General features: G+C 51.9%; 1 protein-coding gene and 4 pseudogenes across 1 annotated transcript; 2 read left to right on the forward strand and 3 right to left on the reverse strand.

Moving 5' to 3' along the window:
* Nucleotides 1-7,924: 7,924 nt before the first annotated feature.
* LOC126913605 (olfactory receptor 14C36-like) lies at nt 7,925-8,888 on the reverse strand (annotated as a pseudogene).
* A 2,144-nt stretch (nt 8,889-11,032) lies between these two features.
* Nucleotides 11,033-30,805, reverse strand: LOC126913606 (olfactory receptor 14C36-like; annotated as a pseudogene).
* Nucleotides 30,806-37,480: 6,675 nt separating this feature from the next.
* On the forward strand, nt 37,481-41,004 carry LOC126913607 (olfactory receptor 14C36-like; annotated as a pseudogene).
* Nucleotides 41,005-57,832: 16,828 nt separating this feature from the next.
* Nucleotides 57,833-58,770, reverse strand: LOC126913608 (olfactory receptor 1G1-like). The gene is given in 3 exon segments (XM_050716030.1): nt 57,833-57,988; nt 58,385-58,426; nt 58,429-58,770. Coding segments are annotated over 3 exon segments (540 nt in total).
* A 5,693-nt stretch (nt 58,771-64,463) lies between these two features.
* LOC126913609 (olfactory receptor 14C36-like) lies at nt 64,464-67,689 on the forward strand (annotated as a pseudogene).
* Nucleotides 67,690-70,677: the final 2,988 nt, after the last annotated feature.

Below are 70,677 nucleotides of genomic sequence, written 5' to 3' on the forward strand. Positions count from 1 at the left end.
AAAGCATTCTTCTTACAGGGTTACTTGGTAGAGCGGGTTTACAATCAGACTGTAATTTGGAATATGCATTCTCCAAAACCCCACGACACCTAGGAAAGTTTGTGTTTCCTTTTTGCTAGTTGGTGGAGACATAGCTGTTATTTTGTTGATCACATCCATTGGGATTTGACGACGTCCATCTTGCCATTTTATTCCTAAAAGCTGGATCTCTCGTGCAGGTCCTTTGACTTTATTTTGTTTTATGGCAAAACCGGCCTTCAGAAGGATTTGGACTATTTTCTTCCCTTTCTCGAAAAACTTCCTCTGCAGTGTCACCCCACACAATGATGTCATCGATGTACTGCAGGTGTTCAGGAGCCTCCCCCTGCTCCAGCGCAGACTGGATCAGTCCATGGCAAATGGTAGGGCTATGTTTCCACCCCTGGGGCAGCCGATTCCAAGTATATTGGACTCCCCTCCAAGTGAAAGCAAACTGTGGCCTGCACTCTGCTGCTAGAGGGATGGAGAAAAATGCATTAGCAATATCAATTGTGGCATACCACTTGGCTGCCTTTGATTCCAGTTCGTACTGGAGTTCTAGCATGTCCGGCACTGCAGCACTCAGTGGTGGCGTGACTTCGTTCAGGCCACGATAGTCCACTGTTAGTCTCCACTCACCATTAGACTTTCGCACTGGCCATATGGGACTATTAAAAGGTGAATGGGTCTTGCTGATCACTCCTTGGCTCTCCAGTTGACGAATTAGCTCGTGGATGGGAATCAGGGAGTCTCGGTTGGTGCGATATTGCCAGCCGGTGCACAGGTTGTGGTAGCGATTGGCACTTGCTGTTCTTCAACCCTCAGCAGCCCCACAACAGAAGGGTCCTCTGAGAGACCGGGCAAGGTAGACAACTGTTTAATGTCCTCTGTCTCTAAGGCAGCTATGCCAAAAGCCCAGCGGAACCCTTTTGGGTCCTTGAAATATCCTCTTCTAAGATAGTCTATGCCAAGGATGCACGGAGCATCCGGGCCAGTCACAATACGGTGCTTTTGCCACTCATTTCCGGTTAGACTCACTTCAGCCTCCAATACAGTTAACTGCTGGGATCCCCCTGTCACGCCATAAATACAGATGGGCTCTGGCCCTTTACAGCTTGATGGCATTAGAGTACATTGTGCACCGGTGTCTACTAAAGCCTTATACTTCTGTGCGTCAGACGTGCCAGGCCATCGAATCCACACAGTCCAATAAACTCGGTTGTCCCTTTCCTCCCCCTGGCTGGAGGCAGGGCCCCTCTAGTCCTGGTCAGAATCTGCGTTTCTGTGTTTAAAAGACTGCCTGCTAGAAGTTGGAGCAGCAAACTTTTCAGAGAACCCCTTTCTCCCGATTGTTTTCTTTTGCAACTCACGTACCCGTGCCTCTAGGGTCTCAGTAGATTTTCCATCCCATTTTCTCATGTCCTCTCCATGGTCACGTAGGTAGAACCACAGGGTGGCGCGGGGTGTGTACCCACCATATTGTCTTCTTTGCACGGATGCGCGTTTACCCCTAATAGCCGAGACGCTGGTTCGTACAGGTGGGGAAGAAAATACACTCTCTTTAAGTTGGTGGACCTCTTCAAAAAGTTTCTCCAAAGTATTCTCTTTTAGTTGGTGGCCACTGGTTCGTTCAGGTGGGGGGGAATATAAATTCTCTTTAAGTTGGTGGACCTCTTCAAAAAGTTTCTCCAAAGTATTCTCTTTTAGTTGGTGGCCACTGGTTTGTTCAGGTGGGGGGGAAGATAAATTCTCTTTAAGTTGGTGGAACTCTTCAGAGAGTTTCTCCACAGCCGAGACGCAGGCCTGTAGGGAAGAGGAGAGATTTCCTTCGTACTCCCGGAGTTGTTTAGCCATGTCACCCACTGTGGGATCTTCACCGTCTTTCCAGGTTATTATTGACAATGTGCTGGCCCATGTTGATGGTGCATTCTGTACAAACTTCCGCCATATGGGTCGAGTACACTGGACTTCATCTGGATCTGTGGATGTTTGTGCGTCGTCTAGGTCCTTATAAATTACTTCCCGTACGGCTAATTCCCTCAGGTACTGGATTCCCTTCTCCATGGTGGTCCACTTGACTGGTAGACATACAAGTTCTTCCTTGTAGGGATACCTTCCCTTCACAGCTAACAGGAGACGCCTCCAGAGGCTGTGAGATCGTGCTCCATCTCCAATTGCTTTGTCAATGCTTGCATCTCTAGCAAGGGATCCCAACCGCCTGGCTTCCCTGCCCTCTAATTCCACACCATTGGCTCCAGTGTCCCAGCACCGGAGCAGCCAGGTGACAAGCTGTTCACCTATACAGCGACCAAAATCTTTTCGCACATCTCGTAGCTCACGCTGGTATAGGGTTCGGGTAGTTACTGTTGATTTGTCTGACATCCTCATCCTCATCTTCATCCTCCTGCACACTTGATGGCCCAGCCTCGTCTTCTCCACGCCCAGACTTAGCAGAAGACTTTCTGCGTTCTAAACGACCTGAGTCTCTATACCATTTTTTCACCTTTTCTACAGGGGCAACTTGCACTGCTACAGCTCGCCTCTCCGACCCAGCCACAGGGTCTGCCACAGGGGTTGGAATACCCTCTGCAGGGGCAACTTGCACTGCTACAGTTCGTTTCTCCGACCCAGCCACAGGGTCTGCCACAGGGGTTGGAGTACCCTCTGCAGGGGCAACTTGCACTGCTACAGTTCGTTTCTCTGACCCAGCCACAGGAGCTGGAACGGCTGCGGGAGCTGGAACGGCTGTGGGTGCCGGGACGGCTGCGGGAGCTGGAGCTGGAACGGCTGCGGGAGCTGGAGCTGGAACGGCTGTGGGAGCTGGAACGGCTGCAGGAGCCGAAACCAGGACGGCTGCGGGAGCTGGAGCTGGAACGGCTGCGGGAGCTGGAACGGCTGTGGGAGCCGTAACCGGGATGGCTGCGGGAGCTGGAGCTGGAACGGCTGCGGGAGCTGTCACTAGGTTGATAGTAGCATCAATTGCAGCTCGATAGGCACAGGCCAGACCCCAGCACGCCACAGTGATTTGTGTCACTTCGGAACTGCCAGAGTCATGACACCTTTTTTTCAAGCATTCTACCAGATTTTTAGGATTTTGCAGTTGTTCAGGGGTGAACGTCCAAAACACTGGAGGTGCCCACTGCCCTAGAAACCTGCCCATATCCTCCCACACTCCCTGCCACTCGCAAATATCCCGCCTCAAGACAGATCTCCGGATGAGATTCCTAAGTAGTTGTTTAACCTTAAACAAAACCTGAAGCGCATTCAGGAGACATAACAACAAGAACATGCTGGTCTGAGTATCCCAAGGATATTCAACATCTTGGAGAGCTACCGTAACTAGCTCGGGGGATAAGAGGGTGGTGAAGGAGGAAGGGAGAGTGAACAGGTAGGAGAAAATATCTTCCCCTGTCCCCTCCACAGATTGACTCCCTGATGAAAAAAGGCAATAGGTGTAATTGCTAATAGTTTCTGAGATATGGTTTCCGAAGTATAGAGTCGACGACAGTGCTGAGTACAAATACCAGGTTAGAGTCATGACCAGATATCTCATCATTTCATAAGCCATCGTTACACCAGCACAGTAACAATCTTGAACCAGGGCCCGGAAAGGATAAACAGCACGACAGGGAGCACATACAGAAAGTAACGTGTTATAAAACTCAATTTGGGAAACAGGTACAGCAGACTTGAGATGAAAGCAATCAACATTGTGACTAGCAACTATTAAGCAGGTCGAATACTTATACCAATTTTAGTTTAACACACTCGGGTCAAATCTGTCGATATCTCAACCCTTCGAGCCCCACGTTGGGCGCCAAATTGACTGTTGTGGTTTAGCCCGGCTGGCAGCCAAACACCACACAGCCGTTCGCTCACCCTCCCCCCTCCCTCTCCGGGATGGGGGAGAGAAACGGGAAAGTGAAGCCTGTGAGTTGAGATAACGACAGTTTATTAAGACAGGAAAATTAATAATAATAATAATAATAATAATAATAATAATAATAATAGTATTAATAGTAATAATGTGTACGAAAGAAGTGATGCACAATGCAATTGCTCACCACCCGTTGACCGATGCCCAGCCTATCCCCGAGCAGCCGGCCCCCCCACCCCGGCTAGCCACCCCTATATATTGTTCAGCATGACGTCAGATGGTATGGAATACCCCTTTGGCCAGTTGGGGTCAGCTGTCCTGGGGCTGTCCCCTCCCAGCTCCTGCTGCACCCCCAGCCTGCTCGCTAGCAGGACAGAGCGAGAAGCTGAAAAGTCCTTGGCTTGGTGTAAGCACTGCTCTACAACAATTAAAACATCAGCATGTTATCAGCGCTCTTCTCATCCTAATCCAAAACATAACACCCTGCCAGCTACTAGGAGGAAAATTAACTCTGTCCTACCTGAAACCAGGACAAGTAGGAAATCATGCTGCAATTTAAAAAAAAAAAAAAAAAAAAAGATGAGTTTCTTGCTAAGGAAACCATTAGACAGACTGCTGAGAGATGGGCGAGCTGGAACTCACTGAAACTCAAAGCAGCAACTGGGTTGGTGAGAGCGGTCTGAATGATCAAAGAGTAAGGGGAGGGCAAAGCAGGAGAACCATGGGAAGTGCATGGGTCCAGACAGGCAGCTGGAAAGGGGACATTCAGCAGGGTCTGTGTAATCAAGTCAGGTTTTCTTCCTGGAAGGTGAGGGAGCACACCATGATAGACAAAGCGATGACAAAGCAAGTACAGGTGAACACCAGTATTTCTTCTCCTGCGGTGAATATACATCCTGAAAATTAACATTTCTTCATGATAGAAATTATCATTCACGTGAGACATTTAACGGAAGGGATTGAATCATTTGAGCTGATGAGTGGTTGCTTTATTAGTTAAGTACTAAAAAAAATTATTGGGTATTGAGGCAGAGCTTTGCTGTCTAACCATATGCATAACCAGGGAAAACCTCCTGTGGCCCCGTTGTGTTTGAGGCACTTCCTGGACCAGGCAGATGTCAGAAAAGACCTGCAGGAGACCGGAGCCCTTTGGGAAAATCAGGTGGAGCCAGGTGGAGTTCCCAGGGCAGCTCCACTGCCAGCAGTGGTCTTTGTCCCTGTAACTGCAGCCCAGCCCAGCACAGGAAACCCCTTCAAAGACAACACCCTAGTTCAGTGGGTTCCTGGGGTTGACTTAGATTTGAAATGGCCATTGGAAACCCATGATATTCCTATTCCTACTTAACCCATGATACCCCTTATTCCTGCTAGACACTTGAACATGCATTTACCTTCCTGGGTCATCTTTAGCAAAGTCCGGCTGAAAAACTCAAGTATAGCACGCTTCAAATGGCTGAGCCAGAACCCAAGAGCTTGCCCCACTTTGGAAATGGTCCCCGTCCAACTGAGGTTTTGAAAGTGAAAATGTGAAATGACCCGTCAGGTCAATGCGCAGAGTAAGGGAAAGTCACACGTATTGTGCTGGAGTAGCAGAAGGCAAAAAGCCTCAGCCATTGTGCCTCAGAGTAATCAAGGAGACCTAATCCAGTTCATCTGTGAGATAAAGCAGAGGGAAGGAGCTTGAGTTGTGTCCTAACATGAAGAAGGATGTACATCCCTGGTGAAGGAACTGTCTTTTTGTGCCATCACTAATGCAAATTACACAAGAACTACATCAAATAAAGGTAACCTGTCCCACCCTGGCCCTGTCAGACCACGGGGCAGCGGAGGGACCTTTTTCACTTTCAGCCTCTTTTTCAGAGAGGCTTTGCCCTCTCCCTATGCACCACAGGGCAGAGCCTGGCCCTGGACACTCCGTGAGCGCCGTGCAGGTCCTGGCAGGCTGCGGTGAGGGGACGAATGGCCTGGGCCCCCTTCCTGCTCTGCCCAGGCCAGCAAGGGCCCCGAGCGGCCTCCTGTCCCCTGCCCCTGCAGCTCTGGGCTCCCTTCCCCAGCCCTGGCTCTGCAGCACCAAGCCCTGCTGGGAGCCCTCCCCTGCATGCTGCCACCGCTCCCTGACGCTGCTGGTGCCCTCTGCCGGGCACTGCCCAGACCAGCCCAGCCCCTGCCCACCTGCCGGACCTTGCCTGGTCACCCAGTCTTGGCCCTTTCCGCTTGTTCACTGAAGGCCTCTGAGACCTTTGTGCTGTGGCCTCGCTGTGTGTCCTGGCATTGCAGAGCTCCCATCAGCCCGTGCATCCTTTGGCTTAGCTTTACTGTGAAGACCCACTCGCTGCCCACCCAACACAAGGCACATGGCATCCCAGGAGAACCCTTAGGATACCCTGGTGGCTCCCAATACCTCCCTGATGCCGCCAGCCCTGTCACGTTTCAATCCCAGGAAGCTGCTTCTTGACCAGTCAGGGCCTCCAGGGGCACTGGGAATCCGCCAGTGACGACTCAGTCCAGCCCTGACTCCCTCACCCAGCACCCCGTGCCCTCCTGCCCCTGTGTCCAGGTGGCACACGAGCACAAGAGTGAGGCCTTGAGCCTGGCATTCCCTGAGCGTCTTCTGCACTCCAGTTTGGGAAGAGGAGCCCTGAGCACTGAGGAACTTCACTTTTTAAATTTTCACCAAGATGCCACAATGGAGGCCAGGTGTCAGTTAGGAATAAACATGTTTACTAGAAAACCTCTTGGTGAAACAGAGGGTTGGTCATCTGGAAAAGAGGAATGAAAGCAAATATTTATCGGCGAACAGAATTTTAAAGAATACCGTACCTAAAGGTCACAAATTGCCTGAGATTAACTTGAGTTAAACTAGAAAAGTGAGATAGCCAATTTATTGCTAAGTGAATATTACCACTAGAATCAGTGTCTTCAGTGTGGCTTTCAGGTCCTGGTTCCTCATGCTGTAGATAAGAGGATTCACTGCTGGAGGTATTACCAAATACAGAAATGAAACCACCAGGCCCAGGGATGGGGAGGAGATGGAGGGGGGCTTCAGGTAGGCAACCATGGCAGTGCTGACAAACAGGGAGCACTTTTTATTTTATTTTTATTTTTATTTTTTATTATTATTATATTTTTAAAAAAATTTTATTCTTTTGTTGTTGTTTGTTTGTTTTCTTATGAGACTGACTTTACTTCAACTGATGAGTTCTTGCACTTCTTCTGTTTTCTATTCACGTGGTGGCAGTGAGCTAAGCGCTCTGTGGTTTTTCCCTGCCTGCCAGGTGCAACCAACAGCAGATGAGTCCTTGCCGAGCCTGCAGTCCCTACAAGACAGTGCTGTGGCCCTGATTTCAGCACACTGAGCTAATGGAGAAACACGAAAGGCAAAGATCCTCTTTGTTTATTCCCTGGAAATGTTCTTGACCACATTTTTTTAAGAAGACATCAGCCTTCAAGCAGTGCCCTGAGGCGATTCTTTGTGAATACTGAAATGCTTCTCTGGAGGCTGGCTGTGCCACTGCCGTGCCCACTGCCTGTCCCTGCCTGCAGTCCCAGCACAGCCCCACAGCAGCACTGGCACCAAGCTACAGGAGCAGCCGGGCCTGACCCCACCAGCAGGGCTCAGCACGAGAGGCTGGCAGTGGCAAGAGAGCAGCTCTGCATGCCCCAAGCGCTGGTGCTCCCTGGCCGTGCTGCTGGCATGGGACTCTTTTCCTCTGCAGCCCTGCACATGGCACTGCCCCTGCAGAGCCAGAGCAGCTCTCAGAGGAAGGACGTCACACAAGGAAGGCAGTGCAGGCTCCTTTCTCTTGTTTAAGTTCACAGGGAGACGGGCTCCTCGTGTACAGAGTCTCTGAGCTACACTCGACAGGTACATACTGTGAAAGAAATGAGATGAATCATACCATCTTAATGGGCAACTTTAGACGTATTAAAACAAAGAAAGTCCTGTAACGAAAACACTCATAAATATATAAACACACCCAAAAATAATCATATATTTAATATTAGTTGTTCTTGTAGTCATTGACATTATTAGTCATCTGCAGAGGTAGAATGGAAATTTATTGCTTCCGAAACACATCTAGTCATCAGTTTCCACAGGGCATCCTTGAGCTCCTGGTTCCTCATGCTGTAGATGAGGGGGTTCACTGCTGGAGGCAGCACTGAGTACAGACCTGCCACCACCAGGTCCAGGGATGGGGAAGAGATGGAGGGGGGTTTCAGGTAGGCAAACATGGCAGTGCTGAGAAACAGGGAGACGACGGCCAGGTGAGGGAGGCACGTGGAAAAGGCTTTTGTGCCGGCCCTGCTCAGAGGGCATCCTCAGCACTGCCCTGAAGATCTGCACATAGGAGAAAACAGTGAAAACAAAACAGCCAAAGGCTAAAGAAACACTACACACAAGTGCCCCAACTTCCCTGAGGTAGGCATCTGAGCAGGAGAGCTTGAGGATCTGGGGGATCTCACAGAAGAACTGGTCCACAGCATTGCCTTGGCAGAGGGGCAGGGAAAATGTAGTGGCCGTGTGCAGGACAGCATTGAGAAAGCCACTGCCCCAGGCAGCTGCTGCCATCTGGCCACAAGCTCTGCTGCCCACGAGGCTCCCGTAGTGCAGGGGCTTGCAGATGGCCAAGTAGCGGTCGTAGGCCATGACAGTGAGAAGGGAATATTCTGCTCCAACAAAGAAGACAAAAAAGAAGACCTGTGCGGCACACCCTTGATAGGAGATGGCCCTGGTGTCCCAGAGGGCATTGGCCATGGCTTTGGGCAGAGTGGTGGAGATGCAGCCCAGGTCGAGGAGGGCGAGGTTGAGGAGGAAGAAGTACATGGGGGTGTGGAGGCGGTGGTGGCAGGCTACGGCGGTGAGGATGAGGCCGTTGCCCAGGAGGGCAGCCAGGTAGATGCCCAGGAAGAGCCCGAAGTGCAGGAGCTGCAGCTCCCGCGTGTCTGCGAATGCCAGCAGGAGGAACTCGCTCACAGAGCTGATGTTGGGCATTTCCTGCTTCTGGGCATTGGGTCCTGCCAAAGGAACAGAAATACAGTAATAATATAGCAGAGTGATCTGAGAAAACCATTCCCATTTCTCAATTAAGCCCCTCAAAGCACTTGCCCAACTGCACGCAGGACAGTTGGCAGATCCCTTTCGTGCATTGGATTCAGCTGCTCTCTGCTGGCATCTCTTTGACTGCAGGACAATTGCACTAAGGAGGTTCTACTGAGAAGAGCTTGAAGACTGCTGAGGACAGAAGAAGCCAGGCTCCAAGTGTCCATCTCCAGACCCCTCACCCTGTCCCCGTACTCCCCTTCCCCCAAGCACCCCGACGGCTCACTCCATGGGCAGGTGAAACCCCCATCCCCAGGCAGCCTGGGAACAAGACCAGCAGCAGCACGGCCAGGTGCAGAAGCCAGGAGGAATGGCAGCGTGCTGCTGCCAGGGGAGGCAAGGCCAGGGAGGGACAGACGGACACTCAGCAGACCCTCCTGGGCTGCAGCTCTGCATGCAGAGGAGGCAGCTCCTGCTGGGGACAGCGGGGGCTTGAGGGCAGAGGCTGTGCTGGTGGGAGAGGAGAGCAGGGGGTGTCCCAGGGAAGGCGCCTGCCCTGCAGGGGATGGCACGGAGGTGCCTGAGCCCTCCCTCCTAAAACATTTCTGGCAGCAGCTCCCTCTCACCACCTACCCATGCCCCTGCTGCCCGCCTGTGTCCCTGCTGGGAGCCGGTTCTGTGTCCACAAGTCTCCTCCCTGTCCATGCTCACAGCCCCATCCCAGAGTCTATGTGCTCAGATTCACCCAGATTCCCCTTCACAGCAGGAATCTGAAAGCACAGAATCCAAAAAAGCCTTTCCCTTCAGATAAACCAAGCCTCAGTCTTCCTCTTCAAATGCCCCCTTATAAATGCCATTCTCTAAAGCATCTTCTACTCCTCGCTGGAGAAACAGACATCCTGACAGATGCTATCAGCCATTGGATGTGCCAGCTGTAGAAGACCCCTGTGGCAACCCCACCTGCATGGCCCTGCTGCCAGAGACTCACGGTGCCAAGAGCCTGCAGATCTGTCCTGCCACACGCTGCCCTCTGTTGCTGCACTCCTCACTGCCTCCAAGCCCTCTCTCCTTGTCTCCTCTCCCCGTGCCAGCTGCGGTCAGAGCCCCCAGCCCTGCTGCGCTGTGCAGAGGAGCTGCTCCTGGGCAGAGCTGTCTCTCTGCAGCGCTGCCCGCTTGCCACGAGCTCCCCTTGGGCCCAGGAGCCCGGCCCAGCTCAGCAGCACAGCACCCGACCATGGCATCGCTTGCTCTGTGCCATTGGGCTCCCTCGAGGTGTCCCCAAGGCCTCAGGGCTGACAGCTCCCGAAGGCAGCAGGGTCTCTGCTGGGCTGTGGTGTCTGAAGCAGACTGAAGTCATCACCTGAGTGCCCTTCTCTGAACACAGGAGAGATGACTTTTACACGTGTGATTTGTGCTGTTGGACTGTTGTTGTCAAACACGTTGTGCTTTAACCTGTCAGGCACCATCATGTCAAGCAATACAGAGCTGTTAGCTCACACCCACCACTCAAAAGCTTATTTGTTGAAATATAGACAGTTTAAAAAGACAGAAAATAAAGATAGAAGAATAACAGTAACAATAATAATAAAGAATAACACATTTATTATTATTATTCTTACATGTATAACGCAAGTGATGCAGAATGCAATTGCTCATCACAGACTGACCGATGCCCAGCCTTTCCCCAAGCAGGGGTCCCCCTGAACCTGGCCACTTGCACTTCATGTATCCCTGCCTCTAGGATGGAGGTAGATTTTTGCATCCCATTTTCTCATGGCCTCTTCATGGTCACACGTAGTGTGCACGCACTATATCAACTTTCTTGGGCAGATGGATACTTACACTTGACAGCTGAGCTATTGGTTCGTGCAGGTGGGGAGGAAGATGTATTCTCTTGTAGTTCTTGCACCTCATGAGAAAGTTTCTCTCTAGATGAGATGCAGGCCCATAGGGAAGAAGAGAGACTTTCTTTGTAATGCCGGAGTTGGCTAGCCAATTCATCCACCATGGGTTCCTCTTGGTCTTTCCAGGTCATTATCTGCCAATGAGCTGGCATATGATGATGGTGCGCTCTGTACAAACTTCTGCCACATGGGTCATGGGCACTTGACTTCATCTGGATCTTTGGACAGCTGTTTGTTGTCTAGGTTACTATCAATCACCTCCAACATGGCTAATTCCCTCAGGTACCGGATACCCCTCTCCATGGTGGTCCACTTTCCTTGGTTGACATACATGATCTTTCTTGAAGGGATACCTTTCGTTCAAGCATGACAGGATTAAGTTCCTTGTGTCCTTTTCCAATGGCTTTGTCAATCAAAATCCGGCTGCTTGGCTTCCCTGCCCTCTAATTCCAGGCTATTGGCCCTGTTCTCCCAGCACTGGAGCAGCCAGGTGACAATGTGCTCACCGAGATGAGGGCTGAAATCTTTTCCCATATCTCCTAGCTAACACTGGGATAGGGACCAGTTGGTTTCTGATGCTTATATGATCTCTTCTTCTTTGTCCTCCTGCTTCCATGGTGGCCCCACTTTGGAGAAACCTGCCTTATCTTCTTCTCCCTCCTTTCTTGTCTGCGTAGGAGTTTCTTTCCTTTCTAAAGAAAAACTGACTTCCACACCCATTGTTTTCACTTTCAAAAGAGGCAACTGATAGTGGCACAGGCTGGTTCTCTGGCCCAGCCATAGAGCCCCTTGCAGGGGCTGGAGTGGCTGCAGGGCCCATCACAGGAGTTGTTCTGGCTGCAGGGCCTTTCAGAGGAGTTGGAGTAGCTGCAGGGCCTATTGAAGGTTTTGGAGTGGCTCTAGGAGCCTGTCACAGGGGTCGGTTTAACTTTGGGTGCACCTCAGGAGCCCGAGTGCCTGCAATGCTTGTTGCAATGTTTGGAGTGGCTTTGGACAGGCTATATGCCTGTCCTGGAGGAGAAGGGGGAGGTGCAGGAGAAAGGGAGAGGGAAGAAGTGGTGAAAAGCATCCCCCACTGTCCATCCCAGTTCCAGCCACCATCACCACCCGCCCTGCATACATTTCCTCCCCGAGGAGAAAAGGCAAAGAGTATAAAAGAGTGTAATTCTAAATAATTTTTAAGAAATGAAGAGATGATTCCTGAGGTACATGAGGTGGCAATAATTTTATCCTATCAGAAGTCAGTGTTATCCAATACAGCAAAAGATTAACTTAAACCTGCCCCCAGAATTGATGAACAGCATGACATGGAAGACAGACAGTTAGCAATGTGCTATACAACACAATTCCGAAAACAAGCACAACAGACCCCAGATCAAAAAGATCGACATTGTGATCAGCAACCTGTTAAACTGATCTAATGCTTAGAACAACTTACTTTTAAAACGCTCTGGTCAGATCTGTCATCTCAACCTTTGTGCTCCACAGCTAGGCACCAAGAAGACGTGCTGTGGTTTGACCCGGCAGGCGGCTCAACACTACAAAGCTATTCATCCAATGCAATGGAGGAGAGAACTGGGAGGAAAAAAAATAAAAAGAAAAAAAAAGTTTATGGTTTGATATAAAAGCAGATTAATAGGACACAAAGGAAATAATAATAACAATAACAAAAACAGCAACATAAAATAGAATATATTATTAGTATTATTAGTATTATTATAGACACAAATAGCCTAAGGAAATGATATTTTTTGAGCATATCAAAAGACAGAAAAGACAGATGGTGGTGATTAATTGGAAAGTGTTGGACCGGAGCATGACAGACATGGTATGGAGTAAGCAGTGAATATTGTCCTAGTTTTGACTGCAAAAGAGTAAATTTTTCTTCCTAGTAGCTGGTATGGTGCTGTGTTTCATATTTACAGAATTACAGAACAGTTTGGGTATGAAAGGACCTTAAAGATCACAGAATTCCAACTCCCCTGCCCTGGGCAGGGACACCTTCCACTAGACCAGGTTGCTCAAAGCCCCATCCAACCTGGCCTTGAACACCTCCAGGGATGGGGCATCCACAGCTTCTCTGGACAGCCTGTTCCTCACCACCCTCTGAGTAAAGAACTTCTTTCTAATGTCTAATCTGAATCTACCCTCTTTCAGTTTAAACCATTACCCCTAGTCCTATCACTACTCTCTTGGATGAAGAGTCCCTCCCCAGCTTTCCTGTAGGCCCCTTTAGGTACTGGAAGGCCACTGTAAGGTCTCCCAGAGCCTTCTCTTCTCCAGGCTGAACAACCCCAACTCCCTCAGACTGTCTTCATAGGAGAGGTGCTCCAGGCCATTGATCATCCTCGTGGCCCTCCTCTGGACTCATTCTAATAGATCTGTGTCCTTACACAGGGGGCCCCAGAGCTGAACTTGAGGTTTGGCCTCACCAGGTCTGAGTTACAGAGGGACAATCATATCCCTCATCCTGCTGACTGTATTTCTGGTACAAGCCAGGATTCTGTTGGCCTTCTTGGCTACCTGAGCACGCTGCTGGCTCATCCTCGGCCAACTATCTACCACTATCCCCAGGGCCCTTATCACCAGGCAGCTGTCCAGCTTCTCTTCTCCCTGTATGGGTGGGGTTGTTGTTCCCCAAGAGCAGGACCCAGCACTTGGCCTTGTTGAACTTCATGCAGTTGGCCTCAGCCCATGGGTGCAGCCTATCCAGATCCCTCTGCAGAGCCCTCCTACCCTCGAGCAGATCAACACTCTTTCTGAACTTGGTGTCACCTGCAAACTTACTGAGGGTGCACTCGATCCCCTCATCCACATCATTGTTGAAGATACTAAAGGGAACTGGCCCCAGTACTGGGCCCTGGGGGACGCCACTAGTGACTGGCCTCCAGTTGCCTTTGGCTCCATTCACCACAGCGCTTTGGACTTGGAGACTCAGCCACTTTTTAACCCAATGAAGCGTACGTCCATCCAGGCCTTGAGTTTCTCCGGGAGAATGCTGTGGGAAGTGGTTTCAAAAACCTTATTGAAGCCTAGGTAGCCAACATCCACAGCCTTTCCCTTGTCCACTGAGCACATCACCTTGTCACAGGTTGAGATCTGACTTGTCAAGCAGGGCCTGCTTTGGTAATCTCATGCTGACTGGGCCTGATCACCTGGTTGTCCTGGAAGTGTTGCGTGATGGTACTCAAGAAAATCTGCTCCATGAGTTTCCCTGGCACAGAGGTCACACTGACAGGCCTGTAGTTCCCCGGATGATCACAATCAGGGTGAGCCATCTGCCTGCAGATATTAACAGCTGATAGAATGGGGCAACTGTCCAGGGGAACCTTGAGAAACTGCAGGATTTGGCCTAAAGGAACATCTTGACATTTACGAAGAGACGAAGCGCAGTCCTGCAGCAGAGGAAGAGGAACCCCACCCATCAGGGCAGACTGGGACCCTGCTGAGTGAGCAGTGCCCAGGAGGAGGAGAGCCTGAGCACCACGAGGGATGCCATACGAGCAGTGGTGCTGCTCACCAAGAACCAGGCCAGCTTCCACCAGAGCTGCCTTACAAGAAGCATGGCCACCAAGAAGATCTGAGTTATCAGACTCAGCTCAGATCCTGTAAGACACAACACGGACAAGGGTCTGCGGCCAGCAGGGAAAGAGGTGCAGGTCTGGGAGTCGTTTGAACAGCCTGGTGTGGAGAGGATAGAGGCCTCTGACAAGGCTGAGAGTCCCAACAGGACCCAGGACTTTGAGTCCATGGCTCTGGCTGTTGTCTCTGCCACTGAGGCCTAGGAGGAGACAGCTTATCGGTAAAGCACCAGGGCCTCATTGCCTCCTCGCCCCCACCCATGAACCAGGCAGGGCTCGGACCATTCTCCTGCACTTGCCCATGCACATCCCCATCTCCTACTGCCCCAGGAAGTGCTCTGAGCAAGGTGTGAAAGGAGAGGATCTGCCCTTCCCAGGGGCCTGGGGGTCAAGGCCTGACCCTTGTGCTTGGTGAAACACATCCAGATTTCCTACACACCAGTGCCACCTTCACATTGCCTTTGTCTCCTTGTCCTCACTGCCTCCAATGCTCTGCTCTAACGAGCTCCAAGGGAGGCTGTGTCAGTGCTGGCCCTCAGGGGGACACTGCAGGAAACTTGCCTCTGACTTGGACTTCTGGAGAGATGTCTTCAATTGTCTCTCAGTGCCTGAGGTTCGTGGGCTCCTCCCCAAAGCCCCCCGAGGGGGGATTGCAATGCCTTGGGCTGGGCGTCTGGTGCTGAGCTGGGCCGGGCTCCTGGGACAGAGAGAGCTCCTGGCAAGAGGGCCGTGGTGCAGAGAGACAGCTCTGCCCAGGAGCAGCTCCTCTGCACAGCGCAGCAGGGCTGGGGGCTCTGACCGCAGGTGGCATGGGGACAGGAGAGAAGGAGAGAGGGCTTGGAGGCACTTGGCAGTGGGAGGATGCTGAGAGCTGCCTGCAGGAGAAATCTGCACAGCCCTTGACAAGGGAAGTCTCTGGCTGCAGGGCCATGCAGCTGCACGTCCTGGAAGGGTCTCCTGCTGGGTCTTGTTTCTGGGAGGGCGGTGGGCAATGCAGGTAGGCTTTGAGAGTCCTGCTGGATGGCACTGCGAGGTGAGGCAGTCTGGCAGAAGACCCGTGGAATGTCATAACCCAGCTGCCCTTGGTCAGCCAAGAGTGAGGTGGCCTCCTCCAGAAATTGCAGGGGATGCAGACTGGATATTGGGACACCCCAGTTTGTGAATATCCAGCTCTGTCTGTGGGGCATCCTCCTGGTCTGCAGGCTCTTCTCCAGCAGGATGCACCTCTCTCGTGGCATCCTTGTGTTATCCAGGTGCCCCAAGGAGGAGACACCTCCATGCTAAGGCCATGTCTGTGCTGCTGGATGCCTGTCTGTTGGCAGCTGGAGTGAGGCCTCTGCAGCCCTGGCTAGGAGAAAAGAGCTGAGGTCTTGCTCAGACACCAAGAGACAAGGTGAGGATTCTGCCCAGCTGCACTTGGACTGGAGCTTCTCTGCTCTCAGCTCTCTCCAGTTTCTTCTCAGGCAAAAGGCCTGAGCGGGACGGTCCTTCAGTTCACAGAGGGGTGACACAGGGCAGCTGAGAACAGGAGTGTTCAGCAGTGGCATCACAGAATCACAGAATCACAGAATCGTCTAGGTTGGAAGAGACCTCCAAGATCATCTAGTCCAACCTCTGTCCTAACACTAACAAGACCTCCACTAAACCATATCACTAAGGACTACATCTAAACGTCTTTTAAAGACCTCCAGGGATGGTGACTCAACCACTTCCCTGGACAGCCCATTCCAATGCCTAACAACCCTTTCAGTAAAGAAGTTCTTCCCAATATCCAACCTAAACCTCCCCTGGCGCAACTTGAGCCCATTCCCCCTCGTCCTGCCACCAGGCACGTGGGAGAATAGACCAACCCCCACCTCTCTACAGCCTCCTTTAAGGTACCTATAGAGAGCGATGAGGTCTCCCCTGAGCCTCCTCTTCTCCAGGCTAGACAACCCCAGCTCCCTCAGCCGCTCCTCGTAAGACTTGTTCTCCAGACCCCACACCAGCCTCGTTGCCCTTCTCTGGACTCTCTCGAGCACCTCCATGTCCTTCTTGTAGCGAGGGGCCCAAAACTGAACACAGTACTCGAGGTGCGGCCTCACCAGAGCCGAGTACAGGGGGACAATCACCTCCCTAGACCTGCTGGCCACACTGCTTCTTATACAAGCCAGGATGCTGTTGGCCTTCTTGGCCTCCTGAGCACACTGCTGGCTCATATTCAGCTGCCTATCAACCAATACTCCCAGGTCCTTCTCCGCCAGGCAGTTTTCCAACCACTCATCTCCCAGCCTGTAGCTCTGCTTGGGGTTGTTGTGCCCCAGGTGCAGGACCCGGCACTTGGCCTTGTTGAACTTCATACAGTTGACCTCAGCCCATCGGTCCAGCCTATCCAGATCCTCCTGCAGAGCCTTCCTTCCCTCGAGCAGATCGACACACGCCCCTAACTTGGTGTCATCTGCAAACTTACTGAGGGTGCACTCCAGCCCCCATCCAGGTCATCGATAAAGATATTAAAGAGGACCGGCCCCAGCACTGAGCCCTGGGGGACTCCACTAGTAACCAGCCTCCAACTGGATTTGACTCCATTCACCACAACTCTTTGGGCCCGGCCATCCAGCCAGTTTTTAACCCAACAAAGCATACGCCAGTCCAAGCCAAGAGCAGGAGAATATTGTGGGAAACGGTATCAAAAGCCTTACTGAAGTCAAAGTAGATCACATGCACAGCCTTCCCCTCATCCACCAGGCGCGTCACTTGGTCATAGAAGGAGATCAGGTTCGTCAAGCAGGACCTACCTTTCATAAACCCATGCTGACTGGGCCTGATCGCCTGGTTGCCCTTCAAGTGCCTCGTGATGACATTCAAGATAATCTGCTCCATGAGCTTCCCTGGCACTGAGGTCAAACTAACAGGCCTATAGTTCCCCGGGTCTACCCTCCGGCCCTTCTTGTAGATGGGCGTCACATTTGCTAGCCGCCAGTCGACTGGGACCTCTCCTGATAGCCAGGACTGCCGATAAATGATGGAAAGCGGCTTGGCCAGCTCCTCCGCCAGTTCTCTCAGTACCCTCGGGTGGATCCCATCCGGCCCCATCGACTTGCGTACATCCAAGTGCTGTAGCAGGTCGCCAACCATTTCCTCGTGGACAGCGAGGGCCACATCTTGCTCCCCATCCCCTTCCACCAGCTCAGGGTACTGGGTATCCAGAGAACAACTGGTCTTGCCGCTAAAGACTGAGGCAAAGAAGGCATTGAGTACCTCAGCCTTTTCCTCATCTTTTGTAACTAAGTTTCCCCCCGCATCCAGTAAAGGATGGAGATTCTCCTTAGTCCTCCTTTTTGCATTGATGTATTTGTAAAAACTTTTTTTGTTATCTTTAACGGCAGTAGCCAGGTTGAGCTCCAGATGAGCTTTGGCCTTCCTAATTTTATCCCTGCACAGCCTCGCAACATCCTTATAGTCCTCTTGAGTAGCCCGCCCTCTTTTCCAAAGATTATAAACCCTCCTTTTTCTCCTAAGCTCGAGCCACAACTCTCTGCTCAGCCAGGCCGGTCTAGTTCCGCGCCGGCTCGTCTTTGGGCACGTGGGGACAGACCGCTCCTGAGCCATTAAGATTTCCTTCTTGAGGAGTGCCCAGCCTTCCTGGACTCCTCTGACCTTCAGAACCTCCTCCCAAGGGACTCTGCCAACCAGTGACCTGAACAGCTCAAAGTCAGCCCTCCGGAAGCCCAAGACAGCGGTTTTACTGGTCCCCTTCCTGGCCTTCGCCAAGAATAGAGAACTGAACGTGCTCACTCTGCCCAAGACAGTTTCCAACCACCACAACTCCCACCAGTCCTTCTCTGTTTGTGAAGAGAAGGTCTAGCGGGGCACCTCCCCTGGTAGGCTCACTAACCAGCTGTGTCAGGAAGCTATCTTCCACGCTCTCCAGAAACCTCTTAGACTGCTTTCTCTGGGCTGTGTTGTGCTTCCAGGATATGTCTGGGAAGTTGAAGTCCCCCACGAGAACAAGCGCTGACGATTTCACGGCTTCTGCCAGCTGCCTGTATAATCCTCATCTATCTCCTCATCCTGATTCGGTGGTCTATAACAGACCCCCACCAGGATGCTTGCCTTGTTGGCCTTCCCTCTGATCTTAACCCAAAGAGACTCAACCTTATCATTCCCAGCCTCAAGTTCCTCAACATCAAAACACTCTCTAATATAGAGAGCCACACCACCACCCCTTCTGTGCTGCCTGTCCCTTCTGAAGAGCCTATAGCCAGGCATTGCAGCACTCCAGTCATGAGAGTGGTCCCACCACATTTCCGTGATGGCAACCAAGTCATAGCCTTCCTGCTGCACGATGGCTTCCAGCTCCTCTTGTTTGTTACCCATGCTGCGTGCATTAGTGTAGATGCACTTCAGTCGGGCCATTGCCTTCTCCCCTGGCCTTGCCATTGTTCCCCCTGTTACAGCTCCAACAAGACTTATTTCAGCCCCGTTCCCCTTCTTTCCTAGTTTAAAGCCCTCTCAACGAGCCCTGCCAGCTCCTGGGCTAGGATCCGTTTTCTCCTTGGAGATAGGGACCCGTCTGCAGTCACCAGGCCGGGTGCCGAGTAAAGCGCCCCATGGTCAAAAAAACCAACATTTCTGTATTGGCACCAGCCCCTGAGCCACGTGTTAATACCTCAGGAATCATCTCTTCATTTCTTAAAAATTATTTAGAATTACACTCTTTTATACTCTTTGCCTTTTCTCCTCGGGGAGGAAATGTATGCAGGGCGGGTGGTGATGGTGGCTGGAACTGGGATGGACAGTGGGGGATGCTTTTCACCACTTCTTCCCTCTCCCTTTCTCCTGCACCTCCCCCTTCTCCTCCAGGACAGGCATATAGCCTGTCCAAAGCCACTCCAAACATTGCAACAAGCATTGCAGGCACTCGGGCTCCTGAGGTGCACCCAAAGTTAAACCGACCCCTGTGACAGGCCCTAGAGCCACTCCAAAACCTGCGATAGGCCCTGCAGCCACTCCAACTGCTCTGAAAGGCCCTGCAGCCAGAACAACTCCTGTGATGGGCCCTGCAGCCACTCCAGCCCCTGCAAGGGGCTCCTATGGCTGGGCCAGAGAACCAGCCTGTGCCACTATCGAGTTGCCTCTTTTTGAAAGTGAAAACAATGGGTGTGGAAGTCAGTTTTTCTTTAGAAAGGAAAGAAACTCCTACGCAGACAAGAAAGGAGGGAGAAGAAGATAAGGCAGGTTTCTCCAAAGTTGGGCCATCATGGAAGCAGGAGGACAAAGAAGAAGAGATCATATAAGCATCAGAAACCAACTGGTCCCTATCCCAGTGTTAGCTAGGAGATATGGGAAAAGATTTCAGCCATCATCTTGGTGAGCACATTGTCACCTGGCTGCTCCAGTGCTGGGAGAACAGGGCCAATAGCCTGGAATTAGAGGGCAGGGAAGCCAAGCAGCCGGATTTTGATTGACAAAGCCATTGGAAAAGGACACAAGGAACTTAATCCTGTCATGCTTGAAGGAAAGGTATCCCTTCAAGAAAGATCTTGTATGTCAACCAGGAAAGTGGACCACCATGCAGAGGGGTATCCGGTACCTGAGGGAATTAGCCATGTTGGAGGTGATTGATAGTAACCTAGACAACAAACAGCTGTCCAAAGATCCAGATGAAGTCAAGTGCCCATGACCCATGTGGCAGACATTTGTACAGAGCGCACCATCATCATATGCCAACTCATTGGCAGTAATGACCTGGAAAGACCAAGAGGAACCCACATGGGATGAATCGGCTAGCCAACTACTGGCATTACAAAGAAAGTCTCTCTTCTTCCCTATGAGCCTGCGTCTCATCTACGGAGAAACTTTCTCATGAGTTCCAACAAGTACAAGAGGCTACATCTTCTTCCCCACCTGCACGAACCAATAGCTCAGCTGTCAGGTGTAAGTATCCATCTGCCCAAGAAAGTTGATATAGTGCGTGCATACTACGTGCAGCCCTGTGGTTTTAACTGTGTGACCATGAAGAGGCCATGAGAAAATGGGATGCAAAAATCTACCTCCATCCTAGAGGCAGGGATACATGAAGTGCAAGTGGCCAGGTTCAGGGGGACCCCTGCCTTGGGGAAAGGCTGGGCATCGGTCAATCTGTGATGAGCAATTGCATTCTGCATCACTTGCGTTATACATGTAAGAATAATAATAATAAAATGTGTTATTCTTTATTGTTATTGTTACTGTTATTCTTCTATCTTTATTTTCTGTCTTTTTAAACTGTCTATATTTCAACAAATAAGCTTTTGAGTGGTGGGTGTGAGCTAACAGCTCTGTATTGCTCTGTATTGCTTCGGTGCCTGACAGGTTAAAGCACAACATGTTTGACAACAACAGTCCAACAGCACAAATCACACTTGTAAAAGTCATCTCTCCTGTGTTCAGAGAAGGGCACTCGGTGATGACTTCAGCCTGCTCCAAGCACCACAGCCCAGCAGAGACCCTGCTGCCTTCGGGAGCTGTCAGCCCTGAGGCCTTGGGGACACCTCGAGGGAGCCCAATGGCACAGAGCAAGCGATGCCATGGTCGGGTGCTGTGCTGCTGAGCTGGGCCGGGCTCCTGGGCCCAAGGGGAGCTCGTGGCAAGCGGGCAGCGCTGCAGAGAGACAGCTCTGCCCAGGAGCAGCTCCTCTGCACAGCGCAGCAGGGCTGGGGGCTCTGACCGCAGCTGGCACGGGGAGAGGAGACAAGGAGAGAGGGCTTGGAGGCAGTGAGGAGCGCAGCAACAGAGGGCAGCGTGTGGCAGGACAGATCTGCAGGCTCTTGGCACCGTGAGTCTCTGGCAGCAGGGCCATGCAGGTGGGGTTGCCACAGGGGTCTTCTACAGCTGGCACATCCGATGGCTGATAGCATCTGTCAGGATGGGTCTCTCTCTTTCTCCAGCGAGGAGTAGAAGATGCTTTAGAGAATGGCATTTATGGTTGGATGTTTCAAGAGAAAGACCAAGGCAGGGGCTACCTGAAATGCAAGCCTTTTTCTGCAGGCTGTGCTTTCTGATTCCTCCAGTGGAGGGGAGGCAGGTTTCATGGTAATGGATTGTCAGGATTGTACAGGAGACTGAGACTCCTGGAGCATTGCAGTGAGGGACCAATATGCCATCAATGAACTTCATAAAGTCCCCTTCCCACACCTCAGCCCACAAACTGCACCAACACCATCATTGTGGTCCTCTCAGGTTTTATCCTAGCTGATCTTTAGGAGCTGCAAATCCCTCCGATGCCCAGTGCCCTGCCTTTGGGAGGTGTCTGCAGGCTTGAGGTGAGCACAGATCGTTTGCAATGAGCAGGAGCTGCCTCCTCTGCAGGCAGAGCTGCAGCCCAGGAGGGTCTGCTGAGTGTCCGTCTGTCCCTCCCTGGCCTTGCCTCCCCTGGCAGCAGCACGCTGCCATTCCTCCTGGCTTCTGCACCTGGCCGTGCTGCTGCTGGTCTTGTTCCCAGGCTGCCTGGGGATGGGGGTTTCACCTGCCCATGGAGTGAGCCGTCGGGGTGCTTGGGGGAAGGGGAGTACGGGGACAGGGTGAGGGGTCTGGAGATGGGCACTTGGAGCCTGGATTCCTCTGCTCTCAGCAGCGTCCAGGTTTTTTTGAGATGCACTTCTGAGTGCAACTGTCCTGTAGATCAAAGAAACGCCAGCAGAGGGCAGCTGACAGCAGGACTGATGGACTTAGGGTCCTTAACACTCTAAAGGACTCATGGGCTATAAGGGTACAGTCCCTTTGTCTCTGAGGATCCACAGGGTCTTACTTGGAGTGCAGGAGAGATGTCTGGACTTCTGACTTAAAAACAGCCTTCAGGTGTGTTGGGGCAGCTAGAATAAAAAATACAAAATAAAAAAAAAATCCCAACAGCACTCCTCAGCAGTTGGTTTGAATGTGAGCCAAACTGGGGCGAAAGTCTTTGATATTAGCAGTAAAGTAAAGCTGAGATGACACCAAATTCCTCTTTATCTCTGCCTGTAGGACAGGACTGACTCTACCATTGCCCAGAGCAAAGTCTCCTGCTCCCAGGGACACCCTAAGGCAGGACCAAGTAGAACTCAGGAAAGGGACCTGCCATATGCCTGCCTGGCTGTGGAGAATCATTTGGGGAGGTTTAAATGAGAAATGGTATCAGTTTCCCTCTAGTAAGTCGGTTGTACATTCTTACTGTCTTTCTATTCTTTGAGCAGAACCCGATGTCCTCTAAACAGCAGATGTCCAACAGCAGCTCCATCACTGAGTTCCTCCTGCTGGCATTCGCAGACACGCGGGAGCTGCAGCTCCTGCACTTCGGGCTCTTCCTGGGCATCTACCTGGCTGCCCTCCTGGGCAACGGCCTCATCCTCACCGCCGTAGCCTGCGACCACCGCCTCCACACCCCCATGTACTTCTTCCTCCTCAACCTCGCCCTCCTCGACCTGGGCTGCATCTCCACCACTCTGCCCAAAGCCATGGCCAATGCCCTCTGGGACACCAGGGCCATCTCCTATCAAGGATGTGTTGCCCAGGTCTTTCTGTTTGTCTTCTTTGTTGGAGCGGAGTATTGTTTTCTCACCATCATGGCCTATGACCGCTACGTTGCCATCTGCAAGCCCCTGCACTACGGGAGCCTCGTGGGCAGCAGAGCTTGTGCCCAGATGGCAGCAGCTGCCTGGGGCAGTGGCTTTCTCAATGCTGTCCTGCACACGGCCACGACATTTTCCCTGCCCCTCTGCCAAGGCAATGCTGTGGACCAGTTCTTCTGTGAGATCCCCCAGATCCTCAAGCTCTCCTGCTCAGATGCCTACCTCAGGGAAGTTGGGGCACTTGTATTTAGTTTTTCTTTAGCGTTTGGTTGTTTTGTCTTCATTGTGCTGTCCTATGTGCAGATCTTCAGGGCAGTGCTGAGGATGCCCTCTGAGCAGGGCCTGCACAAAGCCTTTTCCACGTGCCTCCCTCACCTGGCCGTGGTCTCCCTGTTTGTCAGCACATGCCATGGTTGCCTACCTGAAGCCCCGCTCCGTACTCCTCACCATCGTTGGACCTGGTGGTGGCAGTTTTATATGTAGGTAGTACCTCCAGCAGTGAACCCCCTCATCTACAGCATGAGGAACCAGGACCTGAAAGCCACGCTGAAGAAACTGATTCTAGTGGTAATATTCACTTAGCAATGAATGGCTGTCTCACTTTTCTAGTTTTGTTCAAGTTAATCTCAGGCAATTTGTGACCTTTAGGTGTAGCATTGTTTAAAATTCGGTTTGCAGTTAAATGTTTGTTTTCATTCCTCTTTTCCAGATGACCAACCCTCTGTGTGACCCAGAGAATGTGTTTATTCCTAAATGACACCTGGTCTCTGTTGTGGCATCTTCTTAGTAAAATGAAGTTGCTCAGTGCTCAGGGCTCTTCTTCCCAAACTGGAGTGCAGAAGACGCTCAGGGAATGCCAGGCTCAAGGCCTCACTCTTGTGCTTGGGTGCCACCCGGACACAGGGGCAGGAGGGCACGGGGTGCTGGGTGAGGGAGTCAGGGCTGGACTGAGTCGTCACTGGTGGATTCCCAGTGCCCCTGGAGGCCCTGACCGCTCAAGAAGCAGCTTCCTGGGATTGAAACGTGACAGGGCTGGCGGCATCAGGGAGGTATCGGGAGCCACCAGGGATACCTAAGGGTTCTCCTGGGATGCCGTGTGCCTTGTGTTGGGTGGGCAGCGAGTGGGTCTTCACAGTAAAGCTAAGCCAAAGGATGCACGGGCTGATGGGAGCTCTGCAATGCCAGGACACACAGCGAGGCCACAGCACAAAGGTCTCAGAGGCCTTCAGTGAACAGTAGGAAAGGGCCAAGACTGGGTGACCAGGCAAGGGCAGGGGGGTGGGGAGAGGTGGGCAGGGGCTGGGCTGGGCTGGGCAGTGCCCGGCAGAGGGCACCAGCAGCGTCAGGGAGCGGTGGCAGCATGCAGGGGAGGGCTCCCAGCAGGGCTTGGTGCTGCAGAGCCAGGGCTGGGGAAGGGAGCCCAGAGCTGCAGGGGCAGGGGACAGGAGGCCGCTCGTGGGCCCTTGCTGGCCTGGGCAGAGCAGGAAGGGGGCCCAGGGCATTCGTTCCCTAACCACAGCCTGCCAGGACCTGCACGGCGCTCACGGAGCGTCCAGGGCCAGGCTCTGCCCTGTGGTGCACAGGGAGAGGGCAAAGCCTCTCTGAAAAAGAGGCTGAAACTGAAAAAGGTCCCTCCGCTGCCCCGTGGTGTGACAGGGCCAGGGTGGGACAGGTTACCTTTATTTGATGTAGTTCTTGTGTAATTTGCATTGGTGATGGCACAAAAAGACGGTTCCTTCACCAGGGATGTACATCCTTCTTCGTGTTAGGACACAACTCAGTGTCCTTCACTCTGCTTTAACTCATGGATGAACCGGATTATCTCTCCTTGATCATTCTGAGGCATAGTGCAGTGCTTTTTGCCCTCTGACACTCCAGCACAATATGTGTGACTTTCCCTTACTCTGCGCATTGACCTGACGGGTCATTTCACACTTTTCACTTTCATATCCCTAGTTGGAAGGGGATGATTCCCCAAAGTGGGGCAAGCTGATGGATTCTGCCTCAGCCATTTGAAGCATGCTATACTTGAGTTTTTCAGCCTGAGTTTGCTAGATGACCCAGGAAGATGACCCAGGAAGGTAAATGGATGTTCAAGTGTCTAGTAGAACTAAGGGAGAGTATCATGGGTTTCCAATGGCCATTTCAAATCTAGGTCAACCCCAGGAACCCACTGAACTAGGGTGTTGTCTTTGAAGGGGTTTCCTGTGCTGGGCTGGGCTGCAGTTACAGGGACAAAGACCACTGCTGGCAGTGGAGGTGCCCTGGGAACTCCACCTGGCTCCACCTGATTTTCCCAAAGGGCTCTGGTCTCCTGCAGGTCTTTTCTGACATCTGCTGGTCCAGGGAAGTGCCTCAAACACAACGGGGCCACAGGAGGTTTTCCCTGGTTGCTTATGGTCAGACAGCAAAGCTCTGCCTGAATACTCAGTATTTCTTTTAGTCCTTAACTAATAAAGCAACTACTCATCAGCTCAAATGATTCAATCCCTTCCATAAAAAGTGTCACGTGAAGTGTAATTTCTATCACGAAGAAATGAGAATTTCCATGATCTATATTCAGCACAGGAGAAGAAATACTGGTGTTCACCTGTACTTGCATTGTCATCGCTTTGTCTATCATGGTGTGCTCCCTCATCTTCCAGGCATCAAAACCTGACTTGATTACACAGACCCTGCTGAATGTCCCCTTTCCAGCTGCCTGTCTGGACCCATGCACTTCCCATGGTTCTCCTGCTTTGCCCTCCCCTTACTCTTTGATCATTCAGACCGCTCTCACCAACCCAGTTGCTGCTTTGAGTTTCAGTGAGTTCCAGCTCGCCCATCTCTCAGCAGTCTGTCTAATGGTTTCCTTAGCAAGAAACTCATTATTTATCATTTAATTAGTATGATACCGGATTAATATTAACACAATTATTTTAAATTTCCTATTAATCAGTGTAAAATATATCATGAACAGTCATCGTTTTGGGAAGGTAAACATTCACTGGAGGCTAAAAAATGAGGAACTTCGAACTTTGTTTATTTATTTTTTTTTTGAAAATTGCAGCATGATTTCCTGCTGTTTGTTTTTAAATAGGAAAACCCCTGCTCTTCCTACCTATACAGGGCTTCAAAGGAGTAACCCTAGACCAATATCTATAGGAAAATGATGCTCCAAACTGAAATGCACCAAAATTCAGCCTTTAAAAGGAGGAAAGATTTCTATTAGATGCTCTTTGAAATCTTCCTCCTTAACTACACCATGAAAGCTCTCAATTAGCTGCACAAGTCTTGAAGACGTGAAGAAAACTGTGGGAGAGATATGGCTGTTTAGGACTTTCGATGTCTTAATGAGTTCCGTGGTGTATTTTGGTGCTGAGTCAATGAAACTTGGGTACTGAGAGGAGAATGATGTAACCGTTTGAAAAGGTAAAGTCAGAAGGAAAAGTTGAAGTGACTTGGAGTATTAATGAGCCCCACTGAGGGCTGTTACTAAGCAAAGCCTCCCCAGGGACTTGTTAGGGCAGATAATTGGAGGCCATGATTGCAGACAGGCAAAGCGCTGTGCTGAGAAAAGTCTTGGTTGGTTTTGGTGAAGCAGAAGGGCCAAGGCCTGACCCCAGCCACTGGGAGGGGAGATCCTGCACCCCCACGTCTGGCTCAGGGCTCTTCTTGGGGTCTGTATGATGTGGTGGGCAGTGTGATGCCACGAGAAGAACTTCATTATGACACCTCCCCACCCCTGCACAGGGTATCAAGGAAGCAGTGAGGCCCCATTGCAATGACTATATCTCGTCTCCTCAGAAGCTCTAGCCAAAGGGACAAAAATGTCAGGGCTGTTGGGGCCTTCCCTTCTTGCCAGCACCCTCTGCCTTCTTCTCTGCAGGCTTTTCTATGCTGTTCCACACTTTGTCCTATTTCCTTGAAGTCTGCAGACACCCATCTCTGTCCACCACCTTACTCTCATCCCAGCATTTCCATCATCTCATCCATGTCTCATCAAACCTCACCAGCTGTTCCTTGAAACACAAAGCTAGAGTCTGATCATAGGTAGTCACCAGCATCTTCCAAGCCCTGGGCCTGCTGCTGGCCTTGCAGCTTCTTGGCTAGACACAGCCAAGCCTTGTGCCTCCTGCTGTCCAGTGCTGGACTCAAGCAGAAGGGACAGGACAACCCCTATGCGGGCCTTCTTTCTGTCTGGGTCCTCCTGGGGATGGAGGCAGAGGGGATCCCACAGTCAGCATGCCAAGCAGGGGCCTTCTGCTGGCCTAGCAGGGCCACTGGCACATGTCAGCCCCAAAGTGCCGATCCCAGGGAGAAGCCAAGGGCTGACGTGCCACCTACAGACAGAAGGGACCTCACAGTCCCTTTCCGTGACACGTTCCTGCTGCTGCCCTATCAGCTGCAGAGACAGAAGTGACCTCACAGTCACTGCCACAGTCACATTCCTCCTGCTGGGGCAGGACATCCTGAGGCAGAGCTGAGCTCATCAGAGCATTCCCACCCACCTCCTCCTTGTGGCCCACAAGCTGATCAGATCCATGGCCCCTCACATCCATCTCTGAATGCCAGGTGACTGCAGAGAAGTCTCACAATTCCTGCCTTGCCCCAAGGGGCCAAGCACTTTAAGTTAAGGGTTAGGAGAGGGGCTGAAGGTGAGGAGGTTAATGCACAGGAAAAGGGGCTTTATGTGTTAGATTTTCATGAATGGGGTTAGGGACTAGGTCTCATATTTCTGGGTTAGAGTTTAAACAAAGATTTAGTGGGAGGGTTTGGTGTTCTACTTGGTGTGTCAGCTGTGTGGTTAGGGTATGGACAAGGCTTGTGATTTAGGGGTTTGTTTAGGTCTGCCAAGAAGTCTAGGGTCAAATAAAGCATTTAAATCTAGTGTTAAGGGGAGGGATCAAGGTAAGCAAGAGAGTAAGGGTAAGGGAAAGAGGCTATGGGCATAGTTTTGGCTTCAGTACATACTTTGAGCTCAGGCATAAGAGCAGTGGATTCCTGTCAGGGTGTGGAGTAGCATTTAAATTTAGGGATTAAGTTTACTGGTTGAAGCCGGTGAAGGGCCTCAGGTGACTATTTTAAGTCACAGTTACAACAGCATCAGCAAAAACCTGAACCTTCTTACCTCTACAAAATCCTTAATTTCTGCTGGCCAAGCCCCTATTCCCTCCTCCAAATCTCACATTTCTCCTGTCCTGGGTTTCTCCTGACCTGCCCATATCAGTCATCTTCTTAGGGGCATGTTGATGATGGCTTTCATGATCTCAGCGTATCCATCACACCTCTGTTGGCTACTCTATTTCTGAGAAAAGTGGCACTTAAGACACGACGGAAAAGGACACAAAAGTCCATCAGAGCACCCTGCACAATGTGCCCAGCAGCTCTGCACCTCCAGAAATGTGCTGTTCCTGCCCACAAGTTTTCTTTCCAGAATGGCTCCTATGGATCCAGGGTAACTTTTCCCAAGCCCTCACTTCCCCAGGCCACACCACTCTTGCCCGCAGGCCCCACGTGTCTCTCCAACCCTCCCCTCTTCCCCTGCAGTAGTGGCACCTCGCCGCAGCAGGTTGGTGCATCTCCAGGCTCAGGGGTGTTTCCTGAGGGCCTGCCCCGTGTGGGGAGTGGCGGGGAGGAAGAGAGCAAGGTCAGCTCCTGGGGCATGGCTGAGCACAGCCCAGCCATCCCGCACCGCTGGGCAGGCCCCTTCTGCCAGGCTGAGGCACACACGCAAGGTGGACATTTTCCCATCAGCCCAGCTTCGCGCAGGGCCCTTCAGCCCTGCCCCTGTCCTGGGACTCGCCTCCTCCTCCTCCACCCACAGACATACATTGCTTTCCATTTTGGGTCTCAAGCTTGACTTTAAGGATCTGCTAAAGCCCTGAATTTCCTCATTTCTCACAGCCTTCACACAAGTCTTTCTCCTGGCCCTCCCCACTGCCCAGCACTGCCTCTCAGGTGGCACTCAGTGACCCTTCACAAGGGCCTTTGGACTTCCTCAATTGTCCTGGTGTTTATGAGGACTTCCTGGCTCCTTCCAGATCTCAGAAGGAGCCTTCTTGTCCAGCGTGGGGCCCTCTATTGTCTCTGGCTGGGACGGAGTTACTCTCTGCAGAGCAGCCCCTGTGGTGCTGTGCTTTTGATATGTGACCGGAGTAGTGTTGGTCACCCATGGCTGTGGTCACTGTTCCTGAGCAGTGCTTGCACAGCATCAAGGCCTTCTGTGGTTCTCACTCTGCCCCAGGAGTGAGTTGGCTGCAGGTGGGCAAGAAGCTGGGAGGGGAACCTGCTGTGACAGCTGGCCCAGCCTGACCAATCTGAGGAGCCCATGCACTCCTCAGATTCACCTTGGTTGTTACCAGACACTACCTTGCACGGTCATTTTATGAGGTGCTAATCACTACCCACTGAGCTCCTTGTCCCTGGAGATCCCCTGACATCTCCTGGCAGCTCCAGATTCCTCTCCAGGCTGGCATCGGCCATCAGACCCACTGCAGGGGGCACAGTCCCATGCAGATGAGTCCAAGACCAGTTGTCATCTCCTTAGGCAAGTGCCGCCATAACGGGAGCTCTTAGTCCTGCCCTTGGTCCCTCACAGACCGCCCTGGGACTTTCAGCCTGTGTCCTTCACTCCATGAAGAAGCCCAGAAAACAGAAGAGCAGGGAGCAACCCCTTGGCTCTATTCCTGATAGCACATTTGGAAGAGGTGCCCAGGCTTCTGGCTTTGCCCTGAGCAGCCCCTCTTGTTACTGTGGTGCTAGCAGGGAGGCCAGCTGTGACCCAGGGCTGCACAGTGCCTGCTGCTGCCTGCAGCCACAGGGATGTCACTGCAGAGACAACAGGACTGTCACCAAGGTACATGAGACCTCAAGGACTAACACAGATACAAGAGCACAAGGAAAACAGTTAGGAAGCCAAAAGAGAGCAGCAGTGAAAAGGCCACGTCCTGCTGCTGGCCATGGCCATGGCTCCAGGGAAGCAGCAGGGGCCCTGAGCCCCTCCTGCATGCTGGGGCTGCTCCCCCAGCTCCAAAGGAGATGGGAAGAGACGGCAGCTGAGTGCAGTGAACTTCTGATAACTTCCTTATTGGGTATATCCATGCAGGAAACTGGCATCTCTGGGGAAATGATTAACAAGTAGGAGGATAAGAAATATATTATTTAAATCAGAAACAATATTTCCAGAATATAATAATACAGATGAATATTAACAAAAAATTGTCTTACTTTTTTGAGGAAATATAGGAATTTTGATTTTATGCATATTATTATATGTAAATATATTGAAGAATTGTGTATTCTAGAACTGTCTTCACTGAATTCCTTAGTTCCCTGTTCCTCATGCTGTAGATGAGGGGGTTCACTGCTGGAGGCACCACCGAGTACAGAACTGCCATCACCAGGTCCAGGGATGGGGAGGAGATCAGAGGGGGGCTTCAGGTAGGCAAACATGCCAGTGCTGATAAACAGGGAGACCACGGCCAGGTGAGGGAGGCACGTGGAAAAGGCTTTGTGCCGGCCCTGCTCAGAGGGCATCCTCAGCACTGCCCTGAAGATCTGCACATAGGACACCACAATGAAAACAAAACAACCAATACCTAAACAGAAAGCTAATTGCAAGTAGCCCCAACTTCCCTGAGGTAGGCATCTGAGCAGGAGAGCTTGAGGATCTGGGGGATCTCACAGAAGAACTGGTCCACAGCATTGCCTTGGCAGAGGGGCAGGGAAAATGTAGTGGCCGTGTGCAGGACAGCATTGAGAAAGCCACTGCCCCAGGCAGCTGCTGCCATCTGGGCACAAGCTCTGCTGCCCACGAGGCTCCCGTAGTGCAGGGGCTTGCAGATGGCAACGTAGCGGTCATAGGCCATGACAGTGAAGAACAGAATATTCTGCTGCTATCAAGAAGACAAAAGAAAAGACCTGTGCAGCACACCCTTGATAGGAGATGGCCCTGGTGTCCCAGAGGGCATTGGCCATGGCTTTGGGCAGAGTGGTGGAGATGCAGCCCAGGTCGAGGAGGGCGAGGTTGAGGAGGAAGAAGTACATGGGGGTGTGGAGGCGGTGGTGGCAGGCTACGGCGGTGAGGATGAGGCCGTTGCCCAGGAGGGCAGCCAGGTAGATGCCCAGGAAGAGCCCGAAGTGCAGGAGCTGCAGCTCCCGCGTGTCTGCGAATGCCAGCAGGAGGAACTCGCTCACAGAGCTGCTGTTGGGCATTTCCTGTCTTTGGTCATGGACACTGCCAAATGACAAAAAAAAAAAAAAAAAGTCAAAAAAATAAAGAAAGAGAGTGTTATGAGTAAAGTCTGTGAGCAAAATTCAATTAATTCCCAATTAAAGCCATACATTCCCTTTTTCCAAGAGGACCTCTGTCTATTTCCCTTTCTGGAGCCCTGCTCTGTGCTGGCTGAGTGTCCTGTACACTGCAGATGCCTCTGCCCAGCAGCTCCCAATGGGCCACCTCTGCTCCAGAGCAGTGGTACACAGAGGTGCCATCAGAGCCATGTGCTTGGAGGAGGGTTCCAGGGAAGGGGATCCCTCTGTTGAGTGAGGGGTGTTTGGCCGTGTGACTCCGTGTGTGTCTTCTCTATTCCCCACCCTGAGAGAGGAAATCAGCTCACAGACCACCGGTGTCTGGCAGAGAGAGCAGGGAGCATCTCCTCCTGCCTCACCCTCCGTGCACAGCACTCCCTGTCAGAATCAGGCACCAGCAGCTGCCACGCTGGGCAAGGGAGAGAAGCAGGCATGGGCAGGCAGGGCGGACCCAACGCGGTGCCGAGGCTGCGGTGTCGGTGAGGTAGAGCCTGTCCTCACACCCCTGTGCCATCTGCCCGGCACAGCCAGCAGAGGGAAAAGAGCTCTGGAGTGCAAGAAGCCTTTGGAATGTGCTCCTTGTCGTATGGTAGGAATGTGGGGGTAAGACCTCTGTGGAGCCAGGAGCTGGACTCGCTGATCCTTGTGGGTCCCTTCCAACTCGGGATATTCTATGATTCTGTGATTCTGTGCCTGCTTCCGTGGAGGAAGGTGGAGGGGGCCTGCAGCAAATGTGTCTACTTCCACTGAGATGTAGGGTTCAGACACCCCATATTCTCACCTCCCCCAGATTATACATGCCATGACAGAAGCTGTGAGGGGAAGAGGAGACCAGGGGCTGCTGCAAGGAAGGCGCCTGCCCTGCAGGGGATGGCAGGGAGGGAGCAGCTCCCTCTCACCGCCTGCCCATGTCCCTGCTGCCTGCAGCTGTCCCTGCCAGCAGCTCTTTCTCTGTCCCCACGTCTCCTCCCGTCCATGCTCACAGACCCCATCCCACCCGCTGTGTGCCCAGCTCTGCCCTGCAGACACCTCGCGGGGATGGGGACAGCTCTGGGGACATCTCCCTGTCTGCAGGTCCTAAAGACCAGCTCAGAAAAGCCCTGGTGCAGTCTGTAAGCAGGGAGAAGGGAAGGGATATTCTCAGGTTCCTCACTAACCTCTTTATGTCTCGGGTCAATGCAGTAGGAAGCTCCATCACCTGTGCAATCCCTACAACTCTGTTAACACAGAGCCTGCCCCAGAATCAGAGCAGGAAATGGCAGGCAGAGACTGCAGAAAGTGCCTTGTCTTTGCAGGCAGCCCCTGCCTTCCCCTTCCTCTGCCCAAGGCTGCCCTGCAGCACCTTCTCCTCGCACTTCACAAGCCACGAGAGACATCCTGGCAGCTCCTGGCCAGGCAGAGATGTCCCGGACCCAGGAGCCCCTTCCAGGAACCTGCCCTGCACTGTCCTGCAGCCAGAGACTTCCCGAGGGCAGGGCTGTGAAGGTTTCTCCTGCACTGAGCTCTCGTCTGCCCGCACCCTCCAGGCTGCCTGGAATCCCTTTCTGCCTGGGTGCGTGCGGTCAGAGCCCCCAGCCCTGCTGCGCTGTGCAGAGGAGCTGCTCCTGGGCAGAGCTGTCTCTCTGCACCACGGCCCTCTTGCCAGGAGCTCTCTCTGTCCCAGGAGCCCGGCCCAGCTCAGCACCAGACGCCCAGCCCAAGGCATTGCAATCCCCCCTCGGGGGGCTTTGGGGAGGAGCCCACGAACCTCAGGCACTGAGAGACAATTGAAGACATCTCTCCAGAAGTCCAAGTCAGAGGCAAGTTTCCTGCAGTGTCCCCCTGAGGGCCAGCACTGACACAGCCTCCCTTGGAGCTCCGTTAGAGCAGAGCATTGGAGGCAGTGAGGACAATTGGACAAAGGCAGTGTGAAGGTGACCCTGATGTCACTTTTCCAAACTGGATGTGTTTCACCAAGCACAAGGGTCAGGCCTTGTCCCCTGGCACCATGGAAGGGAGATCCTTTCCCTTCACACACTGCTCAGGGCTCTTCCTGGGGCAGGAGGAGATGGGGATGTGCATGGGCAAGTGCAGGAGAAGGGTCCGAGCCCTGCCTGGTTCATGGGTGGGGGCGAGGAGGCAATGAGGCCCTGGTGCTTTACCGATAAGCTGTCTCCTCCTAGGCCTCAGTGGCAGAGACAACAGCCAGAGCCATGGACACAAAGACCTGGGTCCTGTTGGGACTTTTAACCTTGCCTATGTCCTTGCTCCCCTGAAGACCAGAGTATCTTAGTGTCTCCCAGACCTGCACCTCTTTCCCTGCTGGCTGCAAGCCCTTGTCCGCTGTGGTGTCACACCGGGTCTTAGCTGAGTAGCTCATATGGGATCCCTCGTGGTGCCCAGGCCCTCCTCCTCCTGGGCACTGCTCCCTCAGCAGGGTCCCAGTCTGCCCTGATGGGTGGGGTTCCTCTTCCTCTGCTGCAGGACTGGGCTCTTCTCCTTGCAAATGTCAACAGGTTTCTGCAGGAGAAATCCTGGGATTTCTCAAGGTTCTTCCTGACTGATGCTCCATTCATGTCAGCTGTTAATATCTGCAGGCAGATGGCTCACCCTGGTTATGCTGTCTATTACAAGATAACTGCATCAACAATTGCAGGACAATTTGGACAATACAGGATGTAGTGGAATAAGACTGCAGCACAGTATCACAGAATGATAGGGGATGGAATTCCACCGGATTCTACATTTCCTCTGCTTCCTTCTCTTGCATGCTGCCATTGTGTTTGGAACCACATTCTAAATATTGTGAGGCTGTGCAGGGACAAAATTAGAAGGTCAAAAGACCAGCTGGAGCCCAACCTGTCTATTAAGGATAATTAAAAAAATAATGATTTTTTTTTTAATTCATGAAATTGAAAAAAAATAATAATAATAAAGGAGGAGTAATGAGAGTCTTCATCCTCTATAGGTTGTGGGGGGAAACATAGGTAAAGGTGATGAGGAAAATGCTGAGGTTTTTGTTGCTTCCTTTGCCTCAGTCTCCAGCAGCAAGAACAGTTGTTCCCCTGGTACTCAGACTCCTGAACTGGTAGATAGGGACAGCGAGTGGCATGAAGCCCTCATAATCCATGAGGAAAACTTTTGAGACCTGCTACTCCACTTAGATGTATGCGAGTCTATGGGGCCAGATGGGATCCACGTGTTGGTACTGAGGGAGCTGGCAGAAGTGCTCACCAGGCCACTTTCCATCATTTATCAGCAGTCCTGGCTATCAGGCAAGGTCCCAGTTGACTGGCGACTAGCAAATGTGACGGCCATCCTACAAGAAGGGGCAGAAGGAGCATCTGGGCAACTACAGGCCTGTCAGTCTGAGCTCGGTGCTGGGGAAGCTCATGGAGCAGATTATCTTGAGTACCATCACGTAACACTTACAGGACCACCAGGTGACCAGGCCCAGTCAGCGTGAGTTTACCAAAGCCAGGTCCTGCTTGGCAAATCTGATCTCCTTCTAAGACAAGGTGATGTGCTCAGGGGAGAAGAGAAAGGCTGTGGATGTGGTCTACCTAGACCTCAGTAAGGCTTTTGAAACTGTTTCCCCCAGCATTCTCCTGGGGAAACTGGCTGCTCAAGGCCAGGATGGATGTATGCTTTATTGGGTTAAAAATTGGCTGTATCTTCTTTTTCAATAATTTCATCAGTGATCTGCATGAAGGGATCGAGTGCACCCTCAGTAAGTTCGCAGACGACACCAAGTTAGATGCAAGTGTAGATCGACTCAAGGGTAGGAGGGCTCTGCAGAGGGATCTGGATAGGCTGCACCCATGGGCTGAGGTCAGCTGTATGAAGTTCAACAAGGCCGAGTGCCGGGTCCTGCACTTGGGGCACAACAGCCCAAGATAGTGCTGGGGGAAGGGTGTCTGGACAGCTGCCCAGGGGAAAAGGACCTGGGGATATTGGTGGATAGTCGGCTGAATATGAGCCAGCAGGGTGCTCAGGTGGCCAAGAAGGCCAACAGCATCCTGGCTTCTACCAGGAATAGGGTGGTCAGCAGGAGTAGCGAAGTGATTGTGCCTCTCTACTCGGCCCTGGTGAGGCCACACCTTGAGTACTGCATTCACGTCTGGGGCCCCCAGCACAAGAAGGACAGGGATCTATTAGAATGAGTCCAAAGGAGGGCCACGAGGATGATCAAGGGGCTGGAGCACCTCTCCTCTGAAGACAGGCTGAGGGAGTTGGGGTTGTTCAGCCTGGAGAAGAGAAGGCTCCGGGGAGACCTTACAGTGGCCTTCCAGTACCTAAAGGGGCCTACAGGAAAGCTGGGGAGGGACTCTTCATCCAAGAGAGCAGTGATAGGACTAGGGGTAATGGTTTAAACTGAAAGAGGGTAGATTCAGATCAGACATTAGAAAGAAGTTCTTTACTCAGAGGGTGGTGAGGAACAGGCTGCCCAGAGAAGTTGTGGATGCCCCATCCCTGGAGGTGTTCAAGGCCAGGTTGGATGGGGCTTTGAGCAACCTGGTCTAGTGGAAGGTGTCCCTGCCCAGGGCAGGGGAGTTGGAATTCTGTGATCTTTAAGGTCCTTTCATACCCAAACTGTTCTGTAATTCTGTAAATATGAAACACAGCACCATACCAGCTACTAGGAAGAAAAATTTACTCTTTTGCAGCAAAAACTAGGACAATATTCACTGCTTACTCCATACCATGTCTGTCATGCTCAGGTCCAGCACTTTCCAATTAATCACCACTACCTGTCTTTTCTGTCTTTTGATATGCTCAAAAAATATCATTTCCTTAGTCTATTTGTGTCTATAATAATAATAATAAAAATATATTCTATTATTATGTTGTTGTTGTTATTATTCTTATTATTTCCTTTGTGTCTTATGAATCTGCTTTTATATCAACCTATAAACTGGTTTTGTTTTTTTTTTTTCCCTTCCCAGTTCTCTCCTCCATCCCAGTGGATGAATAGCTTTGTAGTGCTGAGCTGCCTGCCGGGTCAAACCACAGCACGTCTTCTTGGTGCCTAGCGTGGAGCACAAAGGTTGAGATGACAGATCTGACCAGAGCGTTTTAAAAGTAAGTTGTTCTAAGCATTAGATCAGTTTAACGGTTGCTGATCACAATGTCGATCTTTTTGATCTGGGGTCTGTTGTGCTTGTTTTCGGAATTGTGTTGTATAGCACATTGCTAACTGTCTGTCTTCCATGTCATGCTGTTCATCAATTCTGGGGGCAGGTTTAAGGTTAATCTTTTGCTGTATTGGATAACACTGACTTCTGACAGGATAAAATTACTGCCCCTCAATACCTCAGGAATCACCTCTTCATTTCTTAAAAATTATTTAGAATTACACTCTTTTATACTCTTTGCCTTTTCTCCTCGGGGAGGAAATGTATGCAGGGCGGGTGGTGATGGTGGCTGGAACTGGGATGGACAGTGGGGGATGCTTTTCACCACTTCTTCCCTCTCTCTTTCTCCTGCACCTCCCCCTTCTCCTCCAGGACAGGCATATAGCCTGTCCAAAGCCACTCCAAACATTGCAACAAGCACTGCAGGCACTCCAGGCTCCTGAGGTGCACCCAAAGTTAAACCGACCCCTGTGACAGGCCCTAGAGCCACTCCAAAACCTGCGATAGGCCCTGCAGCCACTCCAACTCCTCTGAAAGGCCCTGCAGCCAGAACAACTCCTGTGATGGGCCCTGCAGCCACTCCAGCCCCTGCAAGGGGCCTCTATGGCTGGGCCAGAGAACCAGCCTGTGCCAGTATCCGTTGCCTCTTTATGAAAGTGAAAACAATGGGTGTGGGAAGTCAGTTTTTGCTTTAGAAAGGAAAGAAACTCCTACGCAGACAAGAAAGGAGGGAGAAGAAGATAAGGCAGGTTTCTCCAAAGTTGGGCCACCATGGAAGCAGGAGGACAAAGAAGAAGAGATCATATAAGCATCAGAAACCAACTGGTCCCTATCCCAGTGTTAGCTAGGAGATATGGGAAAAGATTTCAGCCATCATCTTGGTGAGCACATTGTCACCTGGCTGCTCCAGTGCTGGGAGAACAGGGCCAGTAGCCTGGAATTAGAGGGCAGGGAAGCCAAGCAGCCGGATTTTGATTGACAAAGCCATTGGAAAAGGACACAAGGAACTTAATCCTGTCATGCTTGAAGGAAAGGTATCCCTTCAAGAAAGATCTTGTATGTCAACCAGGAAAGTGGACCACCATGCAGAGGGGTATCCGGTACCTGAGGGAATTAGCCATGTTGGAGGTGATTGATAGTAACCTAGACAACAAACAGCTGTCCAAAGATCCAGATGAAGTCAAGTGCACACGACCCATGTGGCAGACGTTTGTACAGAGCGCACCATCATCATATGCCAACTCATTGGCAGTTATGACCTGGAAAGACCAAGAGGAACCCACATGGGATGAATCGGCTAGCCAACTACAGCATTACAAAGAAAGTCTCTCTTCTTCCCTATGAGCCTGTGTCTCATCTACGGAGAAACTTTCTCATGAGTTCCAACAAGTACAAGAGGCTACATCTTCTTCCCCACCTGCACGAACCAATAGCTCAGCTGTCAGGTGTAAGTATCCATCTGCCCAAGAAAGTTGATATAGTGCGTGCATACTACGTGCAGCCCTGTGGTTTTAACTGTGTGACCATGAAGAGGCCATGAGAAAATGGGATGCAAAAATCTACCTCCATCCTAGAGGCAGGGATACATGAAGTGCAAGTGGCCAGGTTCAGGGGGACCCCTGCCTGGGGAAAGGCTGGGCATCGGTCAGTCTGTGATGAGCAATTGCATTCTGCATCACTTGCGTTATACATGTAAGAATAATAATAATAAAATGTGTTATTCTTTATTATTAGTGTTACTGTTATTCTTCTATCTTTATTTTCTGTCTTTTTAAACTGTCTGTATTTCAACAAATAAGCTTTTGAGTGGTGGGTGTGAGCTAACAGCTCTGTATTGCTCTGTATTGCTTCGGTGCCTGACAGGTTAAAGCACAACATGTTTGACAACAACAGTCCAACAGCACAAATCACACTTGTAAAAGTCATCTCTCCTGTGTTCAGAGAAGGGCACTCGGTGATGACTTCAGTCTGCTCCAAGCACCACAGCCCAGCAGAGACCCTGCTGCCTTCGGGAGCTGTCAGCCCTGAGGCCTTGGGGACACCTCGAGGGAGCCCAATGGCACAGAGCAAGCGATGCCATGGTCGGGTGCTGTGCTGCTGAGCTGGGCCGGGCTCCTGGGCCCAAGGGGAGCTCCTGGCAAGCGGGCAGCGCTGCAGAGAGACAGCTCTGCCCAGGAGCAGCTCCTCTGCACAGCGCAGCAGGGCTGGGGGCTCTGACCGCAGCTGGCACGGGGAGAGGAGACAAGGAGAGAGGGCTTGGAGGCAGTGAGGAGCGCAGCAACAGAGGGCAGCGTGTGGCAGGACAGATCTGCAGGCTCTTGGCACCGTGAGTCTCTGGCAGCAGGGCCATGCAGGTGGGGTTGCCAGAGGGGTCTTCTACAGCTGGCACATCCGATGGCTGATAGCATCTGTCAGGATGGGTCTCTCTGTTTCTCCAGCGAGGCAGTAGAAGATGCTTTAGAGAATGGCATTTATGGTTGGATGTTTCAAGAGAAAGACCAAGGCAGGGGCTACCTGAAATGCAAGCCTTTTTCTGCAGCCTGTGCTTTCTGATTCCTCCAGTGGAGGGGAGGCAGGTTTCATGGTAATGGATTGTCAGGATTGTACAGGAGACTGAGACTCCTGGAGCATTGCAGTGAGGGACCAATATGCCATCAATGAACTTCATAAAGTCCCTTCCCACACCTCAGCCCACAAACTGCACCAACATCATCATTGTGGTCCTCTCAGGCTTTATCCTAGCTGATCTTTAGGAGCTACAAAGCCCTCCGATGCCCAGTGCCCTGCCTTTGGGAGGTGTCTGCAGGCTTGAGGTGAGCACAGATCGTTTGCAATGAGCAGGAGCTGCCTCCTCTGCAGGCAGAGCTGCAGCCCAGGAGGGTCTGCTGAGTGTCCGTCTGTCCCTCCCTGGCCTTGCCTCCCCTGGCAGCAGCACGCTGCCATTCCTCCTGGCTTCTGCACCTGGCCGTGCTGCTGCTGGTCTTGTTCCCAGGCTGCCTGGGGATGGGGGTTTCACCTGCCCATGGAGTGAGCCCGTCGGGGTGCTTGGGGGAAGGGGAGTACGGGGACAGGGTGGGGGGTCTGGAGATGGGCACTTGGAGCCTGGATTCCTCTGCTCTCAGCAGCGTCCAGGTTTTTTTTGAGATGCACTTCTGAGTGCAACTGTCCTGTAGATCAAAGAAACGCCAGCAGAGGGCAGCTGACAGCAGGACTGATGGACTTAGGGCCTTAACACTCTAAAGGACTCTGGGCTGTAAGGGTACAGTCCCTTTGTCTCTGAGGATCCACAGGGTCTTACTTGGAGTGCAGGAGAGATGTCTGGACTTCTGACTTAAAAACAGCCTTCAGGTGTGTTGGGGCAGCTAGAATAAAAAATACAAAATAAAAAAAAAATCCCAACAGCACTCCTCAGCAGTTGGTTTGAATGTGAGCCAAACTGGGGCGAAAGTCTTTGATATTAGGAGTAAAGTAAAGCTGAGATGACACCAAATTCCTCTTTATCTCTGCCTGTAGGACAGGACTGACTCTACCATTGCCCAGAGCAAAGTCTCCTGCTCCCAGGGACACCCTAAGGCAGGACCAAGTAGAACTCAGGAAAGGGACCTGCCATATGCCTGCCTGGCTGTGGAGAATCATTTGGGGAGGTTTAAATGAGAAATGGTATCAGTTTCCCTCTAGTAAGTCGGTTGTACATTCTTACTGTCTTTCTATTCTTTGAGCAGAACCCGATGCCTCTAAACAGCAGATGTCCAACAGCAGCTCCATCACTGAGTTCCTCCTGCTGGCATTCGCAGACACGCGGGAGCTGCAGCTCCTGCACTTCGGGCTCTTCCTGGGCATCTACCTGGCTGCCCTCCTGGGCAACGGCCTCATCCTCACCGCCGTAGCCTGCCACCACCGCCTCCACACCCCCATGTACTTCTTCCTCCTCAACCTCGCCCTCCTCGACCTGGGCTGCATCTCCACCACTCTGCCCAAAGCCATGGCCAATGCCCTCTGGGACACCAGGGCCATCTCCTATCAAGGGTGTGTTGCCCAGGTCTTTCTGTTTGTCTTCTTTGTTGGAGCGGAGTATTCGTTTTCTCACCATCATGGCCTACTGACCGCTACGTTGCCATCTGCAAGCCCCTGCACTACGGGAGCCTCGTGGGCAGCAGAGCTTGTGCCCAGATGGCAGCAGCTGCCTGGGGCAGTGGCTTTCTCAATGCTGTCCTGCACACGGCCACGACATTTTCCCTGCCCCTCTGCCAAGGCAATGCTGTGGACCAGTTCTTCTGTGAGATCCCCCAGATCCTCAAGCTCTCCTGCTCAGATGCCTACCTCAGGGAAGTTGGGGCACTTGTATTTAGTTTTCTTTAGCTTTGGTTGTTTTGTCTTCATTGTGCTGTCCTATGTGCAGATCCTCAGGGCAGTGCTGAGGATGCCCTCTGAGCAGGGCCGGCACAAAGCCTTTTCCACGTGCCTCCCTCACCTGGCCGTGCGTCTCCCTCTTTATCAGCACTGCCATATTTGCCTACCTGAAGCCCCCCTCCATCTCCTCCCCATCCTTGGACCTGGTGGTGTCATTTTTGTACTCGGTGGTGCCTCCAGCAGTGAACCCCCTCATCTACAGCATGAGGAACCAGGAGCTGAAAGCCACAGCTGAAGAAACTGATTCTAGTTGTAGTATTTACTTAGTAAGGAACTGTCTATCTCTCTTTTCTAGCTTAACTCAAGTTAATCTCAGGCAAGTTGTGACCCTTATGTACAGCGTTTGTCCTGGTTTCAGCGTAGGACAGAGTTAATTTTCCTCCTAGTAGCTGGTAGGGTGCTATGTTTTGGATTAGGATGAGAAGAGCGCTGATAACATGCTGATGTTTTAATTGTTGCAGAGCAGTGCTTACACCAAGCCAAGGACTTTTCAGCTTCTCGCTCTGTCCTGCTAGCGAGCTAGGCTAGGGGATGCAGCAGGAGCTGGGAGGGGACAGCCCCAGGACAGCTGACCCCAACTGGCCAAAGGGGTATTCCATACCATCTGACGTCATGCTGAACAATATATAGGGGTGGCTAGCCGGGGTGGAGGGGGGGGGGCCGGCTGCTCGGGGATAGGCTGGGCATCGGTCAACGGGTGGTGAGCAATTGCATTGTGCATCACTTATTTCGTACACATTATTACTATTAATACTATTATTATTATTATTATTATTGTTATGTTATTCTTTCCTGTCTTAATAAACTGTCTTTATCTCAACTCACAGACTTCACTTTCCCGTTTCTCTCCCCCATCCCAGGAGAGGGAGGGGGGAGGGTGAGCAAACAGCTGTGTGGCTGTTTGGCTGCCAGCCGGGCTAAACCACAACAGCTGGTTGAAGGACAGCTGGTGCCAATCACTGCCACAGCCATGCACCTGAGTCAGTATAGCACCAACCGAGTCTGCTGACAGAGGATTGTCGTGGCCTGAATGAAGTCATGCAGTGCTGAGTGCTGCCATGCCCGACACGGTAGAGCTTCCCTGCAAACCTGGATCAAAGGCACCCAAGCGTTTTGCCACAACTGATATCGCTAATGCATTTTTCTCCATCCGTTTGCCAGCAGATTGAAGGCCACAGCTTGCTTTCAACCTGGAATCGACTGCCCCAGGGCAGGAAACTCAGCCCTACCACTTGCCATGGACTGCTCCAGACTGCCCTGGAAGAGGAGGAAGCTCCTGAACACCTGCACTACATCGATGGCATCGTTGTGTGGGCTGACAGAGCAGAGGAAGTGTTTGAGAAAGGGAAGAGAATACTCCAAATTCCTCTGAAAGCTGATTTTGCACTAAAAGAAGTCAAGGTCAAGGGACGTGCACAAGAGATCCTGGTGCAGGCTGGCCAGGGTCAGGGGGACCAATGCTCAGGGACAGGTTGAGCATCGGTGAGGGGCTTCTCAGCGATTGTGTGGTGCATCACTTGCTTTGTACATATTCTTATTATTCCTGTTATTATTATTACTATTTTATCTACCTTTTCTGTCTTTTAAAATTTTAAATCATTCACTATTTTCTGGGCCCTTGTGCTTGGTGAAACACATCCAGTTTTCCTACACATCAGGGTCACCTTCACACTGCCTTTGTCTCCTTGTCCTCACTGCCTCCAATGCTCTGCTCTAACGAGCTCCAAGGGAGGCTGTGTCAGTGCTGGCCCTCAGGGGGACACTGCAGGAAACTTGCCTCTGACTTGGACTTCTGGAGAGATGTCTTCAATTGTCTCTCAGTGCCTGAGGTTCGTGGGCTCCTCCCCAAAGCCCCCCGAGGGGGGATTGCAATGCCTTGGTCTGGGCGTCTGGTGCTGAGCTGGGCCGGGCTCCTGGGACAGAGAGAGCTCCTGGCAAGAGGGCCGTGGTGCAGAGAGACAGCTCTGCCCAGGAGCAGCTCCTCTGCACAGCGCAGCAGGGCTGGGGGCTCTGACCGCACGCACCCAGGCAGAAAGGGATTCCAGGCAGCCTGGAGGGTGCGGGCAGACGAGAGCTCAGTGCAGGAGAAACCTTCACAGCCCTGCACATCGGTAAGTCTCTGGCTGCAGGACAGTGCAGGGGAGGTTCCTGGAAGGGGCTCCTGGGTCCGGGACATCTCTGCCTGGCCAGGAGCTGCCAGGATGTCTCTCGTGGCTTGTGCAGTGTGGAGGAGAAGGTGCTGCAGGGCAGCCTTGGGCAGAGGAAGGGGAGGGCAGGGGCTGCCTGCAAAGATAAGGCACTTTCTGCAGTCTCTGCCTGCTTTTCCTGCTCTGATTCTGGGGCAGGCTCTGTGTTAACTGAGTGGTTGGATTTGCACAGGTGACTGAGCTTCTACTGCATTGACCTGAGACCTAAGCAGGTTAGTGATGAACCTCAGAATATCCCCTCCCTTCTCTCTACTTACAGACGGCACCAGGGTTTTTCTGTGCTGTTCTTTAGGACCTGCAGACAAGGAGATGTAATTTTTTAGCACAACCTCTGAGTGCAGCCATCCCCCAGCCTGAGTGCTGCAAGCAGCCAGCAGCTGCGCACCAGGGGATGGACAGAGCAGCCCTCCTGGACGTGACCTCTGGCTGAGGTTTGCCACCACAGCAACAACATTTACCACTGCAGTGGAGCAGAGGTGGCCCTTTGGGGGCTGATGGGCAGAGGTGGCTGCTGAGTACAGGACACTCAGCAAGCGTAAAGCAGGGCTACAACCAGGGAGAGACACAAAGGTAACAATGAAAGAAAGACATTGTGAAGGCTTTAATGAGAAAAGAAATGAGTATTGCTCAGGGATATTTCCACTAGCAGTCTGTATTTTTCTTCTCTGTAGTGCCCTTGATGAAGGGCAGCAAATGCCCAACGTCAGCTCTGTGAGCGAGTTCCTCCTGCTGGCATTCGCAGACACGCGGGAGCTGCAGCTCCTGCACTTCGGGCTCTTCCTGGGCATCTACCTGGCTGCCCTCCTGGGCAACGGCCTCATCCTCACCGCCGTAGCCTGCCACCACCGCCTCCACACCCCCATGTACTTCTTCCTCCTCAACCTCGCCCTCCTCGACCTGGGCTGCATCTCCACCACTCTGCCCAAAGCCATGGCCAATGCCCTCTGGGACACCAGGGCCATCTCCTATCAAGGGTGTGCTGCACAGGTCTTCTGTTTGTATTCTTTGCTGGCAGCAGAGTATTCCTTTCTCACCATCATGGCCTACGACCGCTACGTTGCCATCTGCAAGCCCCTGCACTACGGGAGCCTCGTGGGCAGCAGAGCTTGTGGCCCAGATGGCAGCAGCTGCCTGGGGCAGTGGCTTTCTCAATGCTGTCCTGCACACGGCCACTACATTTTCCCTGCCCCTCTGCCAAGGCAATGCTGTGGACCAGTTCTTCTGTGAGATCCCCCAGATCCTCAAGCTCTCCTGCTCAGACACCTACCTCAGGGAAGTTGGGGACACTTGTATTTACACTTTCCTTAGTATTTCTTTGTTTTCTTTACATTGTGCTGTCCTATGTGCAGATCCTCAGAGCCGTGCTGAGGATGCCCTCTGAGCAGGGCCAGGCACAAAGCCTTTTCCACGTGCCTCCCTCACCTAGCCGTGGTCTCCCTGTTTGTCAGCACTGCCATGTTTGCCTACCTGAAGCCCCCCTCCATCTCCTCCCCATCCCTGGACCTGGTGGTTGCATTTTTGTACTCGGTGGTGCCTCCAGCGGTGAACCCCCTCATCTACAGCATGAGGAACAGGGAACTGAGAAATGCACTAAGGAAATTACTTTCATAGATACTTCTGAAGCATCAATAATATGCTCACCATCCTAACAGTACTGAGAGAATTTCTCACAAAATGTTTTCTGAAATTAAGTCTTATTTTTTAAAATGTGTGATAATATTATTTTAATTTAAGGAAATTTCTTCTCATCCTTCTACCTGTTAATTTTTGCCCAGTCATCTCCTGTACTTTAAGAACCAAACTTCGTGTGTAGATAAGACAATAAAGAAGCCATGAGATATTCAAAGCTCTCAGATCCCATCTCATTCTCTGAACAGAGAAGGGGCTCAGGGCCAAAAGCCCAGCTGTCACATTTAGGAACAGCCCTGGTGGCCCTTGGGGCTGCCCATCACTGCTCAGTGGGGCAATGTGGAGCTTCACGGACCGGAATCTGGAGCTGCTCTGTGCCTGGGCCAGGCCTCTTGTGCTGGCCTGGGGAGCGGGGCTGGCCCTGCGCGGCACAGGCACTCTGGGCTGGGGATCTCCCAGGCAGGAGACCAGGGCTCCTGCAGCTTCACGGCCCTCCATCTCCTGAGCCGTGGCTGGCCCCAGCCCGGGGGCTGCTGGGGACGCCCAGAGCCGCCTTTGTCCCAGCAGCTGCGGTGCCTTGCGAGGGGCTGGGGCTGTGGTGGCCGTGCCCAGAGCCCTGCAGCAGCCTGCGGTGGGCACTGCCCTGGGGCCAGCCCAGCCTGGGCTGCTGGGCTGGGGAGAGGTCCGGGAGGTGGGGAGAGGTGGGCAGGGGCTGGGCTGGGCTGGGCAGTGCCCGGCAGAGGGCACCAGCAGCGTCAGGGAGCGGTGGCAGCATGCAGGGGAGGGCTCCCAGCAGGGCTTGGTGCTGCAGAGCCAGGGCTGGGGAAGGGAGCCCAGAGCTGCAGGGGCAGGGGACAGGAGGCCGCTCGGGGCCCTTGCTGGCCTGGGCAGAGCAGGAAGGGGGCCCGGGGCATTCGTCCCCTCACTGCAGCCTGCCAGGACCTGCACGGCGCTAACGGAGCATCCAGACCCAGGCTCTGCCCCGTGGCCACAAGCCCTGCTTGCCCTCCTCCTGCCACGCTGCTTGTGGTGGCTGCAGCAGAGGGGACCCCCAGCCAGCCCCTGCATGGGGCTCTGCCACACGCCTCGCCCCGGCCCTCTCCAGCGCCCTCCTTGCTGCTCTCTGATGCACGCCAGCACCTCCCCGTGCGTGCAGGCCAGTACGTCTGCTGAGGGCCAGTGCGGCTGCTGCAGGGGCAGGGAGCTCAGCATGGCCCTTGCAGCCCCCTGCCCTGGGCCTGCCCCTCCCCTTGCCCTCGGCCCCAGCCTTGTCTCTGCTGGCAGGAGCGCTCTTGGCATGCGCTTCCTGGCCTCCCCTCGCCTGCGCACAGCTGCTGCCCACTCAGGCTGCTGGCACTAAACGTGTCCTCACAAGCAGCACCACCCCTTGGGCTGCTTCTCCTGGCCTCCCCCACCCCACTGCCTTGGCTCCTTGTCTCTGCTGGGCCCCACCTCCTGCACCGAATTGCATCCCTTGGCTGTCAGCTCCCTCTCCCCTGCCCTGTGGGGTGACAGAGTCCAGGGTGGGACAGGTTACCTTTATTTGATGTAGTTCTTGTGTAATTTGCATTGGTGATGGCACAAAAAGACAGCTTCCTTCACCAGGGATGTACATCCTTCTTCATGTTAGGACACAACTCAGCGTCCTTCACTCTGCTTTATCTCACAGATGAACTGGATTAGGTCTCCTTGATTACTCTGAGGCACAATGGCTGAGGCTTTTTGCCTTCTGCTACTCCAGCACAATATGTGTGACTTTCCCTTACTCTGCGCATTGACCTGACGGGTCATTTCACATTTTCACTTTCAAAACCTCAGTTGGACAGGGGACCATTTCCAAAGTGGGGCAAGCTCTATGGGTTCTGGCTCAGCCATTTGAAGCGTGCTATACTTGAGTTTTGCAGCCTGAGTTTGCTAAAGATGACCCAGGAAGGTAAATGCATGTTCAAGTGTCTAGTAGGAATACGGGAAAGTATCATGGGTTTCCAATGGCCGTTTCAAATCTAGGTCAATCTCAGGAACCCACTGAACTAGGGTGTTGTCTTTGAAGGGGTTTCCTGTGCTGGGCTGGGCTGCAGTTACAGGGACAAAGACCACTGCTGGCAGTGGAGGCTGCCCTGGGAACTCCACCTGGCTCCACCTGATTTTCTCAAAGGGGCTCCGGTCTCCTGCAGGTCTTTTCTGACATCTGCCGGTCCAGGGAAGTGCCTCAAACACAAGCGGGGCCACAGGAGGTTTTCCCTGGTTATGCTTATGGTCAGACAGCAAAGCTCTGCCTCAATACCCAGTAATTTTTTTAGTACTTAACTAATAAAGCAACCACTCATCAGCTCAAATGATTCAATCCCTTCTCGTAAAATGTCTCACGTGAAGTGATAATTTCTATCACGAAGAAATGAGAATTTCCATGATCTATATTCAGCACAGGAGAAGAATACTGGTGTTCACCTGTACTTGCATTGTCATCGCTTTGTCTATCATGGTGTGCTCCCTCATCTTCCAGGCACAAAACCTGACTTGATTACACAGACCCTGCTGAATGTCCCCTTTCCAGCTGCCTGTCTGGACCCATGCACTTCCCATGGTTCTCCTGCTTTGCCCTCCCCTTACTCTTTGATCATTCAGACCGCTCTCACCAACCCAGTTGCTGCTTTGAGTTTCAGTGAGTTCCAGCTCGCCCATCTCTCAGCAGTCTGTCTAATGGTTTCCTTAGCAAGAAACTCATCGTTTATCATTGAATTAGTATGATATGGATTAATATTAACACAATTATTTTAAATTTCCTATTAATCAGTGTAAAATAGATCATGTACAGTCATCCTTTTGGGAAGGTAAACATTCACTGGAGGCTAAAAAAATTAGGAACTTTCAACTTTTTAATTTTTTTTTTTTTGAAAATTGCAGCATGATTTCCTGCTGTTTGTTTTTAAATAGGAAAAACCCTGCTCTTCCTACCTATAGCAGGGCTTCAAAGGAGTAACCCTAGACCAATATCTATAGGAAAATGATGTTCCAAACTGAAATGCAACAAAATTCAGCCTTTAAAATGAGGAAAGATTTCTATTAGAGTGCTCTTTGAAATCTTCCTCCTTAACTACACCATGAAAGCTCTCCAATTAGCTGCACAAGTCTTGAAGACTTGAAGAAAACTGTGGGAGAGATATGGCTGCTTAGGACGTTCTGCATTTTAATGAGTTCCGTGGTGTATTTTAGTGCTGAGTCAATGAAACTTGGGTACTGAGAGGAGAATGATGCAAGTGCTTGAGAAAGTAAAGTCAGAAGGAAAAGTTGAAGTGACTTGGAGTATTAATGGGCCCCACTGAGGGCTGTTACTAACAAAGCCTCCCCAGGGACTTGTTAGGGCAGATAATTGGAGGCCATGATTGCAGACAGGCAAAGCGCTGTGCTGAGAAAAGTCTTGGTTGGTTTTGGTGAAGCAGAAGGGCCAAGGCCTGACCCCAGCCACTGGGAGGGGAGATCCTGCACCCCCACGTCTGGCTCAGGGCTCTTCTTGGGGTCTGTAGGATGTGGTGGGCAGTGTGATGCCACGAGAAGAACTTCATTCTGACACCTCCCCACCCCTGCACAGGGTATCAAGGAAGCAGTGAGGCCCCATTGCAATGACTATATCTCGTCTCCTCAGAAGCTCTAGCCAAAGGGACAAAAACGTCAGGGCTGTTGGGGCCTTCCCTTCTTGCCAGCACCCTCTGCCTTCTCCTCTGCAGGCTTTCCTATGCTGTCCCACACTTTGTCCTATTTCCTTGAAGTCTGCAGACACCCATCTCTGTCCACCACCTTGCTCTCATCCCGGCATTTCCATCATTTCACCAATGTCTCATCAACCCTCACCAGCTGTTCCTTGAAACACAAAGCTAGGGTCTGATCTTTGAGTGACCTCTGTAACTACAGCACTGCCCTTTGAGGGACATTTCTTCCTCCTCGTGGCCAGTGCCAACCTTCCAAGGTGCACTTTGTGGCAGTTTTCTCTCCTGCTCTTTCCTACTACCAAAGAAAGCTCCATCAGGGTGGAAACCACTCCTCAAGTAGGCATCCCAACCCATCAGGCTCCTTGCGGCCTGTCAGCCAAGCAGACAGAAGTCACCTCACCAGCATCTCCCAAGCCCTGGGCCTGCTGCTGGCCTTGCAGCTTCTTGGCTAGACACAGCCAAGCCTTGTGCCTCGTGCTGTCCAGTGCTGGACTCAAGCAGAAGGGACAGGACAACCCCTATGCGGGCCTTCTTTCTGTCTGGGTCCTCCTGGGGATGGAGGCAGAGGGGATCCCACAGTCAGCATGCCAAGCAGGGGCCTTCTGCTGGCCTAGCAGGGCCACTGGCACATGTCAGCCCCAAAGTGCCGATCCCAGGGAGAAGCCAAGGGTGACGTGCCACCTACAGACAGAAGGGACCTCACAGTCCCTTTCCGTGACACGTTCCTGCTGCTGCCCTATCAGCTGCAGAGACAGAAGTGACCTCACAGTCACTGCCACAGTCACATTCCTCCTGCTGGGGCAGGACATCCTGAGGCACAGCTGAGCTCATCAGAGCATTCCCACCCATCTCCTCCTTGTGGCCCACAAGCTGATCCGATCCATGGCCCCTCACATCCATCTCTGAATGCCATGCGACTGCACAGCAACCTCACTCTTCCTGCCCCGCCCCGAGGGGCCAAGAACCTAACATTAAGGGTTAGGAGGGGGGTTGAAGGTGAGGAGGTTAATGCACAGGAGGACAGGGTTTGGATGTTAGTTTTTCATGTATGGCATTAGGGACTACGGCGAACATTTCTGGGTGAGAGCTTAAGCAAATATTGAGTGGGAGGGTTTGGTGTTGTGCTTGGGGTGTCATGTCTGTGGTTAGGGGATGGGCAGGCTTTGTGGTTTAGGGTTTTGTTTAGTTTTTTTTTTGTTATTGTTGTTGTTTAACCCTACAAGTCTAGGGTTAAATAGAGCAATTACAAGCTAGTGCTAAGGGCAGGGATCAAGGTAAGCAAGAGAGTAAATTTAAGGGAAAGAGGCTATTGGCTGAGTTTTGGTTTCAGTGCATACTTTGAGCTCAGGCATAAGAGTAGTGGATTCCTGTCAGGGTTTGGGGTAGCATTTAGATTTATGAATTAAGGTTACTGATTGAACCCGGGGAAGGGCCTTATATGACTGTTTTAAGTCACTGCTACAGCAGCATCAGCATAACCTGAACCCTCTTACCTCGACAAATTCCTCAACTTCTGCTGGCCAAGCCCCTATTCCCTCCCCCAAATCTCACATCTCTCCTGTCCATGCTTCTCCTGACCTCCCCATGTCAGTCATCTCATTGGGATCTGCTTTCTGATGGCTTTCATGATCTCCGAGTTAAGGTTTAGGAGAGGGTTTAAGGTGAGGAGGTTAATGCACGGGAACAGGGGTTAGAGATTAAGCAAATGTTTAGTGGGAGGGTTTGGTGTTCTACTTGGGGTGTCAGGTCTGTGTTTAGGCTATGGGCAAACTTTGCGCTTTAGGGTTTTCTTTAGCACTGGTAAGAAGTTCTCTAGGATTAAATAGAGCATTTTAATGGTAGTGTAAAGGGAAGGGATCAGGGTGAGCAAGAGAGCAAGTGTAAAGGTGAGGGGCTGAGTTTTGGCTTCACGGGATTCTTTGAGGTCAGGCATTAGAGTAGTGAATTCCTGTCAGGGTGTGGAGCAGCATTTAGGTTTAGGGATTAAGGTTACTAGTTAAAATAGGGGAAGGGCTTTACGTGACTGTTTAAGTCAGTGTTAGAGCAGAATGAACATTACGTGAACCCTCTTACCTCTTCAAAATTGTTAATTTCTTCTTGTCAAGCCCCTGTTCCCTCACTGAAACCACACACCTCTCCTGGCCAGGCTTCTCATGAACTCCCCATATCAGTTGTCTTCTAAGGAGCAGCTATCTGATGGCACTCGTGATCTCACAGTTCATGATCTCTGTCTCACCTCTGTTGGCTCCTCCATTCCTGAGACAGAAGTGGCGTTGTAGTCAGGAGGGCAAAGGGCACAAAGGTCTGTAGGAGCACCCTGCACAAGGCGCCCAGCAGCTCTGCACCACCACCACCACAGTGAGCTTCCTGCTTTCGTGTTTTGGTTCGGGAATGGCTTCTGTGGATCCAGTGTGACTGTTTCCCAGGCCATCATACAGGCCTCAGATGCCCTCCCTGGGCATCTGGGAGGCAGTGGCCACCTCTGTGTAGAAAGCTGCAAGCAGCCCTGAGGGATGACTCCAGGCAAAAGTTGGAATCTGTGACATGACAACCAGAGGAGCTGCTCTGCAGAGCAAGGGGTCGTGCAGAGGGAGGGCTGTGCTGGGCAGGCGGGGAGGCAGACCCACCTCATGGTGTTTAGCGATAGGGTTTTGTGATGACATTATTAGGAGGACAGCCATTGGATGGGATGAACGTGGAGGTCTTTTGCAACCTTAATGATTCTATGATTCTTCCAAGGCAGCAGAGAGGCAGAGCGCAGCGGGCAGTGAAGGGCAGCCCTGAGGGCCACCAGGGCTGCTCCTCCCAGTGGCAGCTGGGTTCTTGGCCCTGAGCTGGGACTGCTCCCCCAGCTACAGAGGTGATGGGAAGAGAGGAAATTGAGATCGAGAAAGTTCTCGTGGCTTCTTTATTGCCTATATGTACACTGGAAGCCTAGTTCTATAAGTAGTTTAGATACTACTGTCAAAGTAAGTTAAATTAATTAACAGGCAAAAGGCCAAGAATACTATTAAATCAAAATCAAAGATATTGAAGACATTCTTGAAACTTAAGAAGCATGTAGAGAAACAGTTTCCTCACTGCACCCTTGAGCTCCTTGTTTCTCATGCTGTAGATGAGGGGGTTCACTGCTGGAGGCACCACCGAGTACAGAAATGACACCACCAGGTCCAGCGATTGGGAAGAAATGGAGGGGGGCTTCAGGTAGGCAACCATGGCAGTGCTGACAACAGGGAGACCACGGCCAGGTGAGGGAGGCACGTGGAAAAGGCTTTGTGCCTGGCCCTGCTCAGAGGGCATCCTCAGCACGGTCCTGAAGATCTGCACATAGGACAGCACAATGAAAACAAAGCAACCAACACCTAAACAGAAGGTGAATGCAGTAAGCCCAACTTCCCTGAGGTAGGCATCTGAGCAGGAGAGCTTGAGGATCTGGGGGATCTCACAGAAGAACTGGTCCACAGCATTGCCTTGGCAGAGGGGCAGGGAAAATGTAGTGGCCGTGTGCAGGACAGCATTGAGAAAGCCACTGCCCCAGGCAGCTGCTGCCATCTGGGCCACAAGCTCTGCTGCCCACGAGGCTCCCGTAGTGCAGGGGCTTGCAGATGGCAGCGTAGCGGTCGTAGGCCATGACAGTGAGAACATAGAATTCTGACAAAATCAAGAAGACAAATAGAAAGACCTGTGCAGCACACCCTTGATAGGAGATGGCCCTGGTGTCCCAGAGGGCATTGGCCATGGCTTTGGGCAGAGTGGTGGAGATGCAGCCCAGGTCGAGGAGGGCGAGGTTGAGGAGGAAGAAGTCCATGGGGGTGTGGAGGCGGTGGTGGCAGGCTACGGCGGTGAGGATGAGGCCGTTGCCCAGGAGGGCAGCCAGGTAGATGCCCAGGAAGAGCCCGAAGTGCAGGAGCTGCAGCTCCCGCGTGTCTGCGAATGCCAGCAGGAGGAACTCAGTGATGGAGCTTCTGTTGGACATCTGCTTTTTTTTGGGATGTGGTCCTGTACAAGGAAGAGAAAGAACAGTAATAATGTACAACAGACTTATCAGAAGAAAACTCATCCCATTTCTTATTTAAAATTGCCAAAAACATTGTCCACTTCCAGGAAGACATCTGGCAGGTCCTTTTCATAAGTTCTTCCTGATGCTGCCTGAGGATATCCCTGGGAGCAGGGACTCCTCTGTGGGCAATGGAAGAGTCAGTTATGCCCTGTAGGCAGAGGTAAAGAGGAACATGGGGTAATCTCATACTCACTTCACTCCTGATATTAAAGAACTTTGCCCCGGTGTTGCTCCCAGGTCACCCAACTGCAGAGCAGTTAGATGTATAAGGATTGTTTTTTAATTTTCCTTTTATGGGGTCAGATCGTGTGTTGTTGCTACCCAACCACACCTGATGAGTTTTTCTAAAACAGAAATCCTGGGCATTTCTCCTGCACTTGAAGGGAAACTTTGTGGATCCTCAGAGAAAAAGGGACTGTCCCTATAGCACAGAGCGTCCCTTAGTGCGGACAGGCAATCTGTCCATCAGTGCTGGTCTCAGTTGCCCTGTGAGAGCTGCAGGAAAGCTGTACTCAGTTGTTCATCTGAAAAGAACTTGGACACTGCTGAGAGCAGAGGAATCCAGGCTCCAAGTGCCCATCTCCAGACCCCTCACCCTGTCCCCGTACTCCCCTTCCCCCAAGCACCCCGACGGCTCACTCCATGGGCAGGTGAAACCCCCATCCCCAGGCAGCCTGGGAACAAGACCAGCAGCAGCACGGCCAGGTGCAGAAGCCAGGAGGAACGGCAGCGTGCTGCTGCCAGGGGAGGCAAGGCCAGGGAGGGACAGACGGACACTCAGCAGACCCTCCTGGGCTGCAGCTCTGCCTGCAGAGGAGGCAGCTCCTGCTGGGGACAGCAGGGGGCTTGAGGGCAGAGGCTGTGCTGGTGGGAGAGGAGAGCAGGGGGTGTCCCAGGGAAGGCGCCTGCCCTGCAGGGGATGGCACGGAGGTGCCTGAGCCCTCCCTCGCACAGCATTTCTGGCAGCAGCTCCCTCTCACCGCCTGCCCATGTCCCTGCTGCCTGCCCGTGTCCCTGCTGGGAGCCGCTTCTGTGTCGCCAAGTCTCCCCCCTGTCCATACTCACAGACCCATCCCACAAGCCCTGTGCTCAGATTCACTCAGATTCCCCTCCACTGCAGGAATCTGAAAGCACAGAATCCAAAAAAGCCTTTCCCTTCAGATAAACCAAGCCTCAGTCTTCCCCTTCAAATGCCCCCTTATAAATGCCATTCTCTAAAGCATCTTCTACTCCTCACTGGAGAAACAGACATCCTGACAGATGCTATCAGCCATCGGATGTGCCAGCTGTAGAAGACCCCTCTGGCAACCCCACCTGCATGGCCCTGCTGCCAGAGACTCACGGTGCCAAGAGCCTGCAGATCTGTCCTGCCACACGCTGCCCTCTGTTGCTGCGCTCCTCACTGCCTCCAAGCCCTCTCTCCTTGTCTCCTCTCCCCGTGCCAGCTGCGGTCAGAGCCCCCAGCCCTGCTGCGCTGTGCAGAGGAGCTGCTCCTGGGCAGAGCTGTCTCTCTGCAGCGCTGCCCGCTTGCCACGAGCTCCCCTTGGGCCCAGGAGCCCGGCCCAGCTCAGCAGCACAGCACCCGACCATGGCATCGCTTGCTCTGTGCCATTGGGCTCCCTCGAGGTGTCCCCAAGGCCTCAGGGCTGACAGCTCCCGAAGGCAGCAGGGTCTCTGCTGGGCTGTGGTGTTTGAAGCAGACTGAAGTCATCCCCGACTGCTCCTCTCTGAACACAGGCGAAACTGATTTTAGAAATGTGATTTGTGCTGTTAGAGTGTGGTTGTCAAACATGATGTTGTGGTTTAACTTGGCAGGCAGCTCAGCACCACACAGCTGTTAGCTCACCCTCAGCCCCCAAAAGCTCCTGCGTTGAAAGAAAGACAGTTTAAAAGGACATAAAATGAAGAGACAATAATAACAGTAAAAACAACAACAACAACAACAATTACTATTATTATGACTTGTATAAAGCAAGTGATGCACCATGCAATTGTTCACCACCCACTGACCGATGCCCAGCCCGTCCCCAGGCAGCAGCCCCCCTGAACCTAGCCAGCCTGCATCAGGATGTCCTGTGCAGGTCCCTTGACCTTACTTTGGTTTAGGGCAATACGAGCTCTCAGAAGGATTTGGAACATTTTCTTCCCTTTCTCAAACACTTCTTCTGCTAGGTTGCCGTATGTGATGATGTCATCAACGTATTGGAGGTGTTCAGGAGCTTCCCCCTGTTCCAGGGGGGTCTGGATCAGCCCATGGCAAATGGTAGGGCTGTGTTTCCAGCCCTGGGGCAGTTGATTCGAGGTGGAAGGCGTACTGGGTCTGGCTGGGATGTTACCTTTCCCTGCAGCAGCCCATACAGTGCTGTGCTCTGCTCTTGCACCTAGAACAGCACTGCTATCACCCCAGTGTTGTGTCTGCTGCTGAGCAGTGCTGGCACAGCATCAGGACTCCCTCTAACCCCCCCAGAGCCAGCAGGATGGGGGTGGGCAAACAGCGAGGAGGGGACATCACCAGGGCAGCTGACCTAAACCAACCAAAGGGATATTCCATACCCTGTGATGTCACACTCAGCAATAAAAGGTGGAAAAAGGAAGAAGAGGGGAGGGGTGGGCACTCGTTGCAAGAACATCTGTCCTCCCGAACAACGGCTATGTGCATTGAGGTCCTGCTTCAAGCACGTGGTCAAGCATCGCTCGTTTGTGGGAAGTAGAGCGTAGTTTCTTTACTCTGCACTTCCACACAGCCTTTGCTTGTCATTTTTCCCCCTCTGCCTGTTTTTTGTTTCCCCTTTAGTTAAATTGTTTAATTAGTAATAATTTTTCCTTCATAATTTTTTCCCTTTAATTAAGTTATCCTTATCTCGACCCAGGAGGTGTTCTTTCCTTTTCTTCTTGCCCTCCTCTTCTGAGGAGGGGGAGTGAGAGAGCGGTTGTGGTGGAGTTCAGCTGCCTAGCAAGGTAAAGCCACCACAGCCCTTTTTGGCGCCCAACATGGGGCTCAAAGGCTTGAGCTAACAATAGAATTGGGGCCCCGGCGAGTCAGGGCCAGCGTACCAGGTGCCCAGGTGGAAATTGGAGCAACATGTTTCTGTCCCGGTAGATTTTCCATCCCTATTTCTGGAGTCCTCTCCGTGGTCACGTAGTTAAAACCACAGGGTGGCACGGGCTGTGTACCCACTCCATCATCTTCCTAGCACAGAAGGACGCTTAACCCTGAGAGCTGAGACACTGGTTTGTACAGGCAGGGGAGGAAGATCAGTTCTCTTTAAGTTGGTGGACCTTCTTCCAAAAGTTTCTCCAGAGCCGAGATGCAGGCCCTGTAGGGAAGAGGACAAGCTTCCTTCGTACTGCTTTTGACTTGCCTATTGTGAGAACATCATTTCCTTTAGGAACAGCACATTCTCACAATTTCCACTTAGTGAAAGTAACGCTAATGCCACCAGTATCTATCCAGATCTGTTTCTACTTACCACAAGACATCATTTGAGTTCACATTAAGGCACCTTTTTCACACAGTCTGTTGTTCCATCTTCACAAATACTTAAGAACATCCTTCAAAGTCAGGCTTACCTGTAAGCACTTGAGCTTCTGAGTTTGTCTTTTTTAATTATTATTTTATTTTTAAGAGCTGGAAAGGGAGCTTAGAATCCACGTAGATAATTTCACTGAAAACAGACAAGGTGAAGGAAGTACTCAAACTCCTCAACATTAAACAACTGTAGAACCCAGGAACGCTTACCTGCCAGCTTCTGAGCTTGAGTCACTTCCCAACTACTTCACAGTGAAGTCGTACCACCAGGGTTTTACTGCACTGAGAAGGCACCACCAACATAGCTAGCTCCTAGAGTCACTAAAACTATTTCACAGAGATGGCAGAAAACATGAAGAAAAAGCAGCCTGCTGGGGAACACTGAGTCCATTTCACCACAGTAGAAACACACCCTAGAGAACACAAGCCTCCAACTCCCCTGGGAAGGCAACTCCCCACAGCTCCTCATGCTTCCTATAGAGCAAAGGTCAAATGATCCACACCTGGCAGATTTCACTTAACAAGGGTGGAGCCAAGAGACCTTGTGGAAGAGGCTCATCTACCTGCCTTCAGTCTTTGAAGGTCAATCGCTCCTTATCACTGATAGAAATAGCCTGAGATGGGGCTTAGTGGTTAGAGTTGACCTAATGAATTAACTACAAAAGGTGCACAAGGGTCACATTTCTGTTAGTCATTCTGTGAGGAAAATTAGTAGAGAGCCTGTTAAAATCAATCAATCAATCAATCATTCAACCAATCAATCAATCAATTTATAAATAAATAGGAGAAATAAAAGGAAAAAGAAAATGACCTTAAAGGCAAAATTGCTATCATAGATTTTCTTCTGTCTAGTCACCGCAGATAAAGAATATAGCAATCAGAATTACTTTTCTTGACATTAATGGTATTTAAATTTGCTTTTCTGAGATCTCTTCTTTCTGTAGGACTTTTCAAAATCTAGCCCCGTGACCTCTGACTACACTATTTACTTTGGCTGCGTATAAACTCTCACGTATAAATGCCAGGATCCGGATCCTCACTCACTATTCACGTCAAGGGCTGGGCTGAAGGTTTGGGCTTTAATTTGGTTACATGCCTACATTGCTGTTTCCTGGCAGGTCATGGGAAGAAGATTGGCTGGCTTGGGGGAGCTTATGTACACGTGGCTTTTGGGCTGCAGCCAAAGTGTTCCTCTAGATGTGGAAGTCTGAAGAGGGTTGCAGTCTCCAAGCTCAGATACAACCACATATTAGTCTGGCGCAACTGATTTTTGTGTTTCTTGCCCTAGCTGTTCCTTCACCTCCTCTTCAGAGACAAGGACACGCGTCTCTTTCGTGCTCCTTCGTTAGGAAACAAACCAGGAGAGATTAAAGCCTCTTTCTTCAAGTCAGTAAGATACTGGGCTCCAAAGATGGTGAAGGGCCTAGAGGGGAAGATGTATGAGGAGTGGCTGAGGTCACTTGGCCTGTTCAGCCTGGAGAAGAGGAGGCTGAGGGGAGACCTCATCGCAGTCTACAGCTTCCTCACGAGGGGGAGTGGAGGGGCAGGCACCGATCTATTCTCTTTAGTCACCAGTGATAGGACCCACGGGAATGGTGTCAAGCTGAGGCAGGGGAGGTTTAGGCTACACATCAGGAAGAGGTTCTTCACTGAGAGGGTGGTCGACCCACTGGAACAGGCTCCCCAGGGAACTAGTTACTGCACCAAGCCTGTTGGAGTTTAAGAAGCGTTTGGACTGTGCACTTTGTCACATGGTCTGAATTTTCGGGTAGAGCTGTGTGGTGCCAGGAGCTGGCCTTGATGATCCTTATGCGTCCCTTCCAACTCGGGATATTCTATGATTCTATGATTATTTTTTTGTGACTTATTCCCATTGTAACAGCACAGATGCAGCTAACTGCTTCTGGAAGACAACTGAAATAGCTTCTTCAGTGCATGCTTGAGCTCCTGGTTCTTTATGCTGTAGATGAGGGGGTTCACTGCTGGAGGTACCACCGAGTACAGAACTGACACCAGCAGGTCCAGGTGTGCGGAGTAGATGGAGGGGGGCTTCAGGTGGGCAAATGTAGCAGTGCTGATAGACAGGGAGACCACGGCCAGGTGGGGGAGGCACGTGGAAAAGGCTTTGTGGCGGCCCTGCTCAGAGGGCATCCTCAGCACCACCCTGAGGATCTGAATATAGGACAGCACAATGAAAACAAAGCAAACAACACCTAAACAGAAGCTAAATGCAATGAACCCAACTTCCGTGAAGTAGTCTGAGTCTGAGCAGGAGAGCTTGAGGATCTGGGGGACTTCACAGAAGAACTGGTCCACAGCATTGCCTTGGCAGAGGGGCAGGGAAAATGTAGTGGCCGTGTGCAGGACAGCATTGAGAAAGCCACTGCCCCAGGCAGCTGCTGCCATCTGGCCACAAGCTCTGCTGCCCACGAGGCTCCCGTAGTGCAGGGGCTTGCAGATGGCAACGTAGCGGTCGTAGGCCATGACTAGGTGAGAACATAGAATTCTGCTGTAATTAAGATGACAAATATAAAGACCTGTGCAGCACACCCTTGATAGGAGATGGCCCTGGTGTCCCAGAGGGCATTGGCCATGGCTTTGGGCAGAGTGGTGGAGATGCAGCCCAGGTCGAGGAGGGCGAGGTTGAGGAGGAAGAAGTACATGGGGGTGTGGAGGCGGTGGTCGCAGGCTACGGCGGTGAGGATGAGGCCGTTGCCCAGGAGGGCAGCCAGGTAGATGCCCAGGAAGAGCCCGAAGTGCAGGAGCTGCAGCTCCCGCGTGTCTGCGAATGGCAGCAGGAGGAACTCGCTCACAGAGCTGCTGTTGGGCATTTTCTGACATTGGGCACAGTTGTCTGTTGGAGAGGAGAAGGCAGAAAAAGGTTAGAACAGACTTCTCTGAGGAAAACTTGTTGCATGTCTTAGAGCACTCTCATCCCAAGCCTCTCTCTTTGCAGGAGAACCTTTCTGCAGCTCTCTTGCTTGAGCTGCAGCTGGTGCTGGCTGAGAGTGGCACTGGGAGCAGGGACTACTGTGGGCTCCAGAGGAGTCCTTCCTGCTGTGCAGCAGGCTGGAAGCAGGAACACGGGGGAAACTCAAGTTCAGTCCACTTATGAAATCCAAAAACTTTGCAGTGTTGTTGCAGAGAACACATCCAACCACAGTGTAGAGCAAGGCAAAGATTCTTACGCTTAGTACAACAATCACACTCTTGTGTTTCCCAATAAGTGGAGACTTCTTAAAGCAGAGAAGCCGCAGTCCCAGTGCATCTGGACAGAATTCTCACCTTCTTTCCAGGTGTCTCAGCAGGATCTCAGCTCCTCCCTCCTAACCAGGGCTGCAGAGGCCTCACTCCAGCTGCCCACAGACAGCCATCCAGCAGCACGGACATGGCCTAAGCATGGAGGTGTCTTCTCCTTGGGGCACCTGGATAACACAAGGATGTCATGAGAGAGCAGCATCCTGCTGGAGAGCAGGCTGCAGCCCAGAAGAACACCCAACAGAGTGACATGAATATCCACAAGCTGCGGTATCCCAATATCCCATCTGCATCCCCTGCAGTGCCTGGAGGAGGATGGGCCACCCCACTCTTGTCTGATGAGGGGGCACCCGGCTTAGGGCACTCCAAGGGGCTTCTGCCAGACTTCCTCACCTCGCAGTGCCATCCAGCAGGACTCTCAAAGCCTACTGCATTGCCCACTGCCCTCCCAGAAACAAGACCCAGCAGGAGACCCTTCCAGGACGTGCAGCTGCATGGCCCTGCAGCCAGAGACTTCCCTTGTCAAGGGCTGTGCAGATTTCTCCTGCAGGCAGCTCTCAGCATCCTCCCACTGCCAAGTGCCTCCAAGCCCTCTCTCCTTCTCTCCTCTCCCCGTGCCACCTACAGGTCATAGACCCCAGCCCTGCTGCGCTGTGCAGAGGAGCTGCTCCTGGGCAGAGCTGTCTCTCTGCACCACGGCCCTCTTGCCAGGAGCTCTCTCTGTCCCAGGAGCCCGGCCCAGCTCAGCACCAGACGCCCAGACCAAGGCATTGCAATCCCCCCTCGGGGGGCTTTGGGGAGGAGCCCACGAACCTCAGGCACTGAGAGACAATTGAAGACATCTCTCCAGAAGTCCAAGTCAGAGGCAAGTTTCCTGCAGTGTCCCCCTGAGGGCCAGCACTGACACAGCCTCCCTTGGAGCTCCTTAGAGCAGAGCATTGGAGGCAGTGAGGGCAAGGAGACAAAGGCAGTGTGAAGGTGACACTGATATGTAGACAACCTGGATGTGTTTCACCAAGCACAAGGGTCAGGCCTTGATCCCCAGGCCCCTGGGAAGGGAGATCCTTTCCCTTCACACACTGCTCAGGGCTCTTCCTGGGGCAGGAGGAGATGGGGATGTGCATGGGCAAGTGCAGGAGAATGGTCCGAGCCCTGCCTGGTTCATGGGTGGGGGCGAGGAGGCAATGAGGCCCTGGTGCTTTACCGATAAGCTGTCTCCTCCTAGGCCTCAGTGGCAGAGACAACAGCCAGAGCCATGGACACAAAGACCTGGGTCCTGTTGGGACTTTTAGCCTTGCCTATGTCCTTGCTCCTCTGAAGACCAGAGTATCTTAGTGTCTCCCAGACCTGCACCTCTTTCCCTGCTGGCTGCAAGCCCTTGTCCGTGTGGTGTCACACCGGGTCTTAGCTGAGTAGCTCATATGAGATCCCTCGTGGTGCCCAGGCCCTCCTCCTCCTGGGCACTGCTCACTCAGCAGGGTCCCAGTCTGCCCTGATGGGTGGGGTTCCTCTTCCTCTGCTGCAGGACTGGGCTCTTCTCCTTGTAAATGTCAACAGGTTTCTGCAGGAGAAATCCTGGGATTTCTCAAGGTTCTTCCTGACTGATGCTCCATTCTGTCAGGTGTTAATATCTGCAGGCAGATGGCTCACCCTGGTTTTGCTGTCTATTACAAGATAACTGCATCAACAATTGCAGGACAATTTGGACAATACAGGATGTAGTGGAATAAAACTGCAGCACAGTATCACAGAATGATAGGGGATGGAATTCCACCGGATTCTACATTTTCTCTGCTTCCTTCTCTTGCATGCTGCCATTGTGTTTGGAACCACATTCTAAATATTGTGAGGCTGTGCAGGGACAAAATTAGAAGGTCAAAAGACCAGCTGGAGCCCAATCTATCTATTAAGGATAATTAAAAAAATAATGATTTTTTTTTTAATTCATGAAATTAAAAAAAAATAATAATAATAAAGGAGGAGTAATGAGAGTCTTCATCCTCTATTGGTTGTGGGGGGAAACATAGGTAAAGGTGATGAGGAAAATGCTGAGGTTTTTATTGCTTCCTTTGCCTCAGTCTCCAGCAGCAAGAACAGTTGTTCCCCTGGTACTCAGACTCCTGAACTGGTAGATAGGGACAGCGAGTGGCATGAAGCCCTCATAATCCATGAGGAAAACTTTTGAGACCTGCTACTCCACTTAGATGTATGCGAGTCTATGGGGCCAGATGGGATCCACGTGTTGGTACTGAGGGAGCTGGCAGAAGTGCTCACCAGGCCACTTTCCATCATTTATCAGCAGTCCTGGCTATCAGGCAAGGTGCCAGTTGACTGGCGACTAGCAAATGTGATGGCCGTCTACAAGAAGGGGCAGAAGGAGCATCTGGGCAACTGCAGGCCTGTCAGTCTGAGCTCGGTGCTGGGGAAGCTCATGGAGCAGATTATCTTGAGTACCATCACGTAACACTTACAGGACCACCAGGTGACCAGGCCCAGTCAGCGTGAGTTTACCAAGGCCAGGTCCTGCTTGGCAAATCTGATCTCCTTCTAAGACAAGGTGATGTGCTCAGGGGAGAAGAGAAAGGCTGTGGATGTGGTCTACCTAGACCTCAGTAAGGCTTTTGAAACTGTTTCCCCCAGCATTCTCCTGGGGAAACTGGCTGCTCAAGGCCAGGATGGATGTATGCTTTATTGGGTTAAAAATTGGCTGTATCTTCTTTTTCAATAATTTCATCAGTGATCTGCATGAAGGGATCGAGTGCACCCTCAGTAAGTTCGCAGACGACACCAAGTTAGATGCAAGTGTAGATCGACTCAAGGGTAGGAGGGCTCTGCAGAGGGATCTGGATAGGCTGCACCCATGGGCTGAGGTCAGCTGTATGAAGTTCAACAAGGCCGAGTGCCGGGTCCTGCACTTGGGGCACAACAGCCCAAGATAGTGCTGGGGGAAGGGTGTCTGGACAGCTGCCCAGGGGAAAAGGACCTGGGGATATTGGTGGATAGTCGGCTGAATATGAGCCAGCAGGGTGCTCAGGTGGCCAAGAAGGCCAACAGCATCCTGGCTTGTACCAGGAATAGTGTGGTCAGCAGGAGTAGCGAAGTGATTGTGCCTCTCTACTCGGCCCTGGTGAGGCCACACCTTGAGTACTGCGTTCAGCTCTGGGGCCCCCAGCACAAGAAGGACAGGGATCTATTAGAATGAGTCCAAAGGAGGGCCACGAGGATGATCAAGGGGCTGGAGCACCTCTCCTCTGAAGACAGGCTGAGGGAGTTGGGGTTGTTCAGCCTGGAGAAGAGAAGGCTCCAGGGGAGACCTTACAGTGGCCTTCCAGTACCTAAAGGGGCCTACAGGAAAGCTGGGGAGGGACTCTTCATCAAAGAGAGTAGTGATAGGACTAGGGGTAATGGTTTAAACTGAAAGAGGGTAGATTCAGATCAGACATTAGAAAGAAGTCCTTTACTCAGAGGGTGGTGAGGAACAGGCTGCCCAGAGAAGCTTGTGGATGCCCCATCCCTGGAGGTGTTCAAGGCCAGGTTGGATGGGGCTTTGAGCAACCTGGTCTAGTGGAAGGTGTCCCTGCCCAGGGCAGGGGAGTTGGAATTCTGTGATCTTTAAGGTCCTTTCATACCCAAACTGTTCTGTAATTCTGTAAATATGAAACACAGCACCATACCAGCTACTAGGAAGAAAAATTTACTCTTTTGCAGCAAAAACTAGGACAATATTCACTGCTTATTCCATACCATGTCTGTCATGCTCCGGTCCAACACTTTCCAATTAATCACCACCACCTGTCTTTTCTGTCTTTTGATATGCTCACAAAAATATCATTTCCTTAGTCTATTTGTGTCTATAATAATACTAATACTAATAATATATTCTATTTATTATGTTGTTGTTGTTGTTATTGTTATTATTATTTCCTTTGTGTCCTATTAATCTGCTTTTATATCAAACCATAAACTTTTTTTTTCTTTTTTTTTTTTTCCTCCCAGTTCTCTCCTCCATCCCACTGGATGAATAGCTTTGTAGTGCTGAGCTGCCTGCCGGGTCAAACCACAGCACGTCTTCTTGGTGCCTAGCGTGGAGCACAAAGGTTGAGATGACAGATCTGACCAGAGCGTTTTAAAAGTAAGTTGTTCTAAGCATTAGATCAGTTTAACAGGTTGCTGATCACAATGTCGATCTTTTTGATCTGGGGTCTGTTGTGCTTGTTTTCGGAATTGTGTTGTATAGCACATTGCTAACTGTCTGTCTTCCATGTCATGCTGTTCATCAATTCTGGGGGCAGGTTTAAGTTAATCTTTTGCTGTATTGGATAACACTGACTTCTGATAGAATAAAATTATTGTCCCCTCAATACCTCAGGAATCATCTCTTCATTTCTTAAAAATTATTTAGAATTACACTCTTTTATACTCTTTGCCTTTTCTCCTCGGGGAGGAAATGTATGCAGGGCGGGTGGTGATGGTGGCTGGAACTGGGATGGACAGTGGGGGATGCTTTTCACCACTTCTTCCCTCTCCCTTTCTCCTGCACCTCCCCCTTCTCCTCCAGGACAGGCATATAGCCTGTCCAAAGCCACTCCAAACATTGCAACAAGCATTGCAGGCACTCGGGCTCCTGAGGTGCACCCAAAGTTAAACCGACCCCTGTGACAGGCCCTAGAGCCACTCCAAAACCTGCGATAGGCCCTGCAGCCACTCCAACTGCTCTGAAAGGCCCTGCAGCCAGAACAACTCCTGTGATGGGCCCTGCAGCCACTCCAGCCCCTGAAATGGGCCCCATGGCTGGGCCAGAGAACCAACCTGTGCCAGTATCGGTTGCCTCTTTATGCAAGATGAAAACAATGGGTGTGGAAGTCAGTTTTTCTTTAGAAAGGAAAGAAACTCCTACCCAGACAAGAAAGGAGGAAGAAGAAGATAAGGCAGGTTTCTCCAAAGTTGGGCCACCATGGAAGCAGGAGGACAAAGAAGAAGAGATCATATAAGCATCAGAAACCAACTGGTCCCTATCCCAGTGTTAGCCAGGAGATATGGGAAAAGATTTCAGCCCTCATCTCGGTGAGCACATTGTCACCTGGCTGCTCCAGTGCTGGGAGAACAGGGCCAATAGCCTGGAATTAGAGGGCAGGGAAGCCAAGCAGCCGGATTTTGATTGACAAAGCCATTGGAAAAGGACACAAGGAACTTAATCCTGTCATGCTTGAACGAAAGGTCTCCCTTCAAGAAAGATCTTGTATGTCAACCAGGAAAGTGGACCACCATGCAGAGGGGTATCCGGTACCTGAGGGAATTAGCCATGTTGGAGGTGATTGATAGTAACCTAGACAACAAACAGCTGTCCAAAGATCCAGATGAAGTCAAGTGCCCATGACCCATGTGGCAGACAGTTTGTACAGAGCGCACCATCATCATATGCCAGCTCATTGGCAGTTAAGACCTGGAAAGACGAAAAGGAACCCATGGTGGATGAATCGGCTAGCCAACTCTGGCATTACAAAGAAAGTCTCTCTTCTTCCCTATGGGCCTGCATCTCATCTAGAGAGAAACTTTCTCATGAGGTGCAAGAACTACAAGAGGATACATCTTCCTCCCCACCTGCACGAACCAATAGCTCAGCTGTCAGGTGTAAGTATCCATCTGCCCAAGAAAGTTGATATAGTGCGTGCACACTACGTGTGACCATGAAGAGGCCATGAGAAAATGGGATGCAAAAATCTACCTCCATCCTAGAGGCAGGGATACATGAAGTGCAAGTGGCCAGGTTCAGGGGGACCCCTGCCTGGGGAAAGGCTGGGCATCGGTCAGTCTGTGATGAGCAATTGCATTCTGCATCACTTGCGTTATACATGTAAGAATAATAATAAAATGTGTTATTCTTTATTATTATTGTTACTGTTATTCTTCTATCTTTATTTTCTGTCTTTTTAAACTGTCTATATTTCAACAAATAAGCTTTTGAGTGGTGGGTGTGAGCTAACAGCTCTGTATTGCTCTGTATTGCTTGGTGCCTGACAGGTTAAAGCACAACATGTTTGACAACAACAGTCCAACAGCACAAATCACACTTGTAAAAGTCATCTCTCCTGTGTTCAGAGAAGGGCAGTCAGGTGATGACTTCAGTCTGCTTCAGACACCACAGCCCAGCAGAGACCCTGCTGCCTTCGGGAGCTGTCAGCCCTGAGGCCTTGGGGACACCTCGAGGGAGCCCAATGGCACAGAGCAAGCGATGCCATGGTCGGGTGCTGTGCTGCTGAGCTGGGCCAGGGCTCCTGGGCCCAAGGGGAGCTCGTGGCAAGCAGGGCAGCGCTGCAGAGAGACAGCTCTGCCCAGGAGCAGCTCCTCTGCACAGCGCAGCAGGGCTGGGGGCTCTGACCGCAGCTGGCACGGGGAGAGGAGACAAGGAGAGAGGGCTTGGAGGCAGTGAGGAGCGCAGCAACAGAGGGCAGCGTGTGGCAGGACAGATCTGCAGGCTCTTGGCACCGTGAGTCTCTGGCAGCAGGGCCATGCAGGTGGGGTTGCCAGAGGGGTCTTCTACAGCTGGCACATCCGATGGCTGATAGCATCTGTCAGGATGGTCTCTGTTTCTCCAGCGAGGAGTAGAAGATGCTTTAGAGAATGGCATTTATAAGGGGGCATTTGAAGAGGAAGACTGAGGCTTGGTTTATCTGAAGGGAAAGGCTTTTTTGGATTCTGTGCTTTCAGATTCCTGCTGTGAAGGGGAATCTGGGTGAATCTGAGCACATAGACTCTGGGATGGGGCTGTGAGCATGGACAGGGAGGAGACTTGGGGACACAGAACCGGCTCCCAGCAGGGACACGGGCAGGCAGCAGGGACATGGGTAGGTGGTGAGAGGGAGCTGCTGCCAGAAATGCTGTGCGAGGGAGGGCTCAGGCACCTCCGTGCCATCCCCTGCAGGGCAGGCACCTTCCCTGGGACACCCCCTGCTCTCCTCTCCCACCAGCACAGCCTCTGCCCTCAAGCCCCCGCTGTCCCCAGCAGGAGCTGCCTCCTCTGCAGGCAGAGCTGCAGCCCAGGAGGGTCTGCTGAGTGTCCGTCTGTCCCTCCCTGGCCTTGCCTCCCCTGGCAGCAGCACGCTGCCATTCCTCCTGGCTTCTGCACCTGGCCGTGCTGCTGCTGGTCTTGTTCCCAGGCTGCCTGGGGATGGGGGTTTCACCTGCCCATGGAGTGAGCCCTCGGGGTGCTTGGGGGAAGGGGAGTACGGGGACAGGGTGGGGGGTCTGGAGATGGACACTTGGAGCCTGGCTTCTTCTGTCCTCAGCAGTCTTCAAGCTCTTCTCAGTAGAACCTCCTTAGTGCAATTGTCCTGCAGTCAAAGAGATGCCAGCAGAGAGCAGCTGAATCCAATGCACGAAAGGGATCTGCCAACTGTCTGCGTGCAGTTGGGCAAGTGCTTTGAGGGGCTTAATTGAGAAATGGGAATGGTTTTCTCAGATCACTCTGCTATATTATTACTGTATTTCTGTTCCTTTGGCAGGACTCCAATGCCCAGAAGCAGGAAATGCCCAACATCAGCTCTGTGAGTGAGTTCCTCCTGCTGGCATTCGCAGACACGCGCGAGCTGCAGCTCCTGCACTTCGGGCTCTTCCTGGGCATCTACCTGGCTGCCCTCCTGGGCAACGGCCTCATCCTCACCTGCCGTAGCCTGCCACCACCGCCTCCACACCCCCATGTACTTCTTCCTCCTCAACCTCGCCCTCCTCGACCTGGGATCCATCTCCACCACTCTGCCCAAAGCCATGGCCAATGCCCTCTGGGACACCAGGGCCATCTCCTATCAAGGGTGTGTTGCCCAGGTCTTTTTCTTTCTCTTCTTTATAGCAGCAGAATTTTATGTTCTTACTGCTCATGTCCTACGACCGCTACGTTGCCATCTGCAAGCCCCTGCACTACGGGAGCCTCGTGGGCAGCAGAGCTTGTGCCCAGATGGCAGCAGCTGCCTGGGGCAGTGGCTTTCTCAATGCTGTCCTGCACACGGCCACTACATTTTCCCTGCCCCTCTGCCAAGGCAATGCTGTGGACCAGTTCTTCTGTGAGATCCCCCAGATCCTCAAGCTCTCCTGCTCAGATGCCTACCTCAGGGAAGTTGGGGCACTTGTGTGTAGTGTTTCTTTAGCCTTTGGCTGTTTTGTTTTCATTGTGTTCTCCTATGTGCAGATCTTCAGGGCAGTGCTGAGGATGCCCTCTGAGCAGGGCCGGCACAAAGCCTTTTCCACGTGCCTCCCTCACCTGGCCGTGGTCTCCCTGTTTCTCAGCACTGCCATGTTTGCCTACCTGAAGCCCCCCTCCATCTCTTCCCCATCCCTTGGACCTGGTGGTGGCAGGTCTGTACTCAGTGCTGCCTCCAGCAGTGAACCCCCTCATCTACAGCATGAGGAACCAGGAGCTCAAGGATGCCCTGTGGAAACTGATGACTAGATGTGTTTCAGAAGCAATAAATTTCCATTCTACCTCTGCAGATGACTAATAATGTCAATGACTACAAGAACAACTAATATTAAATATATGATTATTTTTGGGTGTGTTTATATATTTATGAGTGTTTTCGTTACAGGACTTTCTTTGTTTTAATACGTCTAAAGTTGCCCATTAAGATGGTATGATTCATCTCATTTCTTTCACAGTATGTACCTGTCGAGTGTAGCTCAGAGATTCTGTATATGAGGAGCCAGGCCCTCTGTGAATTTAAATAAAAGAAAGGAGCCTGTTTTTCCACTTCCATTTCAGTATGCATGTGTTGAACGTATATACTGAGACTATAAATGAGGAGCCTATCTCCCTGTGAACTTAAACAAGAGAAAGGAGCGTGCACTGCCTTCCTTGTGTGACGTCCTTCCTCTGAGAGCTGCTCTGGCTCTGCAGGGGCAGTGCCATGTGCAGGGCTGCAGAGGAAAAGAGTCCCATGCCAGCAGCACGGCCAGGGAGCACCAGCGCTTGGGGCATGCAGAGCTGCTCTCTTGCCACTGCCAGCCTCTCGTGCTGAGCCCTGCTGGTGGGGTCAGGCCCGGCTGCTCCTGTAGCTTGGTGCCAGTGCTGCTGTGGGGCTGTGCTGGGACTGCAGGCAGGGACAGGCAGTGGGCACGGCAGTGGCACAGCCAGCCTCCGCTGCAGCATTTCCCTCCTTAGGGGGGATCTCCTCCAAGGTGAACCTGATCCCTGCCTTTAACACAAGCATTAAAATGCTCTATTTAACCCAAGTCTTCTTGCAGACCTAAACAAAACGCTAAAGCAAAAAGCTTGCGCATACCCTAACCACAGACCTGACACCCCAAGCACAACACCAAACCCTCCCACTCAATATTTGCTTAAGCTCTCACCCAGAAAGGTTCGTCGTAGTCCCTAATGGCACACACGAACAACTAACGTCCAAACCCTGTCCTCCTGTGCATTAACCTCCTCACCTTCAGCCCCTCTCCTAACCCTAATCTTTAGGTGCTTGGCTGCTTGAGGTAGGGCAGGATTTGTGAGACTTCTCTGCAGTCACATGGCACTCAGAGATGGATGTGAGGGGCCATGGATCTGATCAGCTTGTGGGCCACAAGGAGGAGATGGGTGGGAATGCTCTGATGAGCTCAGCTCTGCCTCAGGATGTCCTGCCCCAGCAGGAGGAATGTGACTGTGGCAGGGACTGTGAGGTCACTTCTGTCTCTGCAGCTGATAGGGCAGCAGCAGGAACGTGTCACGGAAAGGGACTGTGAGGTCCCTTCTGTCTGTAGGTGGCACGTCACCCTTGGCTTCTCCCTGGGATCGGCACTTTGGGGCTGACATGTGCCAGTGGCCCTGCTAGGCCAGCAGAAGGCCCCTGCTTGGCACTGCTGACTGTGGGATCCCCTCTGCCTCCATCCCCAGGAGGACCCAGACAGAAAGAAGGCCCGCATAGGGGTTGTCCTGTCCCTTCTGCTTGAGTCCAGCACTGCACAGCACGAGGCACAAGGCTTGGCTGTGTCTAGCCAAGAAGCTGCAAGGCCAGCAGCAGGCCCAGGGCTTGGGAGATGCTGGTGAGGTGACTTCTGTCTGCTTGGCTGACAGGCTGCAAGGAGCCTGATGGGTTGGGATGCCTACTTGAGGAGTGGTTTCCACCCTGATGGAGCTTTCTTTGGTAGTAGGAAAGAGCAGGAGAAAAAAACTGCCACAAAGTTCACCTTGGAAGGGTGGCACTGGCCATGAGGAAGAAGAAATGTCCCTCAAAGGGTTGTGCAGTGGTGCCAGAGGTCACCCAAAGAGAGTCTATGATCACACCCATGCTTTGTGTTTCAAGGAACAGCTGGTGAGGGTTGACGAGACATGGATGAGATGATGGAAAGTCCTGGATGAGAGCAAGGTGGTGGACAGAGATGGGTGTCTGCAGACTTCAAGGAAATAGGACAAAGTGTGGAACAGCATAGGAAAGCCTGCAGAGGAGAAGGCAGAGGGTGCTGGCAAGAAGGGAAGGCCCCAACAGCCCTGACGTTTTTGTCCCTTTGGCTAGAGCTTCTGAGGAGACGAGATATAGTCATTGCAATGGGGCCTCACTGCTTCCTTGATACCCTGTGCAGGGGTGGGGAGGTGTCAGAATGAAGTTCTTCTCGTGGCATCCCACTGCCCACCACATCATACAGAGCCCAAGAAGAGCCCTGAGCCAGACGTGGGGGTGCAGGATCTCCCCTCCCAGTGGCTGGGGTCAGGCCTTGGCCCTTCTGCTTCACCAAAACCAACCAAGACTTTTCTCAGCACAGCGCTTTGCCTGTCTGCAATCATGGCCTCCAATTATCTGCCCTAACAAGTCCCTGCGGAGGCTTTGTTAGTAACAGCCCTCAGTGGGGCCCATTAATACTCCAAGTCACTTCAACTTTTCCTTCTGACTTTACTTCCTCAAGCACTTGCATTGTTCTCCTCGCAGTACCCAAGTTTCACTGACTCAGCACTAAAATACACCACGGAACTCATTAAAACACAGAAAGTCCTAAGCAGCCATATCTCCCCCACAGTTTTCTGATAGAAACTCATAGGAATCTTTCCTCATTTTAAAGGCTGAATTGTGTTGCATTTCAGTTTGGAGGAACATTTTCCTATAGATATTGGTCAACGGTTACTGCTTTGAAGCCCTGTATAGGTAGGAAGAGCAGGGTTTTTCCTATTTGAAAAACAAACAGCAGGAAATCATGCTGCAATTTAAAAAAAAAGAAATAAAACAAAGTCCAAGTTCCTCATTTTTTTGCCTCCAGTGAATGTTTACCTTCCCATAAGGATGACTGTACATGATCTATTTTACACTGATTAAAAGGAAATTTAAAATAATTGTGTTAATATTAATCCATATCATACTAATTCAATGATAAACGATGAGTTTCTTGCTAAGGAAACCATTAGACAGACTGCTGAGAGATGGGCGAGCTGGAACTCACTGAAACTCAAAGCAGCAACTGGGTTGGTGAGAGCGGTCTGAATGATCAAAGAGTAAGGGGAGGGCAAAGCA

The sequence above is a fragment of the Cygnus atratus genome, chromosome 31, assembly GCF_013377495.2.
Source record: "Cygnus atratus isolate AKBS03 ecotype Queensland, Australia chromosome 31, CAtr_DNAZoo_HiC_assembly, whole genome shotgun sequence".
Classification (NCBI taxonomy): Eukaryota; Metazoa; Chordata; class Aves; order Anseriformes; family Anatidae; genus Cygnus; species Cygnus atratus.